Below are 72089 nucleotides of genomic sequence, written 5' to 3' on the forward strand. Positions count from 1 at the left end.
AGCATGATGACCAGATCGAGTGGGTAAAAAACTCTTGGATTTTTTAAATACAAGGGATATCGTGAAGCTATGGTCTATTTACTTATTCTATCTTAATAAAACAACTTGCACTCCTCCAATATTTCCTTTGAAATCAAATGCTGGTTTGTATAGGGAAGATTATGATCTTTCATCGGCTATTTATCTAAGTTAAGGACTTATAGTTGTTTATTAATAGTATAAATTTATTATATACCACTATAATAAATAAATACTCATTGCATACCTCTACCATATATTAGACACCAACTGTATCAAAAAATTATAAAATGCTAGAGAAAGTCTATATTAGCAGCATTTTTAATATATAATAGTAAAAGATTGTTGCTATTTTTATAAATTGGTGTAGTATTCAGATGTATGATTTTACTCTTCTTAAATTATTTTTGGTGCAAATGCAAGCTTAATAGTAGACCTTATTGTGTTGATTTTTCAACTATGTGCATACACACGAATGGGCAATAACATATTAGAGGAATCAAGAAGTAAAATAGGACTACCATTTAGTAAGTACTAAGATGTGTAGCATCAAACCACATCACAATCTAAATGCTCTATTATACAGATCAATATAGCTCAACATTTAAAACTTACATTTCACATTGATCATTATACATAGTATCTAAATACACCATAATGAGTACCAAAATCCAAATAGTTCACCCACAAACCTTCATAGCTTTGTCACAAAATTCATTACATATAAGTACCAAAATATGAGTCTAAAATAATTATAAGTAACAAAATAGATTAACATAAAACAACCCACATCACATACTAATATATAAATACCAAAATATCACTCCAAGATAAATATGTGTAATAAAATAAGTAAACATAAAATAATCCACATCAAGTACTAGTATAAGTATCAAAATATGACTCCAAGATAAATCTAAGTACCATAACAAGTAACATAAAACAACCATATCAGATATCATACTAATAATCAAAATATATAATCTGTAGCTCCTGATCATGCCCCAATATAGAAAGAACATAAGCACGCTTATAATCCTCTGACAGACTAAAGAAATAATCAATTTTTTACACATCACTTGAAATTTTTCTTTCCACTATCATCATCTCATTTTGAGCTAGCCCTTTAATCTTAAGAATCTCATCAAACACTTTCATTCTCATCTCTCTTTCTACATTGAATGCCCTAGCCAACTATTTCATATGCTCTCCAGTCATTTGAAAGTATGATCCCAACTTGGATAGCTTATCTAAAAAGACTCTGATCAATGGATCATCTTTAGTATTATCCCTTAATCTCTTTGACCTACACTGCATAGAAGATGGAGGACCTCTTACTTGGCTAGGTTGCATGCATGGCAATAGATGATTATATGTCAAATCGATGCAAAACCAATCCAATCTTTTTAGATATTTTTCAAATCTATATTATTATTCTAATCTATGTCTAATATCTCTTCATTAACAAACTCAGTAAAATTTGTCATCCCTTCTTCTCGTTCCATATTCTCTATTTCACTTACTAGTGCCTTAGTAATTTCTCCAATTGCTCTATTTCTACCAAATACTACCACCAATTTATCTAGATGGAGGAAGGGCTTATTCCTAAGTTCTTTGGCATATAGGTGACTCTTTGAGAAGCAATAAGTAAGTGAACAACCAAGTGTTAGTGGAGTGTTTAACTGAGCAATTTTTAAGAAAAAAGATAATAAAAAATATATTAATATTTAATAAAAATATATGTTATCTTTATCTAATCATTGAAGACTATATGTTATCTTTATCTAATCATTAAAGATATTTTTTTCACATGTGTATATTTGTCTTTATTATTCCATCTAAATCCTGAAGCCCAAGATCTTAGCATCTCCTAAATAGCATTGTATTATCTTTTTAGGCCCTATATGGGGTTACTGTTGATAGTAGAGCTTTTGGAATTTTGAAAATAGAGCTTTTAGAAAGTAGAATTTTTGAGAAGTAGAGCTTTTAAAAAAAACTATTTGTTGTTTGATAACTATATTTCTAAAATGCTGTAGAACTTAATATATATTTGATGATCAAACCATAAAGTATTTTTGATGTGATAAAATGATCATAAAGGACATTGCATAATATTACTCTATTGAGTATAATAAAATATAATATGCATTGTTATATAAATATATTACATACTATAATATTATTATAATATAGTTAATATAATATTGTATGCTATAGCATAAAATATAATGTAATATTATATGATATAACATAGCAATGTATTTATAGTATAACATGATATAATATAATACTATAGTATAATGTGATATAACATTATATGATATTATTACATATTAAAATATTATTATGCATTCTAATATTACAATAGCGTGATATAATATAGCATATTATTGTAATATAATAAAAAATATTATTATACAGGATCGTTATAGTATGATACACTGTAATATAACATTATATTTATAGTATAATATAGGTGCATGCAATCACACTTGCAAAAAATAAGATTTTAGAATTCTTTTCTACCCAATGCTTTTCTTATTCTTGCTTTTCTTATACACAATAAAATAATATCGATGAATAATGATAAATCAAAAATATATTTGATGCCACCATATCTGTCACAAATTTTAAAATATGTATTGACTGTTGATGTTGGTAAGTTATTTTACATTCTTGATTCTAGTAGTAACAAAAATACAAGATACAAATTTTTTTCAAATCTTAAATATAAATGATACAAGATAAAATTTATATTATAGATATAATTTTATAAAAAAAAGAAGTCAATGAGCCATAAGAAGAGTAGCAATATGATCATGTAGAATATCTATCTCATTGTTATTCGTTACTCAGCTTTGCTTCAAACTTGATTCTTCTTGTGCTTTACTAATCTCTAAACAATCCAGAGGTAAATCCTCATTAGGGATGTAAATAGAGCGAATTTTTACTTCTCCACCCCCACCCTGCATCCCTACTACCCCACTCTATTACTCATAATGGAGTAATTTTATTCTCCATTACTCATCCCACCATAAAATCCATAAGCCCATGACCCACCCCACCCTATCTACGCACCCCCCACCCCGCCCCATTTGTTAACACATTCAATTATTGAAATTTGAACATAAACATAAATTTTTCATAAGTTCAACACCAAATTGTGTCTAATACAAGTTCAACACCAAATTATGTCCAACATAAGTTCTAATACGAAATTATACCAAATTATACAATACAAACATAAGAGCATACAACATAATTGTCGAACATAAATTTCTAATATGAATGGATATATAAGAAAAGAAACATCATTCTATCCATTCCATCACATGCTAAGTGCTCCAAATATGTAAAATCTTTCTTCAAATATTGCTCATATGTGCTACTCTTACAATACAAATCAATAAAAAATTAAACTTAGTAAAAATCACTTTTTAAAAATAATAATATTATTTTTTTGATAGTACATAAATTATATTATATCTCTTCTTCCTCATTTGGAATCACTTAATACCGTACTATCATCACGATGAGTAATCTCTGATTCATCACTTACACAATCTAAAATAACAAAAGAAAAAAAGTAAGATACTAAAATAATAAATGTGTATGATGTTTAAAAACAAACTAGATATTAAAGTTTGCTTATTACCTTGATTTGCCTTAGCCACTTCCTTTTCTATCCTAATCCAACTTTGTAAGCACATCAATACCTCTAATATCTTTGGATGAAGTTGACTGCAATGTGGAGTAAGCGACCTACCATTGGTATTGAAGATAGATTCAAAAGCAACAGTAGAAATGGGAATGACATAAATATCTTTTACAATCTTTCTACGTGTAGGATAAAATTTATCATTTTTTTACCATCCAAAAATATCAAAATCTTACTTTCTTGATGCTATTTTATCTTTCAAATACCAATCCAACTCAGACTTCACGTGCTTATTATCAATAATTTTATTAAGATAATTGTCAAACTCAAGCATTGAATTACCAACCTCATGACTTTCTACATCAGAAGGCAACATAAGAGGTGAAAAGGACAAAAAATCTATGTTGGTTTCTTATTTACCATATGAGTCCTAGATTCATACTTATTGAAAATCTGAGTACAATAATTCTTAATTCTATTAACTTCAACGGGATCATTAACACCATATATCTTTTTAAAGTAAAAATTGATCAAGTGGAACTTATACTTAGGATCCAAAACAGTAGCCATACCTATAATTCCATGAATCTCATCCTAGTATTTCAGATGTTTTTTAAGCATTTTGGATGCCATATTATGAATCACCTCATTAGGATCCATGGTCCACTTTGATAAAACAATCTTCATTTCACATATCTTAGGAAAATAAATATTGGCAATTGGATACTTAGTTTCAGAAAATAACTCCATCACATCATAAAAAAATTTTAATCTTTCACAAATATCACTTGCCATCAATCATTTATCCTCATTTGGCAAACAATTATGCTGAGACTGATGCATATACAAGTGAGCAAAAATCTTTAGTTAAATCAAAGCAATACTAAACACAAAATAAATGGAGTTCTAATGAGTTTTGCAATCTTTAGGTAACCTTTTTTCATATGGAATAGACAACTGTCTAGCTATTGCTTCAAACTTTTCATACATCTTAAGTGTTGCGGTCTAAAAAGTAACACTATCATAAATTTTGTTAATACTCATTCCAATCACATCCAAATCATCTTGATAATTAAATTTAAAATATATGCACAATAATGCATGTAAAGCAATGTACCTTTCAAAATTAGTGAGCTTTTAAAAAGCATTGCTCAAAGTTTCTCCATAACAAAATCATTGGAAGAACAATTATCTACCATTATTGTAGATAAATTTTGAACCATATTTCAATCTATTAAGCAATCCAATAAACAATCAAAAATGACATTACTTGTATAAAGGGTTGGCAGATAAACAAATCTGCAAACATAATAAGGCAGTAGAAAATTATATATTATACATAAAAAAAAGTCATGGGAACAGCAAAAAAATAGTTATGAGAATAGTAAAAAATTAGCCATGAGACAGTAAAAAATAGTAGTGAGAACATAATAAAAGACATACCTCATCATCCGAATTTACAAACTCCAATCCTCATAAATAAAATAGAGTGTAATCGTCATGTATCCCTTTTTTTAATTGCTTGAAGTCTATATATCAGTTATGACAGCAACTCTATTTCAACAAGCTTATAGTGTTTGCCTTCTTAATATCTTGAGATTATCACTCTGGATAGTATTTTTAGAAAAAAACTTAAACATTGACTGAAAACTACTAGCAAACTCCCGAAAATGCTTATGTTTCATTGTTGCAAGATGATACTCCTGTACAATTATCATCCGAATAAGTTTAGTTCTTAAAATCTCTTTTTCAAAGGTAAAATTTTTATAGTCACTTTTTCATCAATGGTGCTTCTTGACTTTGTCGAGACATATCACCTTAGATCTCGAGAACCCTTTCTAGGACACATTTTGTATGCTCAAGCAAGTGTGAAGTCCTATCTGTTTGTCTTGCTACATATTTCTTGCTACAATTGCTGCAAATAGCTTTATCTTCTCTATTGATTTTTTCTTCGTAAAATGCTTCCAAACTTTCAAGGTCAATTTTTTAGTTACTTGTGTTTCAGTATCCTCACTTGAATTGACAATAGATGCAGTTGTTTTCAAAGTTGGTGATGGCATTTTTGAGCTTTCAGGTATTGGTGTTGCTGGACTTGAAGAGAGACTGGTACTTTGACTTTAAGGTGCCATCTTTTACAATCTGATTAATAAAATGAATATACACATTAGTTGCTTGTATAAAAAATCAAAACTCAATTACTATCATGTAAACATCAAATAACTTAAGTCTAATGTATAACTGGTTGAGTTGACAAATAAATAAATGCTGGTCATTTTCTATTACAGCCAATTAATTAGAATAAAAATAGGTAGAATAGTAATTCTCATATATTTTTTTTACACCAATGGTGGAGCATAGTAAGTTATCAATCATATGACAACCAGATACTGAATTCACAATCAGACCAGCAGAGCAAATACTATTCTATCAATGTAATCAGCAACATTAAGAAAAAGTAAAAATAGAGCAAAACAACATAATAAGCAAAATGACATAGCCGGTAATTAATTACTAATTGCCAGTATGATTCAAATATATTATTGCAATATATATACTTTTATTTATTTATTTTTGAAAATAAAATTTAACATTTGAAGAAACCAACTTGCCCTCAATTTGCCTTATTCTCAATATATATTAATTAATTTTTTTTTCTCTCTTTCTGCATATATATACACATGAAGAATGGTAAGGATTATGCATGACTAATCACATTTGAGAATTTGATATTTGACTCGATAGAAAATCCAATGATCATTGATTAATGTTATTACTCACTACAAGGTGGTTGCCAAGAAGTGGTAATTAAAGTTATTACTTATAAGACCTTTAATTTATTTTTATTTTTAATTTAAAGATAATAGAATGATGAAACCAAAAACTAATATTGTACTAATTAATTAAGTACATTCTGCTACGAATTTTTATTTTTGGCAAATCATCTAAAAGTTCTTTTAGTAAATATTCATTTGTATCTATCAAAGTCACTCAAAAGCTCATTCGAGTTTGTTTTCTTTTATTTTTCTAAAATAATTTTTATCTAATGAATAATTAGCACTGATATATTTGAAGAAATAAAAAAATTGATCTCAAAAAAGTAGAGAAATAGAGATAAAAATCAACAATTAATGCCAACTAATAGTGCTATATCAAAAAAAATCATAAAATTAATTTATTATAGTTTTGGATTACTTACTTTTGGTGAAAGGAGAAAAGAAGATCAATCTTATTGTCGGTGGTAAATGGGTGGCGAGGCTGTGAGAGAGAATATGTCATTGGTGTTCATTTATTTATTATTTGATAGAAGAAAAAGGACAGAATGGCTGAATGAAAAAAAGAAGGAGAAGTGAAAGTGTGGTTGATGCCAAAAGAAGCCAAAATAAATTAATCTTTATTAAAGCTATGCCTTATATATTTAGGGATATTTGAGTATTTTTCATATATATATAGGGTGGGGCAGGTGCGAGTTTATGCCAAATGATTTATGGGCAGGGTGGGCTTGGTATAAACCCGCACCCGCCCTATATCCACAGTGAGTTATTAGATTTTTTGTCCGTCCCGCCCTATGACCTATTTAACTCATCCATTTACCCGCCCTGCATATTGGTTAAGCAGATTGATGGACCGATTGCGATCCCTAATCCTCATCATCATCCTAAGACTGAAACTCAAAAATTTTTAATTACATGATTCCTAATAAAGTTATGAATAGTCATAAAAGCTACTACAACTTAAACTTATTTATAATAAGAGAAGTTTGGCATTGTACTTAATATTTTCTATCTGCTTTTCTAACATCCAAATATTCTCTCAATAATACATCTTAGTAAGGAATATACATGATTAAAGATTTCATTCATACCCCTTGATTGACTTCCATGTTGGAAATTTGATAGATCATATATTTCTTTTCTACAAGGCCCCATATATCTTAACATGTGAGGATGTCATGCATCCATTAAGTAATATTTACCTACACAAATATATATAAGTTAGAATTTAATACTTATGCATGAAAGACAAAATATATGACTAACATTATAATATATTTAATTAAATAATATACCTTTAGGTGAGTGTACAAAGTTGAGCTCTTTTCTGTGTATATCCTCTAAGAAAATACGAGTATCATGAGTTGTACCCTCCCATCCAGTCCGAACAAAAGTAAAATATATGTCAAAATCACAATAGACTATAATGTTTTGTATATAAATCTCTTTTCAACCAATATATGATATTTATTTAAATAGAAAAACTTTTACTATCACATGGGTACCATCAATTGCTCCAATTGCTCTAATGCAATCATTAAAATAAGGCCACCAATAATTATCATCATAGATTTTATTGAGAACATTTTTGAACTATCTATCAATTTGGATGTTAATAATATCCCTAATTATTTTTAAGACATGGATAAAATGTTTCTTCCGAATATTGAAATCTTTCTTGAACTATCCTATTCCCAAACCCATGTCCTAAAATCATCAAAAACATGGCCACCAACTCCTCAACAGAAATATTTCTAAAACCTTTCAAACCATATTTATCTTTCAATTCTTTACATAGATCAATAAATATATATTTCTCCATTCTAAATTGTTGTTGATATCTATCTGGATTACCTTGTAGAATCTTTAATATAAATCTATATCTAGTTTGATAAGAGGTCCTATAAGGCTCTTTATCAATATATTTTGAATAATATTCATTAGCCATAGTAATAGCTACAGTCATAAATGCATAAAATTTAGTATCATCAACCATCTCATTTTCACTAAAATAATTCTCCTCAAAACTGTTGTCAGTGCTATCCATATATATATGTACAAAAAATATTATACAAAAAATAAAGTTTTCATAACAAAAAAAAAATAATACGTAACATGAAAACTTAAAATACAAGTAAGATAAATAATATAAAATACCAACATATACTATCTATAATATCAACAACAATCATAGTATTCACAACACATTATCCAAGACATAATACGAATACATATAATCTACCATAATTCTAACATAAATGTTCATAATTAAAATTACAAACAATATTTTTATTATACTAATATATCAAGAACTAGTTTCGCAAGTTTGACATTTATTTGAGCCATTCAATTTGAAGATGAATATCCTCGTGAGCCATAAACATCTTCCTATATTCTTTTTTAAGGAGCACCTTAGCAGCAAGTAGAAGCAATTCAGACTATGCTCCCATCTCAAACATTGCATGCATCATTTTTATCACCTCATCAATGCTATATCTAGACTTATCAGTTATTCTGGATGGCATTGTACTCCTCTCCACCACATCAATAAGATGATTAAACTCTAGAGATTATTGCGTAGCACCCACTATCTTCTTGCGTTTCTTATTTTGATTCTTAGGACTAACTCTTTTTTTTTTTTTCATGGATGGGATAAGATGCAAGGTGAGCTTAATATTATCTATATCAGTGGAAAGATCATTAATTCCATATATAATTAGATTATGATCTTCATCTTAGTCATATAAATCTTCAAACATATCAATATTTTCTCTATCTAGCCTATCATAAGCTCCAAATATATTCTTAACATTCTCCTATATCGATAAAACTGGTGTCCAAGCTCCCTCCCCTATGGCACTAGTATCTCTAAATAACCCATCCACCTTTATGGAATATTATGAACCACATTCTCGAAACTTAGTTGCATTAATTTTTTTATAATTTAAGGATATATAATTATCAATATTTATTTTTAAATCATAGTATAAAAAATCTTATAAACATCAATATACTATTATTTGTACTTATAACTTTTTTTTCACCATGTATTCGATGCATCTAGTGTTTCTATAAGATCCCATCCAAGCTCTGTTTCTTTTGCTACCAATCTCATCCAGATGCTTCAATTTACTTTCAGATTATCCCATTTATTTTTAAACTATTTATAGTTGTATAGATTTCTAGTCTTTTCAATAAATTTTTTAATTATATTGACCCATCCTAGCCTATTGAAATATATTTCTGGATGGTTACCAGCTTCAACTTCATCAATACATATATCAATAAACTCTTCTATTAATTTATTATTTCAAACTATTTTCTTCTTCTTATCATCTTGGGTTGATGGATTGGCAATAATATTTTAACACTTTTTAGATATTTTTTTTTTACTACAATGCAACAACAAAGACATAAAACATTTTGTCAATCATAAGTCATGATTCCAATGATATTTTATAAGATAATTTATAAAACAAATATAAATATATCCAATTCAAATATGCATACACATACATTACATATACATACATTCATACATACAAACATATATATATATAGTCAGTATAATAAAAAATCCTTCTATTGGCACCTTAGACCAAGAACTTATCTTATAAGAAGAATTAACATTAGGTTGGTAGATCCAATAAATATAAGGAATTAACATTAAGAATTAATAAATATAAATTTTACTCTTATCAAAATAATAATAATAATATTATGGCATGGGAATAGAAAAATCTAACACCTACAGGGCCCTATATGTAGATGTATATGTGTGTGTATACATATACATACATACATACATACATACATATCATACATACATACATACATACATACATATCATACATACATACATACATACATACATACATACATATATATATATATATATATATATATATATATATATATATATATATATATATATATATATATATATATATATATATATATACTGCAAGCACCAAAGCAAGATGGTAGGGGTATGGTAGGGGTACGTTTAAAATTCTATTACTCAAATATACTATTTCATGCTCTTGATATATATATATATATATATATATATATATATATATCGGGAGTATGAAACAATACATTTGAGTAGTAGAATTTTGAATGTACCCCTACCGTCTTGCTTTGGTGCTTGCAGCTATATCTATATATATATAAAACCTATTGATAATGATAATGCATATAGAAAGATAAAAATAAATCCTGTCTCATGAATATAAAATGATGTTTGTTAAATCAGAGCATTCCACAACCTTTCTATAATGTTCCCTATCCTTTCCATTTTCATAATAAAATATAATTATTTGATAATTAGGTTCTCATTTGTTTCATATGCAAAAGTAGAAAATAATTAAAATAGGAATCTAGATTCACAGTTAAAATAGGACTCTAGAGTTATACCAAAAAAGTTAGACTCTAGACTCTTAGTCAAAATGAGAAAGCAATCACGAAAAAAGATAGAATTAGACTCTAGACTCTCTCTTCTCATCACATACGGAAGAAAAGATATAGACAGGGAGGAGAATCATAGGAATCAAAAGTGGCGAAAAGACTCTAGACTCCCTCTTCTCATCACTTACGAGAAAAAAGATAGAGAGAGAGAGAGGGATTAGGAGAATAAAAAAATAGAGAAAGATGGAGAGACGTGATGGCAAAATAGTGAGATGGAGAGAGAGATACAAAAAGAAAAAAAAATCAGGAAGAGAGATCATGAAAAAGAAAAAAAATAAAAAATATGATGGTAAAGACAGACGAACCTAAAAAATTTTAAAAAAATATCTAGAAAGAATACCTTTATTGCATTAAAATAGAAAGAGCTAAGATATATTAGGATTCCTTTTATACAGAAAAAAATCCTGATTGTATATGCAAGGAGCTAAGGACGATTAGAGTTTCTTTTGTGTATTAGGATTCCTAAAAGTTGTTTCATGCATTATATTTTATAAAAATATAAATATAATTATGAAATTAGTCCATAGGTATTTCTATAATTGTATTTTGGTTAAAAAATAAAATTTCATAAAGTTAAAACAGCTTTTCGATGTAATCTAGAAAGTATTTTTGCGGAAGCTCCAAAATGGAGCTTCTCTCAAATAGACCATTGCAGCTTTTTGATAAAGCTAAAATAGCTTTCATATTTTTTTTTACCAAATACTATTCTAATCATCTAAAGTGCTTTTGGAGGGTTAGAAATTGCTTTTTGGGTCTTCAAAAGCTTGGCCAAGTAAGGCCTTTGATGCTTCATCGTTGATTCAATATATGGGCTAGCCTTTATCCATAACTAGGAAGTTTCTCCTCCATCCACTTCTCCAATTATCCAAGATATCCACTTTTGAAAGTGCCATTGTCTGCTTTCCAATGTTCATAATTTACCAGATCTATTAAGCACTCAACCAGCTCCACATCTTCAATGGATCCTCAAGTTCTATTCTATCTTGATGCTTCCTTCATCTTTTTAGAAGTCCCAGCTGCAGTGCTCATTTCTATGCAATGCATATGACAATCACAATACAATTAGAAATACATGAATAGTTAATGTGAATTGAAATAAACATCATATAATTCTTTCATTAAATATAAAAGAAATCCATAAACATTGTTAGAAAAGTTGTTCATACTTTTACATGCCAATATAAAGTTGTTTAAATTATTGCAAGGCCAAATGACATAATAAAATAATATCTAACATACATCAATAAGAAAAGACATAACAATATAGTGCAATATGAATTCAAAGGGATATCATTTCTATATGCCACTATATAAATATCTGTCTAGCCAATGCACCTTTCCAAGTATTCCATTCATTGCTCGTTTCTATTATTATTATTCTCTCTTCGTAAATGTCCCACATGCTATCAATTTTGTCATCCTCAAGTGCTTGCTCAAGTGAATTAACTGGTATTTTTCTTCTTATAAAGTTAGAAAGAAGGTAGCAGACAGAGATTATCCTATAATGAGTCTTAATAAGATAGAATGACATTCCTTTATGAATTATCTACCTCATTTTAAGGAGATTGAAGGCTCTTTCTATGACATTCCTAGCTTATAACTCTTCATGTTAAAGAATTTTATAGGTATTGAGGGTTGAACTCCACTTCTCTACTCATTAAGGTAATATCTCTGACCTCTATAAGGATCTAAAAATCTTTCACAATTTGAAAAATCAACAGTACATAGATAGTAGTAACCTAACATCAACAAACATAATCAATTATCAAACATAAATTTGAGATAGTTATATAATTGCTTCTTAGTTTTTTTTCATGCTTATTTTAGCTTGAGGTTCTTTTAATTCATTTCTTCTAGCAATTGTATCACAAAGGATCCTACTATCTCATGCAGAATCCTCTTAAGTAGGCAAAACGTATATAAATAGCATACCTTGAGAGCAAACGCCCAAAATATGAGTTGTAATTTTATTTTTCTTGGTCCGATATCTAGATTTATCATGTTCTATAATCTGGACTCTAATATATGTACCATCTAAAATATCTAGATAATTTTATAATTATGAATAAGATAATAGTTAGTATATGCATTACAAAATAAGAATAACTAAATTATAGTAATAAAGATGACACCAACCTTGAACCACCTCTATCGATCATCTGTTGAGTTATTGAGCACTGATTCTGATTTTTAAATAGAACACTATATAAGCATAATATTGCATGAAGAACAGCATTGAAATGTCTACTAACTATGGAGCCTGATCGACAGAACAATAATTGCATGGACCTATTCTTTGAATGATGACATATTGTATTTAAGAATGTGGCCACCATTTTTTCGACCCCTATACCTCTACTAGTTGTCCATTTTTTAATTATCTTCAACATGTCACATAATTTTATGAAGTATCTCCTATCCGTCTTTAGATGATCTATACAAATTGATCACTCTTCATTATCATATGCCTAAAGTTTGCAAGTTTAGTTGTATATCTTTTTTCATGAGTCTCCCTAATTTCATTACCTTATTCAAATATCAGCTTAGGCATTGATCTCCTCCTCCTGCTAATGATTATGACTAATGTAACCATGTAACATATAATTAAAAACATCATCATCATGTTATAATATAGCCCTATGATAGCCACAGCAACTCTTCTGTTCCTATCCCTATCCACATGATCAATAGCCATCCTTGTACATACAAATTGATTATACTTAAAGGTACGGTCTAAATTGATGATTGAATGAGAGAAAGAAAGTCTTATGATAAAAATGATAACAAGCTAATAGATAAAGAAGACATTAGAATACATGGTCCTCTTTGCAAGCATAACACAATATTTCCGCATATTTAAACTTGATGACATATCTATTGAAGTTATTTTATATTTGATTTAAACTTGATAACATGCCTACCAAAATTATTTTGAAATTGATAACATATCTATTGAAGTTATTGTTTATAGAATTGCTATATACTAAACAAAATCTACAATAATATACTAGAAAATCAAGGGAAAAAAAAAGAAAAGTTGCAAGCATTCTCAGCCTTGCAAGTTGCCTAGCAAATTATCATCATTTTTGAAAACTGAACTATTCTAAATCACAAATAAGAGATTTTAGACCTAAGATGGTAGTTGAATTAAATTTTGGCATAAACTGAATCACTGTTTACAAAGAAGCTACATTCTGCACTTTGTCCACAAAGAATATAATCTTGACTCTTCAAAAGAACTCACAATAACACTGCATGTGGATCATGTTATGTGCATAGGTTATGGAGCTCTCTTGCCCATGATTGCTTTCTCTATACTCATCTCTATCCAACACCAAAAGCCCATTGGCTCTATTGTAAAATGATCTAGAATATTTACATATCAGATGTAATTAAATTTCTCAATTTTATCATGCTGACAAAACTGACTACTATTTTCAAAATTCATATGAATTAAGAGAAAAAAATTAAGAACCATCATATTCGTTTGATCCAGAATATACATGCATCAGATGAAACCCACTTTATTTAACTAGAATTAGGGGCAAGACATCCAAGATGGCCTAAGTAGGGCTGGCAAAATATAACCCGACCCGCCAACTCGATTCGTATTCGATCCGTCATAAAAAAGTTTGGATTTAGGCTAAACGAGTTTGGATCATAAATGGGTCAATCCGTTTAACCCATTTAATAAGTGGGTCGGATTTGCATTTTAGATATCTGACCCGTTTAATCCGTTTAATCCATTTAATATTCAGGTCAGATTAAGTCAGATAATCCATTTAACCTGTTTAACCTATTTAATCTATTTCTGACCCATTTAACTCGACCTGTTTAACCTGTTTAAGATCCGTTTAACCTGTCTAAAATATGTTTAACCTGTTTCTAACCCATTTAATCTGATCTGTTTATTTCGTTTAACCTGTTTAATCCATTTAACCTAATTTAATTTATTTAATAAATAGATTAAATAGATCGGATCGGATTACATGTTTAATAAATAGATCGGATTCACGTTTGAATTTTTGACCCGTTTAAAAAATTGATCAAGTTTGGGTTGACAATTTTCTGACCCGATCCATTTATGATCCGACTTGTTTATGATCCGATCTGACCCGATTGCCACCCCTAGGCCTAAGTGTGTATTACTAAAATTTGTTCCTTATTTGAATATTATTGTATTGACTCATGACTTGATCGATTTAAGTCTATAAATCTCTCAAATCTTTATTTCGTTGTTTAAATTTAAATTGTTCCTTATTTGAATTTAACTAGAACTAGATGACTTGACCCACTTTGTCCAAATGGGGAGCACATGAGCCCTGTGCATCTCAAGAAAAAAAAAAGACTCATGAATTCACTTCTATGGGGGAACGGAACCAGACAGGGAGTACATTAGTCTCCTTCATCTCAAAAGAAAGAAAAATCTTATGACATCATACCATTGGGATTTTTTTTTGGTGGAATAAAACTTGCATGACATCGTACCAGAGAACCAAGAGCCTGGGACAGGGGAATTAGAACTTGCATCCTCTTACAGGATTCCATCCACCGATGCAAAACCACCGTAGATATTTTTTTGATGGAATACCATCGGGATTGTATGAAATGGAACCAAAGATACGAGATGGGGAAGAATTAGGACTTGCATCTTCCCTCGGAATCTATCATTCGATGCAGAACCACCATAGATATTTATAAATAAAAAAATAAAAGAGAGAAACTAATGGGATAATATTACATACTTTCGAAGGGTTGGAGGAGCAGGACCACCACGAATGCCTATGGAGGAAGGGGAGGGGATATAAAAAATAGGGATATGGGTCTGTAGATTTGAAGAAATTGGACGACTAAGTTATTAGACATGGAATGATGGAGACATCAAAAATAAAGAGTATTTTATAAATAAAATTAAATATTTACTTTACTGTTTAATAGAAAAATGATTTAGTCACCCCCTAAGTGAGTAAGATTCTTTCTCTCATTTTATGAATAAATGTTATTCATGAAAAAATAACTTATCCATCTTGAAAAATAAAAAAATATGGGTAAGTTGGTCAATAGAAAAGTTGACCAACTTTCCTATAGTACTTTCCCACCAAAGAATGAGCCTTTAGATTAAACTAGTCTCTAACTTTGGTTTGTTTTGTGGCATTTATTTTTTTCCTTTTACATTTTATCAATCTAAATCATAATGCATCCAAAGTTTCAGTGGCTGTAATGAGCATGAACTTTGACATATTAGCCCTTTTTTCTTAAAATGATCTTGTAATATTAAGCTTTTTCTTGTAAGAAAACATAAATGGGACAAAATTGTCCCTATAATCTAATCCAAGATAAACTTTAGCAATCTTTTTATATTAATTAATTATTAGTTATAACCTTGTTGTTATTAATGAAAAGGAATCAATGATTGCACCATCAAAGATTCTGCTTTATCTTACTAAATTGAACTTTCTCTCACTCTCATTTGTGAGGTCCATCCCTCCCTTTACATAACAAGAATATTTTTTTTATAATGATCTTCATGGAATGAAACTAGATGGTGCAAATGCAAGTCATTTATCAAACCTTTAATAAATTAAAATTTAAATAAAAAAATTATTGATTTGTTGGAGGTATGGTTAGTATGGACACATGCTCTTCTACATAAACCAAAGGTAAGCACCTTGTTTTTTTAGTTTAAAAGAGGGGTAAATGACATAATTTATTGATGTGGCCCCAAGTCTATTGAAGAGTTTAGTTGCAACACCTTTATCAAATTTGAATTCCAACAAGAGTACTTTAAGACCTCTATGATGACCCTTTTCTAAGTCCAAAGGCAACAAAGGAGATGCAAACATCCAATCAAAGTCAATCCTTGCTCCGTGGCAATTAAAGATGATTTAAAACTAGATCTCTAGCTAGCATCATTTCTGTGACAGTGATAGTAATCAACCACCATAGATAAGGAGACAAATGTGATCAAGCTTTAATTTGAATTACTATTGCATATGTCATGATTTGAAGTCAATAGTTGATTATGTAAATTAGATACTTAGCTCCTAGTGAAGGTTGTATCTAGGGATGTAAACTAGTTGAGCTGCTTATAAGCTACTCGAGCTCGACTCAAATTCAAATTTTACTCGACTCGGCTATACTCGAGCTTGAGTCGAACTCGAGTAACTCGAATAATTTTTTAAATCAAGTTCAAGTAGTATGATACTTGGCTCGAAAGCTCGCGAACCTATTTGAGTTTATATATATTTTTAATAAATTTTTTTAATTATAATATATATTAGTATAAATATTATTAATAGGCTAAAGCTTAATTTGAGCTCGAATTCGAGTTTAAGTATGGCTTAATCGATATTCGAGTCGAGTTGAGTCGATCTTAATTTTTTTTCTTTTTTCATTGAGCCAAACCTGAGCTTACGATATTAAGGCTTGATCGATCTCAAGTGGAGCTCTGAGTCTGAGTATTTTGAATCGAATCGAGCTCGGACTTCTTGCTATTTACTCGACTCAGCTTAATTGCACCTCTAGTTGCATCTACATGAAACTATGTAACTATTTTGGCACCTTTGTCCAGCAAGAAAGATCAAAAAACAACATCAAGAAAAACTAAAAAAACATCCTAGGTAGTCCTACACCGACAACAAAAAAAAGGGCTGCCCATCTTTTTTTCTAAGTTGCCTTTTGTTTTATGCTCAAATATGGATCATTTGTTGGTGTTGCCCCTACTTATAGGGGACCCACATCTTTTTTTTTTTTTAAAAAAAGAGATGTGGTGGTTTCGATTTCAAATACCTCAGGGTCTTTACCGTTGGGCACAGTAAGAGAGAGGCTATGCAAGAGGAAAAAAAGAGAATAAAAAAAAGAAAAAGATCCAAAAAAAAAATGCTACTTTGTCGGATGATTGGTTGATCGATCATATCACAATTTTGAAGAAATTTAATATATTATTTCTAGCATCGAGAGTTACAAATTGAGTGGTTTCAATCTTTGAAAAGTCTGCTTTATTAAATATTTCAAGCATCTATATTCGATGGGATATGTCCTCTATATTTTATTTATTATTGAAATCTACCTTATTAGTGATGATTATTTTTATTTTAGAAGCCAAGATTTTATCTTGATGATATTTGTGTAGCCCTTAGTTGATCTAGAGAAAACTTATTGTAATTTTATTATTCTAAATAATGGAAGATTTTGGTTGGAGTAGATTTTGTGATTTTTTTACATCGAATGATTTTTTATATTAAAAATTATTATATCTCTTATTTATGGGAATTTTGAATATTTTGCTTATTAATTGCTTAAGAAGATTATAAAAATTATTGTTATTTGGTGAATTATAGTAATATTCTATTTATTTACATAAAAGGAGAAAATAATTTTTGATATTATTATTTCTTGATTGATTTTTTTCCCAATAACTTTTTTAACTAGTGTTATATAATTTTTTATTTTTTTTTTGAAAAAAAACAAGCTTCATTCAGTTTTTTTGAATGTTCTATATTTCTCTTTCTATGTAGTCAATTCATAATAGTCAATGATTTTTTTTTTTTAGCATCATGCTCAACTATAATTTATATAAAAAGACTATTTTATTATTTTGCCTATATTTTGGCAATTTGATGATTGGCATTTTAGCTTGTGAAGTTTGTTTATTACGTAATTGAGTACATGAAAACTTTGCATTCTAAATAATAAGATACAATAGAGAATCTGTGGAGACCATCCATATAAATAGTTATTCATTACTAGGAAATGAATGCGGCGATGTATACATCTCATAAGTTGTTTTATTATGGATGCACCACAAATGAGAAAATTATAATTTTTTTTGACATACAAATTATTTTTTTATTTTAAAAATAAATATTTATAAAAAATTAAATATATTTAGATTAGATCTAATGAGTTCAGATGAATTTTTTATCATCATCCGCATTCATCTTAGATGGATAAAATTTGCATTATTAAGATTGGATCAGATCAGATTTCCAATAGAAATAGAATAGAATAAATTATCATCTCTATTCATTTCATATTTTTTCCGATCAAAATTGGATAATTCTAGGAGATTAGGCTTTTAATCTTAAGATTAAAGGTTCAAGATCTTTGTTTGACATTTTTTTCATTGTTTTTATTTAAAATTTTAATCTTATTATAAATATTTTCTCTTCAAAATATTTTGAATAGAAAAATGCATTACAGCACGTGCCTCGTTCAAGTGTGGAGCGAGTTTCCGTGATGGTGATGTCTGGAACGAGCCAGGTGGCGGCTCCCAGTCTTTCCAATCTCCAACCTCGAATCTCGGCCGTTGAAAAAACGAAAGCGTTGAGATGAAAGAAAGGACAGCAATCCATGGCCAAATTCCCGCTCCTTATAAATACCGCTTCCCGGTCCCCTCTAAGACCGCCGTTCCACCCTCTCTTCTCTATTTCCTTTTCCTTTTCGAGCATCGAATACCAAGAACCATGGAATCCAAGAACTCATCGCAAAACGGGAGCCTTTGCAAGGGCGATGGTCTTGGTCCCAACAATAGCGGATCCTCTTCTCTGATCTTCCTCGGAACCGGCTGCTCGAGCGCGGTCCCCAACGCCCGGTGCTTGATCCAGCCGTCGGATCCCCCGTGCCAAGTCTGCTCCCAATCGCTTTCAATCCCTCCGGAGAAAAACCCTAACTACAGGTTGGATCTCCCAATCTTTCCTCTTTGTTTTCGATTTTTGGATGTTTGTTTTTCTTTTGGAATTCGATGAGTGGATCAGTTTTCATGGTTTGAGTTTTGATCGTTTCTAGGGTTTTGTAAGTTTCTCTCGTGAGTCTGATTCAATGCCGATCTTGACATGCGAGATGTCGTTTTTTTTTTTTTTTGGTGGGGGGGGGATGGAGCTTGTGATTTTAGTTATTTTTGATGAAAAGCGTGTGATTTTAGTTATTATGAAGGATCTGGTTTTCTGCGCGTTGGATGTGTGGTTTAACGGAAGGGAATTGGTGTTGTATGAGGCTGCGAACGTAGACAAAGTATCAATTTGGATGCTTGGATGTTTATTATTTGAATTCGGTTGGTTGTTTTGCCATGATACAGTGGTTCTTCTTGGCTATTTAATTGTTTGGGTTATGCTGCTTGTTTGTCATTACACATGCACTCGAAGAAGTATGGAGAAAAACCAGGCCGCGAAAGAGAATTTCTCCTTTTCTTTTTAACTTATAAGAGGTGATGAATGATAGGTTTCTCTCAAGATAAAAAGGGTAATAATTGGTGAAATATTCTCCCTTTCTGAAGCAATGCCCCATGAAACATCTCTTCTTTCCCCCTTCTTTCTGTAATCTCGCTACTGCCCCTCTCTAGATCCCAATCCCATTGCCCACCACCTTTCTTTATGAGAAGAGCAATGTAAGTGTGACGCATGAAGGTTACAGATGTGTAATTCTGCTATTATTCTCTTTTCAATCGGTGCTGTGCAGTCTACGAAGCTACAGGGGAGTTACCATGTTGTATATCTTTTCTTTTGTTTGAGATTTCTATCACTAAAAAATTCGCATCATAAATTCTCTGAATCAGGAGTCCATTGCTCTCCCAGCAATCCCACCAAATTTCTTTTTTTGTACTCAATTAGCCACATATTCATTTCTTTCCTCCTATATCATCAATTACCCACTTCTTTTTTTGTTCTTTCTTTCTCTCTTCCTCCAAATTCCTTAATTGCTCAACTATCTCTTTTTTTTTTTTTGTCTAAAATTTCATTTTTGTCATGAGATCATCGCTCTGCTATTCTTTGCAATCTGTGGTGACTGGTGACTATTGGTTTTTCTTTTCTAACCTCAGTAAACAATAAGTGCTTCATATATGAAGGTTCCATGGGGTTTAAGTTTGCAATAATTGCAGGTATTCCACCACAGGATATTTTTGGATTCTTTCTCTATCTTATTAAGAAAAAGTAGTTCTTTTCTGTTCCTTTACAAAAATATTTCTTTTCTACTCCTTCTGAAGCTTTATTTATCCTATTTTCTCTATGTTTTTGGAATGACAGTAATGTGGTGGGAGATCATACAACCATTGGACAAAAACTAAGCATCTGGAATAAAAAATGGATATGCTTTGTTTCTATATGTTATTACTGATGATGGACTTAGATCCAATTTTTAACCAATGGATTTAGATATACGCTAAAGTAAACATGGCAAGTTGGACATTATTTTATATGATTTTGAACAAGATTATTATTTGAATGGTAGTAGCATGTCATGCCACCTGAAATCTGCAATAGCCTATTGAGCTTATTGGTTACTATAAAGAAATTAGTTCAGAAAAGAAAATAAATAGATGTCTTGATTGAGAACAATATCGCATTCTTAATCTTCATCAAGAAGACTCATAAGATTGAGATTCATCAACCCTTTTTAAATGGGCATGACCAAATTCTTTCATTCTGTGCATAATGTTCTTTCATTCTTTACGTAATGCATGATGTTCCTATTTTCACCTCACTTTCATGGTTTTCATTTATGGGTTTGGTGACTGTTTATGCCTGTGTAATTGAGTGGAGCTCAGATAATTATTAATTAGTTGAGGTTTGCTGGATTCTGATTATTGTATTACTGATGTGTCCCAAATGAACTGTAATTGATTTTACTCACTCCAGCATATGCCCTATGATGCTTGTATTTTATAAGAATCAACTTGGGTCTGATCTGAGTTAAATATGTTACACCGCTTTGTTGAACTTAATTTGTAGGAGATGCTTGAGTCTGTTCAATTTTTGATCAAGTGGATTAGGTTATGTTGGTATCTAGCTTAATTATATAATTTACATTCAAACGTGACCCATTTATTTGATGATTGGGTCCTGCTCATGTTAGGTTAGGTTTGAGTCAACATGCTTGACCTAAACTTCTGACTTGGTTGGATCTTGAAGTCGCAATTTCAGTACCAAACCAGTCCCATTCGTCCAGACTTCCAAGGTTTGGTTTGACTAAAATCATGCAGGGCATGATCTATATCCAGGTTTACCCAAACCACTTGCACTTTGATTATTTTCCATACAATGTTAAGAGACTGATCAGATTAAATCATTAGTTTGATGTCTGGGCTTCTTTTTATTTTATAATGTTCATGGTGCAAGTTCATTTAGTCCACTACAGTTAGGTTGCAAGTGGGTTGGATTACTTCAGCTATAGCTTACCCATATGCGACTTAGACTAGCTTCAAGCCCACGTTTTGTACCCAAATATGAATTGGTCTGATGAGATGGCTTACTCCACCCCATTTCAGGTTGGGAATGTTTTACCTGCTAGACCCAAAATTTGACTAACCTTTTTGTCATCTGTAACTACGTCAGCTTAGACTTGAGTGGTTCACTTTAATATTGTTAGAGAAGCATACAAGTTGATTGGAGCTTGAGTGTTGGTTTTGGATTATATCATGAGCCATCAGTATAGACTGGAGTAGGATCAGTTATTGATTGATTCATGCCCCTGGCATCCTAATTAAAGTTCTTCCCTCTTTTTTAATGCACTCTTGTGCATTGCATGGGTCTTTAGCTTATGCTTGTTTGTATACATTTATGGTTTAGAATTCAATATAGTTTCTTCTTTGGATAAAATTTAATTTGATTGAGTTTATTTGTCTTGCTTAATATTGTTATCATCTTAGGTCCTCATAGTAGGTTTTTCTCAAGAGTTTGAAAACTTTTACCTGCATTGGTTGCTATCTGTCTAGTGAGAGGTTTACTGACGTAATCCCTAGGTAGAATTAGAAGAGGGTTACAAGATGTAGGCCATATGATGGACAGTTTAATAAAAAGAAGGCTTGTTATTAAGGACTCTAAACTCAGCAAAGCTGAAAATGAATCTGGGTAAGAAATTGGGTTATGCAAACCAAGGTTTCTAGTTGTTAAGACTATAATACAGAATCAAAGGAATAGTTATGCAAAAGCGTTACGTAATATGGAAAGATATGTTTGCTAGGAATCAGATCAGGCATACTAGCTGTTTTGAAGTTGCATTAATTGAAGAGCGTATAATAGGACAAAAAGAAGGGCGTCCATGTGTACACAGTGAATGCTTTGATTTAGGGCTGGCAGTAGGCTTTAGATCTTGACTGTTCTTCAAGGAACAAATGGGGTGAAGTGAGATTGAACATGTCATAGTATATACAAGATAAGAAGAAGAGGATTGTGTCATGCAGACATGAGTCACATGACAATGATAATTTTTATTGCCATGTTCTGATGGGACATGCTATGATAACATCGACACAGGTAGAGTACACTAGGGATATGGCTTGACTGGTGGATCACATATCTCATGCTAGGTTATGAAGGAAAAGCCAGCCACGTGTCTCACTTATTCTCACCCTGAAAAAAGGAACAGAAAGAATCATCCCATGTCTTGGCTTGCCCCATCACTTTTGACTCCCATGTCCTACCTAGTTCAGATTTCAGCCGACAAAGAACCCTAGGTAGGTGGGTGGAGTGGGTTGAGGGAGATCTTGGAGATAGTGCTGGCTTCATGCAGTTTTCTTGTCATCTCTTAGCTTCAAGCATTCCTCCCTGCCTATAAGCACTCTTATTTTTTTCTCCTCTTTCTTGCTTATCCTCTTAACTTGTATCTTTCATATCTCCATGAAGGAGGGGACAATGGTGCTGTTTAATGAAAGCTTAGAATGTACTTGAAATGGGTGTAAAACCCGCTGTTTTGTGACTCCTAGGTGAAACTTTTGGTGGTTAAGGTTGGATGCTTTTCAGATATATATGAGGATACACAATATCTTTTATAATAGTTTCAATGAGAATATCATTCTTTTTGAAGAGATGTTTATTTCTGCATTCTTGTAAGTTTTTTTTGTTTAAAGCAAAATGGTGGGAATACTGCTACTCATTTCATTAGAAATGAAATTGAGTACAAAAGATAGGAAAAGAAAATAGAACAGGGAAGAGACAAAGAAAAGAAAAAAATTAAAAAAAGAAAAAGAAAGAGAAGAAAAGGCAGAACCAATCATCTTAGATGTTGACATAAAGCCCATCCACACAATAGGCCTCACCCAATATTTGCAAGCCCATTAGGCAGAATTTAGAATTTGAATTACACTATCAGGACTCCTCAAACATACTTGCTTTGTCCTACTCACGACATCAGATGTTATCCACCACATGAGGGGACTGCATCTCCATGTTTCTTCATTGTGTTCGAGACCATCTTTGGGACTATTACTCCCTGGCCACCTCCTCCACTACCTCTACTGATGAGGGACTAGATCTCCATCACCTAAACAACCATAAGCCAAACTCAATGACCCATTAGCTTTGCATGGCTATACTTGTCTCTTCGATACTCTGTGTTGCGTGGGGGAACTCATTATTGTTCTGACCACCTCCTTATGACTGTTTGTTGGTGCTTTTTTCCGAATACCCTACCGGCATGGTGCATTCAACCACCTTGAGGCTCACTAAAGTGCCACTTACCCTGCCATTGGTGCCGTGCTTTTACTGACTGTTACTTGCCAACAACCCATCTTCCCCAAACACAACCTCGTCAAACCAATCCCTGCCACAACACAAGCATTCTCGTAGGGCACTGAAGCTACTTGATTGGTCAATCCCTCAGCCACTGTTGAGATCAGTCGCTCTCCACCGGTCCACTTTCACAGGGACTGTCACTTACTCAAGCTTTGTCAACAAGGCTCCATCTGCTCTTTAGCTAGAACTTGCCATTGAGGGGGTTGAATAATCGTGTTGTTGTGTCTCTCATCAATGTTGATATCCTTGGCATCGACGATCATAAACACCTGCTTAGAGGCTTAATGCATATAAAAGAAAGGCAAATGGCTCCATCTACCAAGAAAAGGATAAGAGAAGAGAGGGGGAGGCAAGGTAAAAAATCACCAAAGCTTCTCTCCAGAAACTCTCGAGAGAGAAGGAACTTCCAAGTAGCATTATCACAACTTCGGCGTTTCTACCACATTTTTATCTTTAGTCAGTTTTAGAGGTTTCAGCTCAAAAGATTGAGAATAAAGCCCATCTTTTAAGAACAATAATTCTATCCAATTTTAGTTTTTCAGGAATAACAAAAATAATTCGGGGACATGTCATGTCCTTACATCCATATTCTAAAACTTATCTGGTGGACTTTTGCCTAGATACTTGACTACTGTGTTTTCTGTCTAGGTAACACTAAAGAGGAGGAAAAAACAATTAGAAATTGAGCATTTGAAGATGAAGAAGGAAAAGGGTGTGAGAAGGAGGGGAGAGAGAGATGAAGTCACCTTTTCAATTTTCTCATTGCTACCTGCAGTACACGATTGTTAGCCTCTCTTCATAAGGTAGGGTATTTGAAGTAGGCAACTTATTATGAGGGGATTCTATAATAAGGAAGAAAATAAATAAAGCATAAAAAGTTGACGTTGTGTTTTTCAAATCTTTCCAAATCAATAGTCTAAACTCAAAAAATAAAAGATTCAATTTGGATATCTAGATGTTCAGATTCTCTGATTAAGTCTTTAAGAATCATAAAAATTCTAAACATAAATTTAGGCTTAGGGCCAAGGTTTGTTGTATCGGTACCGGACGGCATGCCGATGCCGGACCGGTACGGTACCGTACTGACACACGATACGCCAAGGCGTACCGGTCCGATATCGGTACATAATTTTTTTTCGATTTTTAATTTTTTTTTGGAATTTTTTGAAGTTAATAATTGATAAATATAATTTCAAAATGTTATTATATTACATATTATTAACATATTTGGGTTCAATTTGGAGTTAGGTTGCGGTATAAAGACTCTTGATGCAAAATTTCAAACATATATTTATTTATATTATATTTCAACTATGTCATCTTAAAATTAAAGAAAAAATCTATAAAATATGCATTAAAATATATCTAAATATTTAAGTACAAAGCGCAATAACTGATATACGAACCTTAAAATGTATTCTGCATTTAATTTCTTGTTGAGTGTCTGTGACGTTCGTAGATGTCTGGATCATCAATATAGTCTGAATGGACATCAATCCAACCCTCTAGCCAAGTTGCACCGTACTCTCAAATATTTATCATCCCATAAGGCATCCTCTCTGGATTGTAAGACATCTCAGACCTCTCACTAAAACTCTGACTTTGAGAAGTATCCTCCGGATGATGGTACGGTTGTGGAGGAGTCCATCCAAATATATCAGTAGTAAAATCTGATCCGTAAGATGCTCCAGGCTGCATAGGATAGTAACCACTAGAAGATGATGCCTCGGATGCACCATATGCATATGAATCATAAGGTGGCTATGGATAATAGGATCCACAATGCGAGGATGATCCAGATACATCCATGGACCTCACTCCATGTGTAAGATCGTCCGCAGCTGCATCATGTGCTGGACGACCTCTAGGAGCCCATCGTCTATATGAAATCGGCTCCCCACGATCTCTACCGACTCGTCCACCATGATCCCTATCCTATGTGACATGCGTAAATTGAGACTCATCGGTGAATCGAATATCACCTTGTGGTTGAGTCTCATAAACGGTGGTCTTCTGTCCTTCAGTTCCTCCCTGATCATCAGATCCATGGCTACTACTACCAGTATCATCATCACTCTCTCTGGTGTCCGTATCTGAACCAGATAGCTCTTGTACTCTCGAGAGTGGTGCACGTACAACTGTCTTTTCCTTTCCCCCTTGTATTCCTCTGTGATTGAGTTTCCTGTGATTGGGAGGATGGATGCCTTCTTGCTGGCTGCCGGGAGGATCGTCTATACATCTCTCGCTCGAATCTCTGGGAAGATGTATCGGACAACGAGTCATGTGATGAATGAGTCCCTTGTATCCCCTCAGGCTGTGGCTAATCAGTTGGAACCCTATGTGGAATATTTTTTTCTGCCCATTGTCCTGGATCCATCCTGATCTCTCACGCCACCACACTGACTGGTCGTGGAGGGGATCCTAGCTCATCAAGCTCTGACTCCTGCTGCTGACCTGCAAGCCATCCGATGATCGGATCGTCATCGTCGGCATAATCATCCAGTGTCGGATCAGTGTACTTGAACTGAACTTCCTCCTGAATATATTTTATCCTCAATCTCAGATTGTAGTGAACATATACAAGATCGTCGAGGCATTTTTGTGTCAGACGATTTCTCTATTTGCTATGGATAAGGACGAAAGTGGACCAAGTACGCTCACAGCCACTAGCAGAGACCGTCTGAGAAAGAATACGGACAGTCATATGTCTCAAATTTTCTGCCGATGTTCCAAAATGAATCTACCATTCAGCTACAAAAGCAAAATTACATATCAAATTTGATGATATTATTAAGCAAAATTACATATCAATCTATATTGCTCATTATTGATATGTAATTTACTTGGATTCATCTGCTTTTTGCTTACGACAGCTGATGGGACTCCAAAACTGTCTGATCCTTCTCTAAACTATTTCGTCTGAAACAAAATATATTTATTATTTATAAATATATTAGATCGAATTTAGTTGAATAATTACATCTGTTTTAAACTAGCATACCTCTTGCAGACACAACGACGCGATTTTTGGATCGGGCACCATCTTATATATGATATTGCGAAGAGCAGCAAGAAGCTCGCTGTCTATATCTATCCCCGAAATACTATACTGAAATCTCGGATTCAAGTAATAAGCTGCAGATAAATTTTAAGACTGATTAAGCACACTTTATTTTCATACTTCGAAAAAATATTTTAAAATATTTTTGAATCCCAACTTACCAGCTAGATGCAAATCTCTGCCCATCTGATAGTTCCAACGGCGCTCAATGATGTTAATGAATTCTTGAGCATGCTTGGGATCATTCTCACTGATTTATTTCTTTGTCCTCTCCATCATGTAATATAGGAAGCCCATCTGAGGTATCTCTCGCTGTCCACAGCGTGAAGCACCTCATATAAAGGCTTGATAGCCTTCACTACCTTCTCAGTTCGCTGTCAAAATGACTGACTCATCATTAAGTTCTCCATATGACTTCCATCAGTGTCGGTCCTTGTATATCTACTTTCCTGTCACTCGGTACTGACAAACATCTGACGTAGAGCTGCTTTCTTCTGAAGAAGACTATCAAGTGCTATGTAGTTGGTAGCAAACCGTGTGATACCCGATCGTAAGATCTCCCCCCCAGTATACGTCCGCATCAATGAAAGAACCCATGTGTAGTTGTAGATGAATCTAGTAATGGTCTGGGCAATCTCCACTACCTGCTGCACCCTGTGAATCTTTCCGATATCCATCAATATAAGATCAATGCAATGTGCAGCACATGGGGTCCAGTATATCTGCGGTCGCTGCTCCATCAGCAACTCTCTGGCAGCCTTATATTGTGGTCCGTTATCTGTGATGACTTGCACGATATGCTGCTCACCCACTGAATCAATCACCTCCTCCATCAGACCAAGGATATATGTGGCATCGTGCATCTTATCTGAAGCATCAATTGATTTGTGAAAAAATATTTTTCTATCACAGTATGTCAAAAAATTAATGATGCTCCGCCTAGTAGGACCTGTCCAACCATCACACATCACTATCAGACCGTAGGTAGGCCATTTATTTTTGTAAGAAACAATCCATCTCTGCAGATCCTCTTTGTTGCTGTCAAAAAGCTGACCATAGATGTCCTTAGATCCTAGAGGATCTACACCCTGGCCGGCAGTCTCTATGGCTGAAATAGTAGATCGGTAGTAAGGATTGGCTGCTGCATTTGTTGGAATATGGCTGAAATAAAATCATGATCCAATACCTCGCCACATATCTTTTTTCTTATCTTTTTTCAGCATACTATCAATTCTCTGTTGCTTTGAATCTTTACTGGGCAAAGCATGTGGATCCAAATCCTGAATGCTGGCTCCTACTGGAATATCTTTGGAGGACCTCTCCTACTACCAAAAGCTCCCAACAAAGAAGACATGCTACATCTACTCCCTCTACCACCAGGCTCTTTGATTAAGGTAGTCCTCCTTAACTCGAATTCTCTCCCATCAATCGCTGATCCAGATCCTGATTCGTATCATGATGGTCCGTATCGCTCTCTGTACCGAGCCATCTCCTCCTGCCGGTACTGATCCGCCAAGCTCGTCTGAATGGCAGCCTCAATCTGTGCCTCCTCATCATCTGGAGCAGAAGTCTCCTCTGACTCTCTAAAGTGATAAGAAGATGGCTCTGCAGCTCGACGGTCTACTTCGGTCTTTTTCTGCTTTGTCCTTTTTTTCGCTGCTTTCGAATCAGCAAAGTACTTTTTCATCAATTGTCGGACCTCTTGCGGACATTTCCGATACATGGACACATCAGGATAACCACCAGCCAGATGCTGCTTCAACCTAGTCATCCCTTCTTCCTTGAACTCTGTATTGCACCATTTGCATCTCCAATGATGCCGAACCGAGAGTATCTCGTCATGATTTCAACCGATGTCACACTCTGGATCTTTCTTCTTACTCATTTCTGCAGGTATAACAAAATACTAATTATTTCGAATTAACTATAATATAACACTAATTACATATATTTTTTATTTGATAATATTTTTTACTATTTAAATATTTATAAAAAAAATTTCAAAAAAATCTCAAGTTAGATTCAAATATTTCAATTGTTTTGGATTATTCTAAACATTATTCTTAATTTCAAAACTAACTCTGATGTTTTATTTTTTTAATAATTTTTATATAAATAATATACTATAAAATAGCTAATTAATTAAAGTAAACGAACGTCATGCTCTAAATTTTTTTCTTATAAATATATGCAAGTATAACAAAACACGAAGTTTAACGATAATTAAAATAATTATATATAAATTTAAAATAATTTTAATAATTATTTTAAAACTTATAAATTCAAAATAAATATGTTATATATTTCAAATAATATTTTTAAATTAACTAAAATATAACATTATTTTTATATATTTTTTATTTTATAATTATATTTTTTAATTTAAATAATTAAAAAAATAATTTTTTAATTTCAAATATTTGAAAAAAAAATTTGAAATTAGATTTAAGTAGTTTGAATCATTCTAAACATGATTCCCAAACTCTGATTTTTTTTCTAAAATTTAATTTTTATTAATTTTTAAATGAATAAATATATAAAAATATTTAAAAAATATATAATTAATAAAAATTAATAATTTTAGTGTCATCGTGTAGATCTTCCAAAGATCTATCACATATAATTAAATCATACCAAAATCACAAGATTTTGGCATGATTTTCTCTTATTTTCATTCTTTCTCATTTTTATCTTATTTTTAACAATAAAAATAAAAAAAATAAATATTTACTAAGAAAATAACACATTATCTTACCTTCGATCAAAGGTCAGCCTCTCTTCGAACCACTCCTGCAATTTGACGGAGTTTTTTCTTTTTTTTCTAATTTTTCGGAGGTCTTAATGGTTTCGTTGAAACCTTCATACGCTTCGGGAGTTCTCTGAGACTTCTCAGAGAACTCTAACGCCTCTCAGCTATATAAAACTCTCCGACCCTACCCCCTTCCCCATTTTTTCCATGTGGGGGATGTCGGCACGGTTCGGTTCATGCCGAACCGGTACCGAACCGACTATACTGTCCAGTTTTGGGTGGTATGGACGCGAACCGGACCTAACCGGATTGTTTGGTGCGGTTCGGGGGGATTTTTCGAAAAAAAGGTCCGAACTGGACCGATAAGGCGCCGGTCCGGCTCGGTACGCCACGTACCGGGCGGTTCGGCCCGGTATGGCGAACAATGCTTAGGGCCTTATGGATTTGTTGTGATCTTGATTGAGATTCAAATGAAAGCCTAGATAAATCATAAAACATCCTGTTGCTGGCCATGCTAAACAAATACCACAAGAGCAAGACCAATGAACATAAGCATAGTGTTGGGTGTATGCAAGGCTAATAAAGGACATGAGCAGCTGTTGACACATCAACTGAAGGCTAGATAAATCATAAAACACCTTGTTGCTGGCCATGTCAAACAATACCACAAGGGCCATAAGCATAGTGTTGGGTATATGCAAGGCTGATAAATGACATGAGCAGCTATTGACACATCAACTGACTTGGTAGTTGTGATTATTAGTTTTTATAGAAGTAAATTAGTAATAACAAGGGCCATACAAGTCTCACTAGGTGCTGCTTGCCACACGTTTAATGTTGTGCTTGAAGGCAATTTAAGGATGATTGGATTCCATCTTGATTGCAATCAGAGTCATGCTTTTCACTTCAAGAATCTCGTGATAACATTCCTTGGGCACCAAATCTTTGACAAAATTATATTCTGTCCTTTCTAAGCACATAGAAAAGGCCTGTATACGTTTTTGTTTGGTAGAAATGAAAATGTTGTCTTGTCTACAACTAACAATGCTTCTCACATAGTAAATAGTTCAAGATAGGGCCGAAAACAGATTGCATGTTGATGTAGCCATATCCATATCCATCTTTCTTCAGTGGGTACAAATATAGATACTGATATTAAAGGGATACTAAAATGTGTATTCATATCTGAACTAAATAAATACGATTATGAACACGATATTAACCATATACATATTCATTTTACAGGGATATGGATATGAATCACATATGAGTCTAAATACAAATCAGAAATTAGTGTCTTGACATTCTTCTTGGATTAAATTTCAAAGCCATGTAAGAGATTGTTGTAAGCTCATTATTGAAGTCTTCTAGTCTAAGGAAAAAGGGTGGCTCAATGCATAAGGCTCTTACCATTGTGGGGTCTGGGGAGAGTTAGATACATACAGCCTTACCCCTATGTTCGAGTAGGTTGTTTTCATGTTTTGAACCATGATCTCTAGGTCACAATAGAGCAACCTTACTATTGCGCCAAGTCTAACCCTCAATTCTTCAAGTCTAAGATGTCTCCATAAAGAAAAGCATAGGCTAAGAACCTGCCCAATGCTTCTGGTAGTTATCACGCCTTCCTACTTGACATCTGGAGTCCCTTCTCATAGCTTCCAGATTCTTTGCCTCCCACTCCTGTGAATGCAAACATGGCTGCAGATTGGGTGGTAGACCACGGGGCTAATACACAGATGGATTTGTAACAATCTGAAGCAACCACGGGCAAGGTTCGCTAAATTGGTACTAGGACTTGTTTGTGCCAAAGCGTACTATTATTTTTTTATAGAATTTTTTGAACTAAAGGTGGCAAATGGTTTGCTGACTTCACTCGATGAAGTTGGCAAACTATTTGCCGACTTCAGTTCAAATTGGCAAAAAATAAATATGATCCCCTGTTTCGAAATGAAACAGGAGGGCTTCTGATCCCTCTCTCCCTCTTTCTGAGCTCTCTCTGGCTCCCTCTCTTCCACCATCTCCCTCCCTTCCTCACTCTCTCCCTCACTCTCTTTCTCTCTTTTCCTGTCTTTCCTTCTCCCTCTCCCTCTGTTTTGAGCCGACATAGGGCACAATGCCGGTAACTGACCGGTCTGGTTTGGTATGCCTTGAATTAACTAGCTTGGCATGGGTTAGCAAACCATGGTTGCGGAATTTTGTTTTTGCTTATGTTTCGGGATGTATTTACTCTGGACCTTTGTAAAATATCCAATGTACCTAAAAAACAAGGCCCCAAACCTTGTCATCACCTCCAAGTACTACATCATAGTGCATTCTTTAAAGAAATAAGAAAAATGAACTTGGAAAAAAATCAAGCTTGAGGTTGTATGGACACCATAATTTACTCAAACACAAGTCCTATTATGGTTGAAGATCAGAAACTATTGCAAAAGAATCAGTAAATTTATTATTTATATCACATCAATGTTCTAAAATACAATGCATGCTGCCATAGGTTGATGTGATCCCCTAATGGCACCACATTTCCCACTTGCTATTATTTATGGTTGTTGTTGTTGTTATTATTTATTTGATACATTTTACTTTATTTTTTTAAAAAATACTAATCATCTACATGGCCCACAAACTGTATGTCCGCTATGCAGTCCTGTGCATGCTCATATTCTGCAACCGCCTTTTAAAACACTATTATTTTCCTACCTACCATGTGTATAAATCAGTAATGCTTTCAACATGCAATGTGAGCATTTATATACAAAATCTAATGTATATCTTTTAAATATTACATGGTATATAAACATTTTGTATTATTGAAATTCATTTGTATGGCATATTTTATTTCCTATGTAAACCAGCAGAGTCTAAGATATTATAACATCTTTTGGAAATAGAATAAAACCTATAAAATACTATTCATTATCAAAGACTTATTTTGATAATTCTAGACAGAATGAACTCAATAGAAATATCTAAACACTAAATTAACTAAGAATAGGAAAGGGAAAACAAAACTCACTGATTGATTTGATATGAGGTGTGTTGACCGTGGTATAGAGGATGTCAAAAGAGACAAATAGGAAAAAAATTACGCCATGACCTAACTATAGTAATGGTTGGCAGTGGCTTGGGAAGTGGGAGTCTTTTTGGGGTGGGGAGAGGCACAGGTTGACACTTGGCTGCCATTGAGTTTGGGTATCGCTAGCCAACAACTGGCATGCAGTACCTCAGAGTTGAGACATGCTGTTTGGCATGTGTATGGCTTGTGAGGTTCCCATGTTCAATGGCTGATGCTTGAGACTAGGAGCAGTAAACGATCTGAATGGCTTCGGCCAGGTTCAAGAAAAGCTTGGTACAGTCTAAGATCAAAGCTTAACAAACCAAGCCTGAACCAAACAATCTAGGCACCAAATTAATTTCAAGCCAAACCAAAACTACACCCATTTTGATCAGTCTCGGCTCAATTAGGCTCAACAATATATGCTACATATATAGTTATATAAATTTAGATTGTGGCTGTTGGATAAGATCCAATGGTCCATAATATTAGGGCCATTTCAAGTGTGAAACTTTGAACGTTTATGTAGTTTTGAATCCGTTGAATGTTAATTCAGATTTCAAAGCTTGACATCAAGCTTGAGTCCAGGTTTCATTTGAGTTTTAAACAAGCTTGGTTCAAGTTTGAATTCATTTCAAGCTTGATTTAGCATTTTCAAGCTAATCAATTAGGCTTGTGTCCGGCTTGAGTTGAAATTAAACTCAAAATAGTATTAAACAAATCAAGTTTGATCTCAACTTTCAAGTTCAAAATTTATTTTCGGACAAAAATGTTTGGATATCCATATCTGAAATATTTTGCAGGTCTTTATCTGAATCCATATCCAAACCTGGGCCAGATAGACATTTGTCCTTCTGAGTAGGACCAGATTTGGATATGGAACTGTATGTGGTCAGACTACATCTGACCTGTTTTCAGCCCTATTTCTGTCACCAACCCATTTTATTAATCTTGGATATTGTTTCAAATGCAAGTACTAGATGCCCTGATCAGAAGATTTTCAAATTGTTTTGCCTGAAAGTTCCACTACTGCTGAAGGCCCTTTATTTGATAGCCTTAATGAAAGTCCAAACACATTACAAAATTTTTGTGACATTACACAAAAGCTGAGATGAAACTATAGTTCAGTCTGCACCTTGTAAATCAGTCATGGATGAAAGTTTTTGAAAGTTGCATACATTCATATCATGCGAAAGGAGGATTCTAACGAGTCCTCTAAGAAGGTTCACAGCAAGATAATAAGTATCTTTCGAGTGTATACCCATTTGCCTCCTTGGTCAAATTTATTGGACTAATGCTGCAAAATGCAGATGGATTATTAATCTATTTATCCTAAGATTATCTTGAAGATTATCATAAGATCTAAAATTGCATTATCATTTTTATCATTTTATACTTTTGCCAATCAGGTCGAATGAAACTAATTTTTTGCGCCGTATGCTAAATAGATCTGTACATATTATTGTCTGGTCCGTGATATTGAGAACTAGGAAAGTCGTCAACAAGGTTAAAGCATTATAAGTTGCTTTAGCATTACATAATATATGGAATAATCATAGTGATTTTATCATGGTTTGTCGTACCGCCCAATATGGGACATCCTATACTATACAGGTATGCCGTATCATATTAGCATTGTTGTACCGATCCATGCCGCATACCAACACTGTAAAAGGTCGGTACCGGTATAGGATTTAGTACTGAGATAGCGAATCTTGGATTTTGTTGTTATTACTAATTTACTATTATTACCATTAGACTAGCATTTGGGCATGTGCAATTCATTTGAGATATGTCTTAATGATTAGTTTGCTTTATAGGAGTGGTGGGTCACATCATCATTCAAGCTTGTCAAAAGCAAAAGGTGCAATCAAGGCAACAAGACCCTCATATTGTCCTAGGAATTATAATCAACTAGTCATGTTGGGTTTACTTCATAAATCGAGGTCCATAGTGCTTGACCTGGACTCAACCCGCCAACCCGCAACTGAACCACTAACCTGTTTAAGGTCTGATCCCATTTAGTTATAGGCTTTTAAGTAGATAGGTTATTTTCTTGTAGGACCATTTGTGCTACAATTGATATCTCTTTTTAGTTCTAAGCAATTGAATCAATGTCCCCATAGCTTATATGTTATATGATTTTCTAAAATGAAAATAAATATCAATACAAATATGATTATTTTAATATATATTGTATAACTCCCTTTATGACCTGACCAGTTAAGAGGCATAACCTGAACTCGACCCAACCTCCTGGTGGGTCAAGATTGGCTGATCTGTACCCATCCAGTGAACCCGATGAATTGGGTTAGGTAGGTCATGTTGGGTAAAATTGCCATGCTTGTCTTGTTTGAGGTGCTGGATGCTGAAAAGGCACTTGCCTGAAGAAAGCAAGACCCTAATTTATGAGAAGTTTAAGAATTGCATTAGAGATAAACATTATTCTAAGAACCATAAAAATGTCTTATATTAATTATTCAAGTTCCAACATTCTAATCCACGATCATCTTGAATGCTAGATATCATGTTTCACATCTTTGAAAACATCACATCAAAATACCACTTCTTATAACGTGCTTTTAAATAAAGTTGACAAAAGTAAACCACCGGACATCCTAAAATAGCTTCAAGTTCCAGCATGACAACAAATTGCCCCTTCCCCCAACATGTTTCTTGCTTCTAAATAACATATAATATAAAAGAGCAAACACATTGAACATCCTAGAGTAGCCTTTTACTTATGAGGGCTGCAATGAACCAAAATCAACATCAAAATAAAGCTGACAAAGTTTTAAATGAATGAAACATGACAGGAAGAAGAGTAATAGGCATTGGAATGACACTTGCATGAATGCTTCTTGCTTTGTCCAAGGTACTTGTCTAGGCATCACCTCAGTAAACTCCCCTTGCCTGGGGTTTGTTAAAGCACTTATGGGTTTTCTTGCCTCACCCAAGTGCCTGGAACACTTGACAATGCTATTAGCACATCTGTACTGTTTACTTGTGTGAGTAGTATGGTGGTGCATCAAAATCAAGGTTTTGAATCTCGTGAGATAAAGGTGTCCCGATTTCTCCATGGCATGGGATGCCCCACTATCCCGTCCTATCTCGATGACAGTCCCGATCATGCATCCCGGTGGATATGCTCTATCTTTCTCTCTTTTTTCTTTCCTTTCTTTCTTTCTTTCTCTTTTGTTTCTTTCTTCCTTTTTTTTTTCATTTCCTCTACCTTTCTTTTTTTCTTTTCATTTTCTTTCTTTTTCTTTTCTCTTCCTTTCTTTTTTCATTTTTCTTCTTCTTTTCTTTTATTTTTTTTCTTTATCTTTTCTTCCTTTCCATTTTTCTTGTTTCTTCTTCTCTCTCTGTATGGATCGGTTTCGGTGTTTCAAGCCCATCCTGGTCCCATTTTCTCAGAGGAACGGGACGGGATGCCGCCCGTCCAATTAGGACATAAAACCTTGCGCAAAACAATATCTTGGAGGGGGGAGGGTCTGCCCAACTTGTATGGTTGTTTTTCATTGGTTTTTCTTTCTTCGTAGAGCCATTGCCTTCCTCAAATGAACTGTTGGATGCAAGTGAATGATTAGATGTGTGAGTCAAATGGTCACTTGGATTTGGAGAAATAGGAGGACGTAGTGACTTTCCAGGTAGAATAGGTTGGGAATTATAAAAAAAGGTGGATATGATTGGGAATGGAGTCGAATCCCTGAGCATTCGCATTATAATAGTAGAGATGATGTTAACACATTATAAAAGTAAAGATAAAATTAGAACTAAGCTACTGGACTTTGCAGCTGATCCGCTTCAAATGACTGCAAATGAAGTATTATTCATTCTCTTTTTTCTTTTCCAAAATTTGTTTTATTTACTGAAAAATTAGATTTGATGGATAGTTTCAGTATTTTGCGAATAATTAAGGGACTTGAGAGGAATTCTGTACCATTGGCATATCATCATTCAGGTTGGCGCATCTAAGGAAAATAGCTATCTGCGACAGTATAACCGTAGACAACTTCTTAATGTGATATCTGACTATCATTTGCTAATGACTGTCTGTTTTTTTTTTTTTTCATTTTCTTATAGGTGCAATACTTCCCTTCTGATTGATTATTGCCAAGGTGATGGTGTCCATGACTACATCTTGATTGATGCTGGAAAAACTTTCCGAGAGCAAGTTTTGCGGTGGTTCACTCACCACAAGATTCCCCGGGTGGATTCTGTGGGTATTATCATTACAAATTTCTTTTTTTTTTTTTTTTTGAAGGGAATCATTACAAATTTCTTGTCGTGTTATGTATTTCTTTCTTATTTTATGGTTAAGTCTTGTTTACACGTTATTTAGCTTCAAATTTAAAATGAATGTTTGTGTGATTTCATGCTCTTTATTGCTGCAGTCATGTGTCTAATTTTTGTGTCCACTCTGATTAAACAAAATGCAGATGATGGCTAAACCTATCCTGTACTGATTATAGAACGTCCTTCAGATGAAGCTGAAACAGTTTTGATTTCTGCAGGTTATTTTGACGCATGAACATGCTGATGCAATTCTTGGTCTTGATGACATGCGTGCAGTACAAGCATTTAGTCCTACCAATGATATTGATCCTACTCCTGTTTATCTTACCCAGTATGCAATGGACAGGTAAATTTTATGTCATTAAATAATCCTTCATTAGTATTTTTAATATTCAATTGGCATGCAAGTATCATCTATATTACTAAAAAAGATATAGTTTGCCATGATATTTTTTGAAGGTAGCTTGTTCTATTTACGGAAAATGCTTGATAACAAAAGGAAAGGAGTTATCATGGGAGTGGGTTCTTCTTGTGATTTGATGTATTTCATGTCGAAGAAAGGTCCATTATCTGTTCATATTTATCTCAATATAATAAGCTTATCAGCACTTTCATTTGTTGCTCTTAGGTGGCTAGTAAATCTGGCAGGTCTGTCTTTAAATTTCACATAAAATGAGCAATACATTTTGAACCTTTCTGCACCACATACAAGAATGAATATCTAGAGCTTTTGGTGAGACATTTATTCTACAATATTGAAGAACTTACAAGGAGATTGAAGTAGATTTAAAAGTGGATCAATGTTAAGTTAAAGAAAACGTGCTGAAGTTGTCTAAAGTGAACAAGACCCCAAAAGCCTGATAAAAGAAATGCACTCAAATCATGTGATCCATATCCAACCACCTCTAGTGGGTATCAAACAAAAGAAGGACATTTCTATACCAATCATGACAATTCATAATAAAACATTTACTCTCTTCTGTTGGGATGATGTCTTCTGCCTGCCTTTGTTGTCAATGAGATGTATGATTCCTCTGATGCTATAATTTTTTGCCATGAAATTTATCTTAACATCTGAATACTTGAGATAAGTTCCATGAAGAAGTAGAAGGGTAACAAGTCTGAATACTTGTATCAAGTCTTATCAATCCCAACTTTCAATTTTTTATGACCCTCTATGTCCAGAATTAACTCTTGTGTTAGAAAAGGTTTATTTTATTTAATTTGGTATAAAAAGGTATAGGCTTTGATGAGAAATCATTTTTGAGATTTAATTACAGTATGGGCTTAAGAAGGATGTGAATTGAGATGTACGGCACAGTTTTAGCATTATTATGCACAATTGGGTAGCTTAATGTGATGAATCTGCTAGAAAATTAACTTCCCTAGTTGTAATTGGTTGAGTTCATGATTGTCTTTCTTTTTTGGTTGGTCTGCTTTGATTTAAATTGTAGTGTTCAAGTTGCTTGTATGATTACTCTTCATCAAGCAAGGAGGAGAAAGAAGGCCAATTAGCAGCAAAGTTTATCAATTGACACAATATGGAATGAGGCCTTCTCTCTTTTGAGAACACATTTTTTTTTGAGGTTTTGTTAGTATAAAAAATTGAAGTGAGCTGTTTTTGACATCACTTGATAATATCTTTTTCGACAATGTTAAGCGATGTAGAAACAACTTTTGATCGAAGGAGACTAAACAGGAACAAGAGGGATCCACCGAAAAAGAGCCTTCCCTTTGTTCGGAAGAATGGAAAGATTCGGAAAAAATAGATGAAACAGAAGAGATCCGAGTGAATGGGAAGGAAAAAACAAAGGGGGAATTCCACTTTCACTTTAAAGAGACATACTATAAAGGAACATTCCTCTAATGAATTGCCTAGGAAGTAGGAACCTTTATAGAAAAATGGAATGTACAGAATTGTGATCAATCAAATATTGCAAAGTCCTGGTATTTACTACCATTCAGAATGGGACAATAACAGAATTTCTGTCTATACCAGCAACAGGGATGAAAAAAATTGCATTTGTTTCTTTTTGTCCTTGACCAGCGGCCATAATAATCAGTGTCCTCTTTGGCTGGCTTATGTTAGTCTGTGGTCCAAAGAAAGAGTGGGTTTATTGGCATGCGAGAAAGTGGTAAATTTATTATTTGAGATGAAAAAAATGTGAAATTTTATGTATGAACTCACTTGTGGATGATTTAGTTATGAAGCTTATTGACAGATTTTATATTTGGAGTCTTTTAACCATATTTGTCATGACAAACTTACTAATGAGGCAAGAAGTGGATATTGAGAATGATGATTTGAATGGGTTCGAATTTGCAATGCCATTTTTGAAGTTCTAGTTAAGAGAAGCACATGAAGGACTTAGTAGATATGAGTGAATCTTTAGGAATATTCAACATATTGTGGGACAATGGTATTGTTATTACCTGCTTTGTTTGTATTATTTCAGTGGTCATGGCTTGCATGCACATCATTACCCATCCATTAATAAGGTCATGCATCTGCATGATAAAAAGTAGCTAATATTATGATCCTTGATCGGGGAATTTCATTGCAAGTAATCCTTGTTGGTAGTGTAATAATTGATGTTTTTCTCCACTCGTTAGTAGTCTGCATGTTAAGAAATTACAGCATGATATGCAATCCTGTTGCCTTTATTCTAACACAAATTTGCACCTTGGAAACAGCATCAAAACAAAATTCCCATACTTGATGAAGAAAAAATTAAAAGAAGGCGAAGAAGTGAGGCGTGTTGCTCAACTTGACTGGAAGATAATTGAGGGCCACTGCAACAAACCATTTATATCATCAGGCCTAGAGTTTGTTCCATTGCCAGTTACTTGCTCGAATTTCAGACTCCAGAATATTCTAACTTGTCTGTCATGCACAATCAATTTTGTTAATCTGTATTTCTATATGCAGGTAATGCATGGAGAGGATTACATTTGCTTAGGCTTCCTTTTTGGACGAAAATCAAGAATTGCATATATATCCGATGTTTCACGTTTCCCAGCTAGCACTGAGTATGGTATGCATTTCTTTTCTTCTTTTTGGCTTATTCACTGCTTAAGATGTTTTATGTTTCTTATATATATATATATATATATGCAAATTTTCAAGTACATCGTTTAATGGTTGCCCAATTTTGTTGTTTTGATAAGTGATTTAAGTACCCAAAGTTGAATTTGTTAATGGAAGAATTTAGAGTTAAACCATCTACATGGGTCAAAGTTGTAGTTGCTTTAAATTTCACAACATAGCGTGGCAGGTTATTGATTCATTTCAAATCACAGGGAAAAATTGGTGGAGTTGCTTGACCATAAGACATGCTAATATCAACTGCTTTGGTTGAGTTCAGAGTGGCTAGGGATTCTTGAGTTTCAGTGCTTAAATCAGCAGAACGCAAATCAATTCTTGATTTATAGGCATTAGCAAAGGATATGCATAGGCATGGAAGCTGTTTCTTAACTATATCTTTTGGAAATTTTTGTTGATTGGGGAGGTGTTGTGTTAGGATTTGACGCCTCGAGATTCATCCCACATTGAGCCCACAGCGAGGTTCGCGGCGAAAAACGGAGTCCAACGAGACCAAGATCATCTGAAACGGAGCTCGGATGGAGGAGATACGAGCTTTCGAAGTCGGCACGAAAATCGAGGCGGCGGAGGATCGCCGGCGACCGGCGGCGGACGGCAGCGGTGCGGCCGCAGGCGGCGGCGCGCGGGACATGCGACCCAGGCCTGTGCAGGGGGGGCCCGCGGCCCAGGCGGGCGCGCGCGGGCGCGCGGCCCAGGCGCGCGCGGGCCCGTGCACAGGCGCGGCCCAGGCCCACGCGCGCGGGCCGGCCCAGGCCAGCGGGCCTGCTGGCCCTTGCCCCGGTCCACCGTGGACCGGGTGGTCCACGGCCCGGCCTGTGGACCGCGTGGGCGTTTCCCACGCGTTTTTCGCGGTCCACGGCACTATTCCGTGGACCGGAGCGCGATCCAACGGCATGGGTGGTTCCCGGTCTTGATCCGACGATCTAGGGGTTTTTTGGCTTTGTTTAGGATTCCTAATCCTTATCTAATCGTGTTTTAACCTATGTTTAAGCCTTTAAAAGGCCCTGAGACGAAACAGAGAGGTGTGGTTTTCGGTTTTCTCGCTGCCGTACGAACCAGAGGAGAGAGAGAGGGGCGAGGGCGCTGTGAGAGAAGGAGCAGGAGGCTCCTGGACAGCGGTCGCCAGGCTCTTCAGGGGTTCAGGGGGTTTCCAAGAGAGAGAGAGCTTTTGTGAGGGAAACTTCATGTGAGAGAGAATTGGGTGTACAAGGGTTGAGGGTAAGATCTCCTCTTGTAAAATTTTCTTTTCATAGTGAAGTTTGCATGCCCCGTGGAGGCGAGCTCTTTTGTGGCTGATCCACGTATTTTTGATTGTTTTTCCTTTTGTTTTGTTTCTTCTTTCTTCCTGCTGCATCGCGTGGTACTGAAAGGGTCTTGGGAGGTGGTGTCCGGGCCAGACATCCACCCAACAAGTGGTATCAGAGCAAGGCGGTATAAGGACGCAGATTGCAGTGGTGGTGAGCAAGACTGAAGATGGAGAGAACAGGAACAATCAAGATGGAGATCAACAAGTTCGATGGTAAGAGCAATTTCTCCTTGTGGCAGGCAAGGGTGAAGGACGTGCTCATCCAACAGGGGTTGATCGATGCTCTCTTGTGCGATGAGAAGCCGACCACCATGGAGGTGCGGGATTGGAAACGGCTACAGATGCAGGCGGTGAGTACCATCCGCATGTACCTGGCGGATGAGGTGGTGATCCATGTGCTGAGCGAGACTTCCCCGACGGTGCTATGGTCGAAGCTCGAGGAGTTGTACATGGCGAAGTCTCTCACCAACACTCTTTTCCTCTGGAGGCAGTTTTACCAACTGCGGATGACTGAGGGACAGAGCGTGCAGGAACATCTGAGCCACTTCCAGAAGATCCTCACCGACCTTCTCAGCGTTGGCGAGAACGTTGAGGAGAAGACCAGGGCGCTGGTTTTGCTGGCGTCACTTCCCTCTTCGTACGAGTCCTTGGTGACTGCTCTTCTAGTGGGGAAGAGCACTATCAAGATGGACGAGGTCACCGCGGCGATACTCCAGAACGAGGCTCTCAGGAGGGAGAACCCAGCTTCGAGCTCAGGTGTTGATAGCTCAGCTTTGGTGGCTTCTGGAGGTGCAGGAGGCGGTAGACGGAACGACAGGAGATCGCAACGAGGGCGGTCTAAGTTCAGGAGGGACTTGAGCAAAACCAGGTGTTACCGGTGTGAGGAGTTGGGGCATCTAGCGAGAGATTGCCCTCAACTGAAAAATCGGATGGTGGCTGCTGTAGCGACGACCGGCAGTGATTTAGATGGAGATGTCTTCGAGATATCTGACGAGGTATCTATTTCTTCCCAGCAGTGGATATTAGATTCTGCATGCCCCTATCATGTGTGTTGCAGAGAAGAGCAGTTTGACTCCCTGAAGAACAGTGAGGGCACTGTATATCTGCCGGATGGATCGAGCTGTGCGATCAGAGGCATTGGGACGGTCAGCTGGAGGACACATGACGGTGCAGTGAGGAGATTGGGGGAGGTCCGATACATACCCGATTTCAGGCGGAATCTTATCTCACTTAGCAGATTGGATTCGAGAGGCTACAGGACGGTAGCTGGTGGAGGAATCCTGAGGGTGCTACGCGGCGATAGAATTGTGCTGGAGGGGAAGAAGGGGAGCAGAGGACATTATTACCTGGCAGGGAGCCCAGTGCGAGGTGGAGCATCGGGAGCCAGGTGGAGCCCAGAGCGAGGTGGAGCTCCAGGAGGCGGATCGGGCACGAGACAGGAGACTCGGGAGGACGAGAGGCGACGTCGCAAGGTAAGATTCCTATTGCCGCAGGATGATGCTCCGAGCAGGTCTCAGGTCAGGAGGAGCACAGCATACGATGGAGATGGAATCGAGCAGCCTGGCTCGACTCCCATGTTTGCCCATCCATGATCAGCAGGCGATTGCCCCAGGGTATGGGGGCGAGGAGATCCAGAAGCTCTCAGAGTTTGGAGGAGGCCGAATATCGAGTCGAGGTGGAGATTGTTAGGATTTGACGCTTCGAGATTCATCCCACATTGAGCCCACAGCGAGGTTCGCGGCGAAAAACGGAGTCCAATGAGACCAAGATCACCTGAAACGGAGCTCGGATGGAGGAGATACGAGCTTTCGAAGTCGGCACGAAAATCGAGGTGGCGGAGGATCGCCGGCGACCGGCGGCGGACGGCAGCGGCGCGGCCGCAGGCGGCGGCGCGCGGGACGCGCGACCCAGGCCAGCGCAGGGGGGGCCCGCGGCCCAGGCGGGCGCGCGGCCCAGGCGCGCGCGGGCCCGCGCACAGGCGCGGCCCAGGCCCACGCGCGCGGGCCGGCCCAGGCCAGCGGGCCTGCTGGCCCTTGCCCCGGTCCACCGTGGACCGGGTGGTCCACGGCCCGGCCTGTGGACCGCGTGGGCGTTTCCCACGCGTTTCTCGCGGTCCACGGCACTATTCCGTGGACCGGAGTGCGATTCAACGGCATGGGTGGTTCCCGGTCTTGATCCGACGGTCCATGGGTTTTTTGGCTTTGTTTAGGATTCCTAATCCTTATCTAATCGTGTTTTAACCTATGTTTAAGCCTTTAAAAGGCCCTGAGACGAAACAGAGAGGTGTGGTTTTCGGTTTTCTCGCTGCCGTACGAACCAGAGGAGAGAGAGAGGGGCGAGGGCGCTGTGAGAGAAGGAGCAGGAGGCTCCTGGACAGCGGTCGTCAGGCTCTTCAGGGGTTCAGGGGGTTTCCAAGAGAGAGAGAGCTTTTGTGAGGGAAACTTCATGTGAGAGAGAATTGGGTGTACAAGGGTTGAGGGTAAGGTCTCCTCTTGTAAAATTTTCTTTTCATAGTGAAGTTTGCATGCCCCGTGGAGGCGAGCCCTTTTGTGGCTGATCCACGTATTTTTGATTGTTTTTCTTTTTATTTTGTTTCTTCTTTCTTCCTGCTGCATCGCGTGGTACTGAAAGGGTCTTGGGAGGTGGTGTCCTGGCCAGACATCCACCCAACATGTTGAATAGTCCGAAATGATTGAGGTCTCATAATGAGATTCTTTATTTTATTTATTATTTCATTTTATTTTCTTTTGGGCATAAATCCTGGTGAATTGGACTGGTTTTCTGTTGGCAAGCATGTTTTGATGTTTGTTCTGACATTGCCAAGGGGTTTTGTTCATTGTTCTTTGCCACCATATTGTTGACTGCTCTTCCTCCATGCAAAATATCTTGGCTTCTCTGAATGACCCGAAGCTTTTTCTTTCTTTTATATTTTTGGACTTTGGCTTTTATGCTTTTCTTGTTTATTATCAATCACCTCTCTTCAAGAATACTCACCTTTCCCTTTGAAATCGGCTTACTAAAGACTTTAACCGAAACTAGGATTCTTATGCACTGATTGAGGAAATCTACTTTGACCAGTATGTTCTCTTGCATCAACAAAGCTTCATAGGAACTTTAAAATAGTTGATGGAACCTAGTCAAACTGTTGATGAAATAGGAAATCACTTATGTGCACCTGTTACTAAATATTTGTGCCACAATATCCATAGGTTGAGCAAGTCATAAACTTAGGCCAGTATATCGGACTTAACCTTGTTCTTTGCAGCAAGCATTTAAGGCAGCATCTGCACTACGCTCTCTTTTCCTATATCTGCATCCTGATACACCTTTCTTTCTGCAGTTATTTCAAAGTCTGGAGCAGGACAGTTGGATCTTCTCATCTTAGATAGCTTGTACAAGGTCAGTTGGTGAAATATGTTGCTTCATTTTTCTTTAACTTTTTTTTCCAGAAAACTTGGTTTTGCCTCACTCTTTTCCTCACCCTCCTTGCACGAATGATTGCATAACAAATTTGACAATTTTATTTAACTTTTGCAATTTACTGATGCTATTGGAGTTGGTTTCCTTTTGCCATCATTCTCAAATTGCTTGCAACCTTCTACTAAAATTAAGCAGAGTGAAATTTGGCAGTTATTATCATTGCTATAGCTATTCATGACATCTCAAACTCTTTGCAGATGGTGCTTGCCAACTTCGTTAACTGTCCTACTTGATCTTTTTTTAGTGTGCGTGTGTGCTCCATGTCAACTTCAAACTTTTGTCAATTAAATGAGTAGCAGATATAAACAAGTTCCATTTGCAACTTCTGATTCTAGAAATTGTTTCTGACAGTTTGAACTGGACCAGATTTTGCACAGTTTGAGCTATATATGCTGATTTTTGACAGCCATTGAATAGCCACTGCTAAAACTTGCTGACGGAGACAGTTCTAGTGTTTTACATTTTTAATTTTCCACTTATCATCTACTAATCCAAGTTATGTGAAACAGTGATGCTGTTGAAGGATTGTATTGTTATTGACAAGTATGTACTGTTTTCCATAAATTGATAATTTATGTCGACTTCTTTAGACTGAATTTGCATTATTACGGCCTTCAGGAGAAATGGTCTAACTGTATGTTATGCAAAATAATGATTGGACTTCAGATAAACAAGGCTCAGCAGTCTTAGAGAGTGAAAGACACTGATTCATGACAAATCCTAGAATGTTTTGTCAGCTGTTCTGCAAACAATGTGTTAATTGCTGGTCAGCAATGTGCTGCTCTTTCCAGTCAATTTCCTGCCCTGTCCTGTCATCTGTCATCCAGTATGAGTTCTAAAAACTTGATCGATGCAAACTCACGAAACTTGGTTCAATTGAGCCTCATTTTTATCATTTCATTTTGAAGTTAGATATTCTGTGTACTAACATAGATACTATTGGAATCAGTTATAAAGATCTCAATATGTGTTTGCCACAAATCATGAATATATTGTAACGGAAAAACCTATTTGTGATTTTGTTCATTTATTTCTGAGGCACCGGAATGAAATTGTGATGAAATATACTTGATGACATCTTGACATCTGAGTTTTTTGTACAGTTTACTTATATTCTAACATAATATATTTCTTATTTGCACAGAAAGGCTCTCATAATGTTCACCTTTGCTTCCCCCAGGTTAGTTTGTATTGCAGTTTTTTTATCAATTATAAGCTACTTTGGGCATATTAAATTTGTAATTTTGACTGGATTTGATGTAAATATTTTCTCTGTATCAGACTCTTGATGCTGTGAAGAGGCTATGCCCCAAACGGGCACTGTTAATTGGAATGACACATGAATTTGATCACCACAGGGATAATGAGGCACTTGCTGAATGGTCTAGCAGGTAAATAATCATCGTCTTCTAGAGAATAGACTAGCTGATTTAAAGCCAATGCATGCAACGTAATCTAGCATGAGCTTTCATGCTCAATTTTAGATAGGTCAAAATTATAGGACCATAGTCCCTGTTCTGGAAAATCTGCGTTCACTTAGTGTATAGAAATTCTTCTACCAAAAAGAAAGATGGGCCTGTAGGCCTTTCCACAAGGCATGTCCAAATTGCTTTTATTTCTATAGTTATTAAATGTCTTTCTGATTGAGAATGACTATCTAAACCGGATGGATTGTTTTGCTTAGAGAAGGGATCCCGGTGCAGCTTGCTCATGATGGTTTGCGGATCTACATAGACTTGTAATAAGGTATGAGCTTTGTATTGCCAATATTTAATTAATACGTTCCTAGACAATGTGGCATGTTACTTTGTTACTACAATTAAGCACCAGCTTTTAAAGAAAGTTTAACAGTAGCATGTAATTACCATTTACCAATGAAAGGGGCTCACATTTCAGTTCTACTCAATTTGATACTGACCCTACTACTCGTAATGTTTTCTTTTAACAAGTGGTTTACGTGTCCCTTTAGTAAGGAGATGTAACATTGATGTGAACTGTGGTATGTTATATCTGATTTAATAATGTGAACTTGGTTCAATTCACCTATCACTCTTACCTGCAGCAAAAAAGAGTACTTTGTTAAGTATCATTTCTGACTGCCATCCTTTCTTAACATTCAACAGTCTACTTGATTTTCTTATCCTTTTTCAATTAACAGGCCTAACTGCAAAGACTGTATCTGGATGGCTTTTGTATTGCAGAATGCTTATATTCCCAACATATCAGTGATTATTTGTTACAGAAAGTACCAGCTATTCGATTTTTTAAAACCTTGATTGAATGGGCAATAGAATTCTTCCATGGGAACTGCTAAGTATAAAAAAAATGTGAAGATGTCCGTTGTGCAACAGGCAAAAGGAAGCAGTGAATCAAGTAACTTATTGTTAGTACTCATTTTTAATACCATCTTAGAAGCATATCATATATCTCCTCAAGGGATTGTATCTATAAAACCCAATGCTTTTATTTGCCATTATGATGTATTATTTTTATAGCAAGTTTGCTAATAAACATTCAAACAAATTTAGGTTATTGATTGGTGGTTTCTTAGCTACCAAATTTTTGTTACTATGAAGACCATTTTGTTTACCTTGTTGGACGTAAATAACATATCAAGATGTTATGTAGAAAATAAAGTTCTAGTGCCTATCCGAGAAAATCCGGCATGATTGGCCTTGAATGTTTTACCCCGCTTCCTTCCCGTGTTCTGATATTGCCAAGCAGGTAATGGTTCCATTCATGCTTAAACTAAATCTTGTCTGGCCTTGGATTAAGAATGGTTGAAATGCTCTATAATGATCAGAGCGGCCTTTGATTCAAAGTTGGTTGTATTTTTAAAATGTAATATTAAGTCAAAAAGATTTTGTTTGTAATGTATGATACAAACACAAAAGCGAAGAAAGGAAGTTGTTGGTGCGATGCAGCTTTTTTTAGGCACAATATTTTATAAGAAAGCTTGTAGTTTATTCGGGAGTTTAAGAGCATATAATGGATGGTTGTCATTCCATGTCATTTATCATGATCATTTTGGTGTAGATTTCATGAAATTGTTTTTTATCTTACTTTTTTTTCCTTTTTTTTTTTTTAATTTTAGTTAGGCAGTGTTCATTAAATCATCTATATATATATATATATATATATATATATATATATATATATATATATATATATATATATATATATATATCAAAAGAATAATATGTCAATTTTATATGTGATCTTGAAAGTCTCATGGTACAACAAGCAAGGTCGTTTTGGTGATGAAAAGTGGGTGAGGCATTGATACACCAGGCGCAATTGGACCGCGTCGAATCCTACAGCGGATAACACGCCACGCTATCCCTTATATTTCACCGATTCCCGATTGGGCGCTATCCACCGTGCGTATATGCTCCAGGATTTGCTTCGGTTCACTTGCACCTGTGCATGCAATAATTTCTCGGCATTGAGGGTTTCTCGGCATCGAGGGTCAGTCGTGCTTATTTATGACATCCTTGAGTGCACGTTATTGTATCAAATACTAGTTATATAGGACGAGAGTGAGAGACATGAGGTCATAAAGTAATATCAGACTAAAAATGGTGCTCTTCTAACGTATGGCAGAGAATGTGTTAAAGCGTCAACTTGGTGCTCAATCAAAGTTCTCAGGACAGAGAAAGACACTATCATTGACCTTGAATATATCAAATTCAGAATAGTAATACTTATAATAATCTTTTTATTTCATATATAATTTTGAACAAGCGTTTTAGGCTTTTAGCACCATTTATTTTTTCGGTCACACTGTCAATTGATACTGTTGGGGGATATCGACCGACCGATCGACTATCGGAGGGCCCGACCGGCTGGCGGCCCGACCACCCGACCGACTATCGGAGGGCCCGACCGGCTGGCAGCTCGACCGACTAACCAACGGTCCGACGGACGACTCTGACTGGCCGATCGTAAGTCGGGCGACAGGCTGACGGACGCCATCAGCGGCTAACTGCGGCCATTCCACGGTCCATTCCCGACCGACTAAACCCCGAGGTCCGGTAGCCGACCCACATGAAGCTCGCCGACCGACGGAGGAGTCCGACGCCACTCTGCTGGCCACCGACCTTGGGTCGGCCGACTCCACCAACCACCGTACGGCCGCCAGACGTTGTCAGCTCTGACACGGACATGCGGCACAGTTACCTAGGGGCATTGTCCCGCCGAGAGCCGGGTCAACCCTGGTGATTAGACGGCTATACGGCGACATGACATTTTCACGGCGGCTCTGACAGTCTACAGTGAGTTGACAGTTCCTCACTTGTCCGCGCCATTAATGATGGCGCCATACTGTGCTCCACTATATAAACCGGGGAAGGCAACAGTACGAGGGATCGATCGATCCGCCCGTCTCTCCCACATACGCAGGCTCGCTCCTCTCTCCCTCTCCCTCTCTCCTTCTCAGAGCTCTCTGTCTGCATTTCACTGTTGCCCAGTCACCTCTCTGACTTGACCGTCGGAGGGTCCCCGCCGGAGCCGCCTCCGGTCAGTGCGGACTTCCTTTTGCAGGTGCACGCTTCCCGGCGATCGGGCGACGAGGCGATTGGCCGCAACAGATTGGCGCGCCAGGAAGGGGACAGCATGACAAAGACAAGAGCTCAACGATCGAGAGTCACTGGGTCGGCAAGGCGCTCTTCCCGCCGGGAAGAGGCCTCTCCACCACCACCGGCGGTGGAGCCTAGCTCTCCGCACCCTGCAGTGACCACGGAGGCCCAGATTGCGGCCATCGTACGGCAGATGACCGTACTGACCGACGCAGTCAAAAGCCTCCAGCAACAACCGGCGGCCCGACCTATGCCTTCCAGGAGCAGCCGCCGACGGCCGCGCCGACCCCTGTCGCCTCCATGCGAGCGCTCTCAACAGCGCTCCCACGGAGAGGAGGAGGGGCGACCATGGCGCGACGACCGACGGTCTCAGCGGCCCTCTCCTTCTCCGTTGGAACGGGCGAGGAAGGAAAAGCGACCGCGCACACCGTCGGCCTCTCTTTCAGAATCCTCCGGAGGCTCCACTCCTGGGGTCTCCCAGCATCGACGAGCGGACGACTACGAGCGACGGTTCGAGGAGATCGACCGCCGGCTCGCCCAACTGCAGATGGACGGCCAGAAGTCTTCGAACGACGTCGACTTCCAGACCGCCCAGCCTCTCTCTCGACTGGTCCTCGATGAGCCGATTCCCAGTCGGTTCAAAATGCCGAACGTGGAGCCGTACGACGGCTCCACCGACCCAGTCGACCACCTCGAGAGCTATAAAGCTCTCATGACAATTCAAGGGGCAACCGACGCTCTTTTTTGCATCGGCTTCCCCGCCACACTTCGCAAGGCTGCCAGGGCTTGGTACTCCGGTCTTCGATCGGGCAGTATCCATTCCTTCGCGCAGCTCGAGCACTCGTTCGTGGCCCATTTCAGTACCAGCCGAAAGCCGCCGCGAACGTCGGATAGCCTTTTCTCCCTCAAGCAGGGGGAAAACGAGACGCTCCGACACTTCGTGGCGCGATTCAACGCGGCCACGCTCGAGGTCCGGGACCTCAACGAAGACATGGCGGTTTCAGCCATGAAGCGGGGCCTGAGGTCGTCCCGATTTACTTATTCTCTGGACAAGACCCTCCCCCGAACATACGCCGAGCTACTGGAGCGCGCATACAAGTATATGCGCGCGGACGAAGGAGCGTCCGACCGACGCTTGGTCGAGCCCAGGGGTCCGAAGGAGAAGCGAAGAAAGGGTCGGGATCCCGCCGAACCAAGCAGGCCCCCGGCCGATAGTCGGCTTTCTCCACCCCGACAGATCCAAAAATCACCCCGCCGACAGACTCCGAGGTCGGTGCGTCCCAGGTATGACTCCTACACTCCTCTCTCCGCTCCCCGTGCGCAGATCTTGATGGAGATCGAAGGGGAAGAATACCTGCGACGGCCTCCGCCTCTGAAGGCAAAGGGCCTCGACCATCGGAAGTACTGTCGGTTCCATCGGAGCCACGGCCACGACACCGAGCGATGCATCCAGTTGAAGGATGAGATCGAAAATCTCATCCGCCGGGGGTATCTCGGCAAATTTCGAAAGGGTCCGCCGACCCGACCGACCACCGATCGACGCCCCCAGCCGACTGAAGAGGCGCCGACTAACCAGCCGACGGCTGGAGTCATCAATATGATCTCCAAGCGGCTGGGATCGGGGACGTCTACAGGGGGGGAGCCGACCAAAAAGCCACGCCCGGACGACGTGATTACCTTCTCAGAAGACGACGTTCGGGGCATCCAGACTCCCCACGACGACGCTGTTGTTGTGTCGGCGACAATAGCCAATTATGATGTAAAATAAATTTTTGTTGATAATGGAAGTTCGACAAATGTTTTGTTTTACTCGACCTTTTCCCGAATGCGACTACCGACTGATCGACTTAGTGGGGTTTCCACGCCCTTGATCGGCTTTGCCGGAGACACCGTCACGACAGAAGGAGAAATCACCCTGCCCGTGACGGTCGGTACCGAACCACGGCAAAGCACAGTCTCCCTCATTTTCGCGGTCGTCCAAGTTCCTTCGGCCTACAATGCCATACTCGGGCGACCCGGACTGAACGCCCTCAGGGCGATCGTCTCGACGTACCATCTCCTTGTTCGATTTCCGATCAAAAACGGAGTCGGGGAGATGCGCGGAGATCAACAGCTCGCCCGACGATGCTTCCAAATCTCCGCCCAAAGCGACGAGACAAAGGATCCCCTGACAATCGACAAACTGGATCAACGGGAGGAGGAAGAGCGGGGTTCGCCGGCCGAGCAGCTCGAGGCGATCCCGGTAGGAGAAAATCCCGACAGAAAAGTTTGGGTCGGGTCTCAATTGCCCGACACCGAACGACACCGACTGGCGGAGTTGCTGACGGCCAATGCCGACATATTCGCATGGTCGGCAGCAGATATGTCGGGCATCCCTCCAGAAACAATTACTCACCGACTCAACATCGACCCGACAATGAAGCCGGTGAGGCAGAAGAAAAGGTCCTTCGCCCCAGAAAGGCAGAAGGCCATTGACGAAGAAGTGGACAAGCTGCTCGAAGCAGGCTTCATTCGGGAATCCACGTATCCCGATTGGCTCGCCAATGTCATCATGGTCAAGAAAGCCAACGGGAAGTGGAGGATCTGCATCGACTATACCGACCTCAACCGAGCATGCCCGAAGGATAGCTTTCCACTCCCGAAGATCGACCAGCTGGTGGATGCGACGTCCGGATTTCGACTGCTCAGTTTCATGGACGCCTTCGCCGGGTACAATCAGATCCGGATGGCGCCTGAAGACGAGGAGCACACCGCGTTCGTGACCCCCAAGGGCCTCTACTGTTATCGGGTGATGCCCTTTGGATTGAAGAATGCCGGCGCCACCTACCAGCGACTCGTCAATAAGGTCTTCAAAGACCAGATCGGGCGCAACATGGAGGTATACGTGGACGACATGCTGGTAAAGAGCACGCAGATCCCGGACCATGTTCAGGATCTCGAGGAGACCTTCCGCACCCTTCGACGACACCGAATGAAGCTCAACCCGACCAAATGCGCCTTCGGGGTGACCTCGGGGAAGTTCCTCGGATTCCTCATTTCTCAGAGAGGGATCGAGGCCAACCCTGAGAAGATAAAGGCGATCCTCGACATGCGTCATCCGAACACCAAGAAGGAGGTCCAACAACTGAACGGAAGAATCGTCGCTCTTAGCCGATTCATTTCCCGATCAGCTGAAAGGTGCCTCCCGTTCTTCAAGACCCTGCGCCAGGCGAACGGTTTCTTTTGGTCGGGTGAGTGCGAACAGGCCTTTGAAGACCTGAAAAAGTACCTGGCTTCCCCGCCACTGCTCGTAAAGCCGCAGGTCGGGGAGACCTTGTATCTCTACTTGGCCACATCTTCTGAGGCGATCAGTTCGGTGCTCGTTCGGGAAAACGAGTGCCGAACCCATCAGCCCATCTACTACACCGGCAAAGTGCTCCACGGCGCCGAAGCCAGATACTCGGAGACGGAAAAGATGGTTCTCGCCCTGACCGTCTCCGCGCAGCGGCTCCGACCATACTTCCAGGCCCACGCCATCGTGGTACTCACCAACCAGCCCCTGAGGGCCGTACTGCGCCGACCCGACACATCCGGACGACTCGCTAAGTGGGCGATGAAGCTTAGCGAGTTCGACATTTAGTACCGACCGAGGCCTGCCTTGAAGGCTCAGGTCTTGGCCGACTTCATCGCTGAATGCCCGACGACCGATCGAAGGTCGGGAGCTGAAGGCCCGGGACGAGATTCGGTCTCTGAGCCAGACCCGATCTCCACCTGGGTACTTCACATCGACGGAGCCTCCAACGCTCAGGGAAGCGGGGCCGGGCTCCTGCTCACAAATTCGGATGGGGTAGTCACCGAATACGCCCTCCGGTTCGACTTCAAGGCCTCCAACAATCAAGCCGAATACGAGGCACTCCTCGCGGGCTTGAGGATGGCGAAGGAACTGGGCGTCGACAGCCTCCGGGCATTCTCCGACTCTCAGCTGATCGTGGGGCAGGTCAAGGGCGACTTCGAGGCGCGAGATCCGACCATGATCAAGTATCTTCAGAAGGTAAAGGATCTCGTGGCCCGCCTCGAGCATTTCGAGATCTCCCACATCCCAAGGACGGAGAACGCCCGTGCCGACGCTCTCTCTAGATTGGCAACGTCGGCCTATGATTCTTTGGGTCGGACGTTTGTCGAAAACCTCCAGCAGCCGAGCATCGATCGGGTCGAAGAAGTGCAGCAGCTAACGTCCGAACCAAGTTGGATGGACCCGATCGTCCAGTACCTGTCCGACGGGACCAGTCCCGAAGATCCTGCGGAGGCCAAGCGACTCCGATGGTCGGCGTCGCAATATGTGATCATGGACGGCCGACTCTACAAGAGGTCGTTCTCCCTCCCTCTGCTCAGGTGCTTGGGAACGACCGACGCTGACTACGCCCTCCGAGAGGTTCACGAAGGAATTTGTGGGAATCACTTGGGGGGCAAGTCCTTAGCCTTCAAGGTCTTACGACAGGGCTACTACTGGCCGACCATGAGGAAGGATGCGGCAGAGTTGGTCCGAAGGTGCGAGCCATGCCAGAAGTATGCCAATATTCAGCACCAACCGGCCAGCCAAATCGCTCCCATTGTCGCTCCGTGGCCCTTCGCTCAGTGGGGAGTCGATATTCTCGGCCCCTTTCCACCGGCGTCGGGCCAAAGGAAGTTCATCGTTGTCGCCATCGACTACTTCACGAAGTGGGTCGAGGCCGAGCCCTTGGCGCAGATCACCGAGCGGAAGATGGAGGACTTCGTCCAAAAATCCATCATCTTCAGGTTCGGATTGCCGCACACCATCATCACCGACAACGGACGGCAATTCGACAACCAAGACTTCAAGGACTTCTGCGCCAGGTTCCACATCCGTCATCGACTAACTTCAGTCGGGCACCCACAATCCAACGGCGAGGTTGAAGTGACGAACCGAACCCTGCTCCATGGACTCAAGACCCGACTGAACGAAGCCAAAGGCCTCTGGGTCGACGAGCTGGGCTCCGTCCTGTGGGCTTACCGAACGACCCCCCGCGTCCCAACCGGAGAGTCGCCGTTCAGTTTGGCCTACGGGACAGAAGCCATGATCCCGCTCGAGATTGGCCTGCCATCTTCAAGGGTCGAGCAGTACCGCGAGCCGGACAACTCCGAAAGTCGGAGGGCCGACCTAGACCTTCTCCCCGAACTGCGAGATGAAGCTCAAATCCGAATGGCCTCATACCGACAGAGGGTCGCCCGGTATTACAACGCCAAGGTCAGACCAAGGCTCTTCAAGCCTGGCGACCTAGTCTTGAGGAAGGCGGAGGTGTCGAAGCCCTTGGACCAAGGGAAGTTGGCTCCCAACTGGGAAGGACCCTACAAGGTTGCTGACACCTTCGGGCCGAGGGCCTACCGGCTGGAGACCCTTGAGGGGAAACCCATTCCCCGGACTTGGAACGCCGACAACTTGAAGCTGTATTACCAGTGAATTCTGTAATTCAATCATCGGAATACAAGTTCAGTTTGAAAAATCGGAGTTCTAACTCTTCGACTACTGATCGGCGCTCAGCCCCGATGCATCGACGCGGACCTGGCACCGACGACACATCGGCCCCTTACACGGACCGATGCATCTATGATGACGGGAGTTCATACTCCTTCTACGGTCGAATTTTCGGGCAGAATCCATCGGCCGACTAGCCGATCGGGCCCCGACCGAAGAAAGGCTAAAAGCCCACACGGCTATTGCCGCGACTTCCGACCAGGCTACGGCCGGTCGAGGGATATTCGGCTTACCACCGTCTATCATATGACGCGACCTTAGTCGCACCCACTACTCGCCGACCGACTTACGGCCGGCTGAACGACACTCGGCTTGCCACCGTCTGTCAAAAGACACGAAACCCGACGCAAGAGCATGGGGACCCGACTTACTATCATACCCCCGACACTGCGCCGGATGATGACCGACTAAGTGCATCTACGGAGGTCCGGCTGCCGAACCTTTACTAGGTTCGGTCGGCTCCCTACTTGACAGATGCGCCCGAATGGCGACTACAATTATTGGAAACCGACCTAAAGTCGGGACACAAGCTACTTCGGAGCTGTGCAAGCCGGTTAAGTCCTACCGACTTACCCGAGTTGGCGACTTCTCTAAGTTGGTGACTAGGGTTCGACATTACAGCGATAAGAAACATTACAAACAAGAAGGAAAAGAGAAGACAATTTCATTCATTGATTAAAAGAAATTACAAAGTCGGGCCGAAGCCGATTACATGTATTTTCAAGAAGAAACAAAAGGAAGACAGTCGGCTGGACCGATCATTCGTCCTGGATAATCTCTTCGACCGACGGAGGATCGGGAAGAATCGGCGTCTCGACCATGAGCGGCGCTGGGTCAACGGCAGAAGTGTTGCCCAGCTATGCAACCCAAGAGGGGGGGTGAATTGGGTTTCTAAAATTTTAAGCCCAACAGATAACTTATGAAGAACAAAACAATGGCTTTAAATCAATTATTAATTAACTAAAGCAGTATTGCAAGGATATAATAAAGAAATAAGATAAAGCGATAAAGCACACACCAAAACAAGGATTTATAGTGGTTCGGTGCTAACCTTGCACCTACGTCCACTCCCCAAGATCCCACTTGGAATTTTAATCCACTATCCTTTGTATTCAACCCGAATACAAAACGTCGGAAACTCCGACACTAGCTATCCCAAGCTAGAATACAGGACGTCGAAACTCCGACCCTAGCTATCCCAAGCTAGAACACTTGTTTCCCGGGTAAAGCAACCCAAAACACTCCGATTTCAGGTTCGGATCAACCTTTCCTTGTTTTGGAAATCCTCCAAAAACAAGAGCAAAAACTCACAAAGAGTAAGAATATTTAGAGCACAGATGAATACAATAACAGCTCTTAAATGAGCAAATATAACAATAAAAGCTTTACTCAAATGAAGAACCCCTTTTTCAGATTTTCTCAAGATGAATGAACGGTTGAATGCTTGAGAAGAGGTTGATTGTTGATTGAAGATCTCTTGAAAGCTTTGAACGATCTCTAGATCAAGGTTGAAACGATAGGCGTGAAGAATTCTCTCCTTGAAAGATCTTCTTTTCTCTCTTCACAATCTCTCTGGTAATATTGTGGATCCTCTCTCTTTTTCTTATGGATATTTCGTTGATCTCAGGCTTTTTCTTGCAAATTTCGGATCCTCTCTTCTGTTCTTCTCTTTTCCTCTCTTTTCTCTTCTCATTTGATTTCACGTTTGATCCGCTATTTAATCTGCAATTTCTTTCATCATTTAAAGCATTTTGTAGCATTAGAAGCAAGAGAAAACAATTTAGGCAGATAAAGAGCCGTTAGAGGATTTTTAGGAAGCATAAATGGCAATTAAAACGGGCAAAAAAATAGCCGTTGCTGACATTTCCGTCGCAGGGGTCGACTCATGAGTCGACTCATGCTTCAAGGAGTCGACTCATGAGTCGACTTCTGTTGCAACAGACCAGAAGATCTGATTTCTGAATTTTTCGGCTCAAATCAGCAGGGGTCGACTCATGAGTCGACTCATGCCTTGTGGGTCGACTCATGAGTCGACTCACAGGTCGTGCCAAGCCAAAAATCCAGCGTGCCATGGGAATTTTTTCGTGCCATTCAGCTCATAGTGCCATGAGTTGACTCATGAGTCGACTCATGCACTTCAAACCTTCATAACTTCAAAAATATTAGTCCAACACAATGAAATTTTCACCATTGGATCACAAATCTTTTGTTCTACCAAATGATATTATCAAATCAGGATTTTAGCAAAATTACGATTTTGCCCTTGAAGAGCATAAAGCCTTTTTCAATTTAAAATATTTGTATCCCTTCAATCTGCTTTGTAATCATCAAAATCAATCTAGGAGCAACAAGAAGGATGTCCTTCAGTCGGCAAGGGACCTTCGGTCGGCTCCTGCTCCGGGATGGCTTCCTCCGCTGGGATGACGCTCCCGACAGATGGTCGGCCTCCTCTTCGGTTCCCTCCTCTTCGGCGAGTAGCGGGACGACTCGGCTGACGTCCACCTCCGGGTACAAGGCATGGACGGCATCCCGACCGTCCTCGAACCCGACCCGGTAGGAGGCGAAGCCCGACTCGGAGCATCTCCTCCTTGTACCGGTCGGAGGCCCGGAAGTCCTCAACCGCACGATCGGCCGACTCCGAGGATAAGTCGGCGTACAGGGGTCAGTCAGTATATCCCAACAGTTGCCCCCACTCCTGGTCCGATGTCGCGTTGGCCCGCGTTAACACGTGGATGATGGCCTCGGGCGAAAGGAGTGGTTTTCCACACGTCATGTTCCGACTCTGGCGACCATACCAATGGACGATCCGATATCAGATGTCTCATTGGGAACGCAAACTGCCGTCTCATTGGGAACGCAAACTGCCGTCGGTTAATTAATTTCGAGACGCAGTTTTTTCGCCACGCGTTAGGGGGCTATTGGGCCGAAATCGTTCATGCGGATGGAGGCGACGTGGCTCGATCTGGGGTAGGTACGTCAAACCATCGGACGAGGAAGGGCTCAGGCATCGCCACATGTCGACATCCGGGAAACTCTCATTCGGCGCGCTTTCATCTCGACCGTTGAAGGGCCTTATATATATGCGGCCACTTACATCCAAAACTTCACTTTTTACTGCTCTGTTTCTGGCACTGAGGCCCTGTCGAGTTGTCTTCCAGTTTCAGGTAGTTATTTTCGTCCTCTTTTGGAAGCTCTTCTCGAAGTTTTTTCATTCTTGTCTCCTTGCGTCCTTACTTCCTTGGCATTTTCTTTTTGTTCTCTTTTCTTGGGGCTAGCATTATAGCTAGAACTCTCATCAAGGAAGTCAGTCGAGGAATCCGACCGATGATTTTCGGTCGACCCCGGAGGTGGAGGCTTCTTCACTTTCGGAGCCAAACGTCGAACGGCTTAGGGAGCAATATGGTATCCCAGAGCAATTCGGACTTTTCGCCCCTAGGGCTGAGGTCGGGTTAACAACCTGCCTCCAGACTAGGTGGTCTTTTATGTCGAGGACCTTCGAGCAGGTCTTCACTTCTCAATTTCGGAGTTCGTCCGAAATGTCTTAAATTATTCGGGGCTTTGCTTGGCGTAACTGGCACCAAACTTAGTCCAGTTAATAATCAGCTTTGCTTTGTTGTGTCGGCTCTTGTCGATCTTTTCCCGCATCTCTCTCTTCCGGGCATTCTTTGTCCTCCGACCCCACCCGAAAGTCGAGGGTGGTGGTTCTTCAATCTCCAGAAGGGCCTTTCGTTCATTACCATCTTCCATCGTCGATTCACGGGTGGAAGAACAATTTTTCTTTGCTTCTTCTTCGCTACCTGGGGGTTTCCTTCTCGGTGGGGCGACCCTCGAACTCAACCGAACGAAAAACAGTTAGGTGGAGGCTGGAGACCGAGAGGACTTTCACCGACTGAAGGATGTGTCAGTGCCGAAGCAGAGAGAGCTCGTCACCGAGCAAGCTCTGTACGATGCCGGCCTGAGTTCGATTCCCTACTTAGGTACAGTTCGGTCTGTCGATCGTCCTTTGGTTTTTTCATCCATCTTCGGACTTGTGCTAATTTTTTATTGAAATTACAAGCATGCCGTCGAGAGTAAGACTGACAGATGCCGACATTCGGCAGCATGCAGCGAGGAAGAGACCGACGCTCGGGGCCGGACCTTTACGGCCCTCCAAGAGGCCCCAAACATCATCCCGACCGCCGTTGCGAGGGCGGCTGCATAGGCTGACACCGAACGGGTGTCGGGCTTTGAACCGGTCATCTCCCTGTCGGTGCCGACGGTGCCACCCGAGGTGCAGTCCGAGGAAGGGGCGGCAAAGGGGCAGCCGAAGAAGTGTTGTGCCCCCGACTGTGGAAGAGGTTTGGGTCGAAACACGTGAGCCCGAACGACCTGCGGCGGCTCCCGTCGCACGCTCGGGAGGAACTCAGTCGAGTTCAAGTTTTTCATCCTTCTCTGACCTTCGGGCCTGGGCGATTGATCAAGGGAAGGCCCTGATGGCACCGGCAGACGACACAAGGTCGGTGGATTGCATCACGTCGTCCGACATTCGGGTTCTCGAAGGAGCGTCGGCCCTGGCCAACCATAATTTGGCCAGGAGGTTGTGTCAGGCAACCATTCTCCCGACCGATCGGGAGCTCTTGAGGAGTCGGCCGGTGATCGAGATGCTCTCTTCCTTCTACCCGACCATAATCTAAGTAAGTTTTTCTTCTTTTTTCTTTCCTTTCCATTATTATTTTTATCATCTTATTTTTTTGATGACCGGTCTTCTACTCGCAGCTGATCTACAACATGTCCGAGTTGGAGACCGAGTATTAGAGGTTCGAAGACGTCCGAACGACCTGGAAGGATAGGGCCAAAACCGTCGAAGCTGGAAAGGTGATGCTGGTGGACTAGCTGAAGCTGTCGGTCGACCGCGAGGCTAGGCTTGAGGAGAAGATTTTCTGACTCACCAACGGCCTAGCCACTCGAAAGTCGAACTTCAGTCGGCCCGCGAGCAGGTCCAGCGCAAGACCCGTTCTGTTCACTGGCTACAGCGTGAGCGGGATGGCTGCATCAGAGAGCTCGAGGCCGAGCGCGAACAACTTCGAGTTAGCCTGAAGAATCTGGCTAAGGCCGAGGAGAATCTGTCCTCCACCCAAGCCGACGCTGACATAGCGAAATCCGAGGTGGAGTCGGCTAAAGAGGCACTGAGTCGGGCAGTGGAGGACATCCACGGCTCGGACGAGTACCGGGAGGAGCTTCTCGAGAGCGGCTTCGCCTCCTATTGAGTGGGGTACGAGGATGCCCGAGATATGATTCAGAGTCTACACCCGGAGCTCGACCTGAGCAGCGTCGACCTGGGCCGAAGGAATGAGCTGCCAAAAGTGAGGTGGCTCCAACCTCTGGTCCCACTCCGACCCGAGTGGGTACATCGATTGCTCCCGAATTATTCTCGATGCAGGAAGTCGATTCCGATGAATAGTCGGAGTGTCTGCTCTATTATTTTTGTATTCTGTTATTTTTTTGTTTTGCCTTTGATACTTGTAATCGGACTTCGGCCCAATTTTGTAAGTCTAATTTCAACTAAATGAAATCAAAGACTTTTCAAATTTTTTTTCGCATGTGGTTCAAAGTGTATGTCTTACCGAGCCATCTTCGAGAGCATAGGTCATAGCCCCGACATACCTCGTTAGGACGTTCGGTAGGGTCCAGCGTAGTCGATCAAGGTAGTCAGTGGCATGCGCCATGCTAAGGGCAAAGCAAGCCCCGATCGCAGGTCGGCGTCCCGACTGTCATACAGATAGCGCAGGATTCGATGGTCAAGAGCCGTCCCGACTGTAGGTCAAGCGTCCATTGCCCGAACCTTGATCGAGCGTGCACGTCGGACCGAGTGTCGACCAATCTCCAAACGTAGCTCGTTGACACGATCATTTCGTAGAATCTGATAGTCGAGTGGTGTTCGACGTATTCGGTTAAGATAATGATGACAAGTCGAATATCCATCGTCCAATCCTAGGTCGGACGTATACGTCACGATGTATGATAGACGATGACAAGTCGAATATCCTTCGATCGATCATGATCGAGTCGGATCTGATAGTCGAGTGGTGTCCGACGTATTCGGTTAGGATAACATGACAAGTCAATATCCATCATCCAGCCCTAGGTCGGGCGTATACGTCATGATGTATGATAGACGGTGGCAAGCCGAATATCCTTCGATCGATTATGACCGAGTCGGTATGTCGCGAGTGCGACTGTGGTCATCTTGGCATTTTGTCTTTTTTAGCCGAAGCTAAGTCAGCAAGTTAGCCAACCGCGTTGATTGAGAGTCGACTGTGGAAGGAGCGCGGCTTCGATTTAGAGAGGTTTCATCACCAGCGCTAGCCTTCCATTAGAGTGGACAGAACGATTCTCATAAGAGTCCGATGTGTCGTCTGTGATCGAGCCATAGGTTCGACGATCGAGCTGTAGATTTGGCGATCGAGCCGTAGACTCGGCGATCAAGCCATAGGTTCCAAACGAGATGTTGGGCCCAAGTCAGGGCGTCGAGGCTCGTACTTCTGGTGAAGGCGATCCACGACAGAGAGCCAAATTTTGTGGACTTTGGGATTTTGAAATTGAGTTGTATTTCGAGCAAAGGCATACAGAGTTCACTGATAATACAATTTCAGGTTGTCGGCATTCCAAGTCCGGAGGATGGCCGTCCCTTCCAGGGTCTCAAGTCGATAGGCATCCAGTCTACAGGTGTCTGCTATCTTGTAGGGTCCTTCCCAGTTCGGGACAGTTTTTCTTGATCCTGAGGCTTTGAGACTTCTGTCTTCCTTAAAATCAGGTCTCCTGGTCTGAAAGACTTCGGCTTAACTTTAGCATTATAGTATCAGGATACTCTTTGTCGGTAGCAAGCCATGCGGAGTTGAGCCTCACGTCGGAGCTCGGGTAGGAGGTCCAAGTCAGCTCTCTGACACTCGGAGTTGCCCGGTTCACAGTATTGCTCAACTTTAGTCGATGACAGTTCGATTTCGAGTGGGATCATTGCCTCCATCCCATAGGTCAAACCGAAAGGAGATTCTCGATTGGGACATGAGGTGTCGTTCGATACGCCCACAAGACTGAGTGCAACTCCTCGACCCAAAGGCCTCTGGCTTCGTTCAGTCGAGTCTTCAACCCATGCAGAATGGTCTGGTTGGTTACTTCAACTTTTCCGTTGGACTGTGGATGTCCGACCGAGGTCAGCTTGTGCGTAATATGAAATCTCGCACAGAACTCTCTGAAGTCATGGTTGTCGAACTGTCGCCCATTGTCGGTGATGATAGTGTGTGGCAGTCCGAATATGAAGATGATAGACTTCTGCATAAAGTTTTCCATCTTACGCTCAGTGATTTGCACCAGGGGTTCGGCCTCCACCAACTTGGTGAAGTAGTCGATCACGACGACTATGAACTTTCTTTGGCCAGACGTCGGAGGAAAAGGATCGAGTATATCAATTCTCCATTGGACGAAGAGCCACGGGGCGACAATGAAAGTTAGTTGGTTGGCGGGCCGGTATTGTATGTTGGCATACTTTTAGCACGGCTCACACCTCCGTACCAAATCAGTTGCATCTTTCTTCATAGTGGACCAGTAGTAACCTTGTCGTAGGACTTTGTAGGCCAAAGATTTGCCCCCCAGGTGACTTCCACAGATCCCTTCATGCACCTCTCTGAGTGTGTAGTTCACGTCCGTCGGTCCCAGGCACCTTAGCAAGGGAAGGGAGAACGATCTTTTGTAAAGTCGTCCGTCCATCATTACATATTGGGAGGCCATCCACGGAGTCGCTTGGCTTCTGCGGGATCTTCGGGGCTGGTTCCGTCAGTCAGATACTGAACGATCGGGTCCATCCAGCTTGGCTCGGTTGTCAGTTGTAGCACCTCCTCAGCCCTATCGATGCTTGGTTGCTCGAGACTCTCCACGAGTGTCCGGCCCAAAGCACCGTGGGCGGACATCGCGAGCCTGGAGAGTGCATCGGCCCGAGCATTTTTCATTTTGAGAATGTGGGAGATCTCGAAATACTTGAGGTGTGTCACGAGATCCTTCGCCTTCTGAAAATATTTTGCCATGGTCGGATCTCGCACTTCAAATTCACCTCTAACTTGCCCTATAATCAGCTCGAAGTCGAAGAAGACTCTGAGGCTGTCGATCCGAGCTCCTTCACCACTCTCAAGCCAGCGAGAAGCACTTCATACTCGGCTTGATTATTGGAGGCTTTAAAGTTGAATCAGAGGGCGTACTCGATAACTACTCTCTCTGAGTTGGTGAGCAGGAACCCGACCCCGCTCCCTTAAGCATTGGAAGCTCCATCTATGTGTAACACCCAGGTTGACCTGAGGTTATATTCAGAGGTCACAGCTTCTTTGGAGCTCCCATCTTCCGACATTTGGTCGGTTGTCGGGCATTCTGCGATGAAGTCGGCCAGGATCTGTGCTGTCAAAGCAGATTGCGGTCGGTACTAGATGTCGAACTCGCTCAGCTTCATCGTCCATTTTGTCAGTCATCTTGATGTGTCGGGGCGATACAGGATCGCCCTCAGGGGCTGGTCGGTGAGGACCACGATGGCGTGTGCTTGAAAATACGGACGGAGTCGTTGCGCGGATATAACCAAGGCAAATATCATCTTCTCTGCCCTTGAGTACCGAGTTTCAACTTCGTGGAGCACTTTGCTGGTATAATATATGGGTTGGTGAGTTTGGCTCTCATTCTTTCGGACAAGCACCGAACTAACCACCTCTGGGGTGGTAGCCAAGTAAAGGTACAATATTTCTCCGACCTCTGACTTTACAAGCAGGAGTGGAGAAGTCAGGTACTTCTTCAAATCTTTGAAGGCTTGCCGGCACTCATTCGGCCAAGAGAAGTCCTTTGTCTGCCTCAAGGTTTTGAAGAACGGGAGGCATCTCTCAGCCGATCGAGAAATGAATCGGCTGAGTGCAATGATCCTTCCATTGAGCTGCTGCATTTTCTTTTTGGTGTGCGGATGCGGCATGTCGATAATCACCTTTATCTTCTCGGAGTTGGCCTCAATTCTGCGTTGAGAAATGAGGAACCCGAGGAACTTCTCCGAAGTTACCCGAACGCGCACTTGATCGGATTTAGCTTCATCCAATGTCACCGAAGAGTGCGGAAGGTTTCTTCCAAGTCTGGGATATGATCTGAAGCCTGAGCGCTCTTTACCAACATGTCGTCCATGTACACCTCCATATTGCATCCGATTTGAGCTTTGAAGACCTTATTGACGAGGCGTTGGTAGGTAGCTCTGGCATTCTTCAGACCGAAGGGCATCACTCTATAGCAATAAAGGCCCTTGGCGGTCATGAAGGCCGTATGCTCTTCATCCTCAAGCACCATCCGGATCTAGTTATATTCAGCGAAGGCATCCAAGAAGCTGAGCAGTCGATGATTGGACATCGCATCCATCAGTTGGTCGATCTTTGATAGCGAAAAGCTGTCCTTCGGGCAGGCTCGATTCAGGTCAGTGTAGTCGATGCAGATCCTTCACTTTTCGTTGGCTTTCTTCACTATGATGATATTGGCGAGCCAGTCGAGATATGTGGTTTCTCTGATGAAGCCCACCTCGAGTAGCTTGTCTACTTCCTCGTCGATGGCCTTCTGTCTCTCGGGGGCGAAAGATCGTTTCTTCTGTCTCATCGGTCTCATGCTAGGGGCAATGTTGAGTCGGTGAGTCATTATTTTCGAAGGTATGCCGAACATATCCACAGCCGACCAAGCGAATATGTCAGCATTGGCTTTCAATAGCTCCATCAGCTGCTGTCGCTCTGGGTCGGACAACTGCGACCCGAGCCAGATGACCTGTTTAGGATTCTTTGTCATCGGGATGGAAATCAGCTGTTCAGCCGGTTCACCCTGTTCCTCCTCTTCCCGTTGGTCCAGCTTGTCGACGGACAGGGAGTCCTTCGATTTATTATTTTGAGTAGAGATTTAGAAGGATCGTCGAGCGAGCTGTTGATCCTCATATATTTTCCAGCTCTATTTTTAGTCGAGAACCGGACCAGCAAGTGATATGTCGAGACTATCGCTCTGAGGACGTTTAGTCCGGGTCTTCCAAGTATGGTGTTGTAGATCGAAGGTACTTGAACGATCGTGAAGGTCATGTAGATGGTGCTTTGTCGTGGTTCGGCCCCAACTGTCATGGGAAGAGTAATTTCTCCTTTCATTGCGACGGCCTCCCCGACGAAACCCACTAAGAGCGTAGAGACTCTCCTGAGTCGGTCGGTCGACAGTCGCATTCAGAAGAAGGTCGAGTAAAATAAAATGTTAGTCGAGATTCCATTATCAATAAGAATCTTTTTTACATCATAGTTCGCTATTGTTGTCGAGACAACAACAGCGTCATCATGGGGAGTTTGGATTCTCCGAGCATCTTCATCTGTAAAGATGATTACATCATCCTGGCACGGCCTCTTCATCGACTCCCCTTCAACAGTCGTTCCTCGGTCCAGTCGTCTGGAGATCATGTTGATGACTTTAGCAGTAGGCTGATTATTCGCTGCCTCTTCAGTCGGTTGGGGTTGTCGGTCGGGAAGGGGCTGAGCCGGTAGGTCCCTTCGATACTTTTCAAGATATCCTCATCGTATGAGGGCCTCTATTTCATCCTTGAGTTGGATGCATTGCTCGGTATTGTGATCGTGGCCCCGATGGAATCGGCAGTATTTTCTCTGGTCGAGGCCCTTTGCCTTCAGAGGTGGAGGCCGTCGCAAATATTCCGCTCTTTCGATCTCCATCAGGATCTGCATTCGAGGAGTGGAGAGAGGGGTGTAGGAGTCATACCTGTGATGCATCGGTCTCGGACTCCACCGTCGGGGCGATCTCGGACTCCACCGTCGGGGCGAGATCTATCTATTAGTGGGGGGCCTGCTGGGTTTAGTAGAAGCCCGATTTTTCTTTCGCTTCTCCTTCTGGCCCGTGCCCTCGGTCAGACGTCGATCGGAAGCTCCTTCGTCTGTGTGCATGTATTTGTACGCGTGCCCCAGTAATTCGGCGTACGTCCGGGGGAGGGTCTTGTCCAAGGAATATGCGAATCGGGACCCCCTTAATCTCCTTTTCATGGCCGAGATAACCATGTCTTCGTTGAGGTCCAAGACCTCAAGTGTGGCCGCATTGAATCAGGTCACAAAGTGTCGGAGTGTCTCATTTTCTCCCTGCTTGAGGGAGAAAAGACTGTCCGAGGTTCGTGGCGGCTTCCGGCTGGTGATGAAATGGACCACGAAAGAATGCTCGAGCTGTGCAAAGGAGTGGATACCCCCTGAGTGGAGGCTGGAGTACCAAGCCCTCATAGCTTTACGAAGTGTGGCGGGGAAGCCGATGCAGAGGAGGGTATCGGTTACCCCTTGAATTGTCATGAGAGTCTTGTAGCTCTCCAGATGGTCCACTGGGTCGGTGGAGCCGTCGTAAGGCTCCACATGAGGTATCTTGAACCGACTAGAGATCGGTTCGTCGAGGATAAATCGGGAGAGAGATTGGGTAGTCTGAAAGTGGACGTCGTTTGAAGACTTCTGACCATCCGCCTGAAGCTGGACAAGCCGACGGTCGATTTCTTCGAACTTACGTTTGTAGTCGTCCAACCGTCGATGTTAAAAAATCCAGGGGTCGAACTTCTCGACAAATTTGAGAGTGAGGCGGATGGTGTCTGCGGCCACTTCTCCTTCCTCGCTCGCTCCAGCTGGGAAGGAGAAGAATGCCGAGATCGATGGGTGTCGCGCCATGGCTGCCTCCCCCTTCTCGATGGGAGTGCTGAGATGGCTGCTCTTGAGGAGGAGACGAAAGTTGACGAGGGCGTCGGCAGCTGCTTCTGGACGGCATAGGGTGCACCGTCGGTCGTTCCGCCAGTGGTTGCGGCAACTGAATCGGTTGTTGTTGGAGATTTTTGACCGCATTCATTAGAACGGTCATTTGCCGCACGATCGCCGCGATCTGTGCTTCCATGGTCACCACCAGATGCAGAGAGTTGGATTTCGCTATGGAGGGTAAAGGAGGGGCCTCTTTCTGATGGGAAGAGTGCCTCGTCGATCCGGTAGCTCTTGATCACTGAACCCTGATTTTTATCATCTCGAGAGATTTTTCAAGCTCTATGGAGCTCGCTGTCTTACCTCTGTCGACCCCCCTACCTGGCGCACCAAATCTGTTGCGGTCAATCCCCTCGTCGCCTGATCATCGGGGACGTGCACCTGCAAGGAAAGTCCTCACTGATCGGAGATGCCTTCGGCGGAGACCTTTCGACGGTCAAGTTAGAGAGGAGACTAGACAACAGTCAAAAAAAATCAGGGGGCTCAGCAGGAGAGAGAGAGCTTGAGAGCTTTTCGAGAGCTTGAGAGGGCTTACCAAAACTGTTGTCTTATCCCGTTTTATAGTAGAATGCGGTATGGGCCCGCCATTAATGGTGCAGACAACTAAAGAGTTGTCAAATCATCGGAGGCTATCAAATCAGCGTGGGTTGTCAGGTCGTCAGAATTAACCCATATCTTTGACAGGACAATGCCCTAGGGCGGTCGCACAGCATGTCCTTGACAGGACAACAGCCTAAAGCGGTTGTACGGCGTTTAAACGGGCTGGCCGACTATATATGGTGTTCGGCTGTTGGGACATCGGGTGACGACTCGAAAAACTGTCGGTTGATCTGGTGCTTTGTGAAAGTCAGACGTCGGCTGCCATCCCCGACAGTGAGTTGGTGATATGGGTTCGATCGTTCGACCGGATATTGTCGGCAGTCATTGCCGTCAGTCAATGTCGGAGTCATCCGTCTATCCGGTGGGTAGAGTCGGGCGTCGGCTGGGCTGATCCGAGAATAAGTCAGCGTATAGGGGTCAGTCGGTATATCCCAACACCTACCATCCACTGAACTCCTAATCACCTTCCGCCGTTTTTATTGGCTCAAGGAATAGCTTCCGTTGAAAGCCCTTGGAGATGGTGGGAACTTTTATTATTGTTACAACTTTTACAATTAAGTCCATATGAGGTCTAAAATGATGGAGAACTCATACCTTACATGTAGATCCCTACTTACTTCTTTTCGTACAAGGTTGTACTATCAACAGCCATCTTTAGTTTTTTGACTGTTAGGTCAATTATTTTTCATTTCTCAACCATGTGTTTTTGCAGAGTGCTTTGCCTAATTAATTTTTTAAAAAATTATTTATAAAAATAATTTAATTTTTAATTTATTTATCAGATTGATGCAAAAAGAATAAAATGTCATTTTGAATGGTATTTTATCATCGCCATATCACCCTCTATTTTCTACATAGACGACGCTAAAAAAAAAAAATTGCCAAAATAAATGATATTTTTTAAAAACGTCATTTGAAATGATATTTTTAAAAATACCATTTATTTTGGCGATTTTAATTTTTTCTTCAAAAAAAATAATAAAAATAAAAAAATAAAAAAAATTTAAATTTATAAAAAAATAAAAATTATATTTTTGATAAAAATAAAAATTATCATTTCAAATTAGTATCTTCATTTTAAATTATCTTTTTAAAAAAATATCTAAAAAATTATTATAAAAAAAATAAAAATAATATAATAAAATTGAAAAAAAATAAAAATTATAATTCTAAATTTTAAGAAAATAAAAATTTTAATTTTAATTCAAACAAAAATCATCATTTCAAATTACAATCTCCATTTCAAATTAATTTTTTTAAAAAAATATCATAAAAGAAGAAAAAAATGAGAAAAAATAAAAATTATAAATTTGAATAAATTTTAAAAAATAAAAATTCTAATTTCGATTCAAATAAAAAAGATAATTTTAAATTATTTTGTAAATTTAAAATTAATTTTTTTAAAAAAATATGCCAAAAAAAATCTTAAAAAATTAAAAAATAAAAATATCATAAAAAAAGAAAAAAATAAAAATTATAGTTTTAAATTTAGAAAAATAAAAATTTTAATTTTAATTCAAATAAAAACATCATTTCAAATTACTTTCCCCATTTCAAATTAATTTTTTTTAAAAAAATGTCAAAAAATAAAAAATTAAAAAAAGTGCCATAGAAAAGCAAAAAAATTAAAAAAATATATATAAAATAAAAATTATAATTTTTAATTTAAAAAAATAAATTTTTTAATTTTAATTAAAATATAAAATACCATTTCAAATTACTTTCCCCATTTCAAATTATTTTTTTAAAAAATATTCCAAACAAAGAAGAAAAAAATGAGAAAAAAATAAGAAAAAAATAAAAATTATAATTTTAAATTTTTAAAAATAAAAATTTTAATTTTAGTTCAAATAAAAAAATAATTTCAAATTATTTTCTCCATTTAAAATTATTTTTTTTAAAAATATTTCAAAGAAAATATTAAAAAATTAAAAAATATATATACCATAAAAAGAAAAAATGAGAAAGAAATGAAAAAAAATAAAGTTATAATTTTGAAATTTAAAAAATAAAAATTTTAATTTTAATTCAAATAAAAACATCATTTCAAATTACTTTCCCCATTTAAAATTATTTTTTTAAAAAAATATATCAAAAAAATAAAAAATAAAAAGTTCCATAAAGAAGCAAAAAATTTTAAAAAATAAAAAAATAAAAATTATAATTCTAAATTTTAAAAAAAATTTAAAATTTTAATTTTAATTAAAATTAAAAATATCATTTTAAATTACTTTCCCTATTTTAAATTATTTTTTTTAAAACATATTCCAAACAAAGAAGAAAAAATGAGAAAAAATAAAAATTATAATTTTAAATGGAGAAAAATAAAAATTCAAATATTAATTCAAATAAAAAATATAATTTCAAATTATTTTTCCCATTTAAAATTAATTTTTTTAAAAAAATATCCCAAAAGAATCTTAAAAATTTTAAAAAATATAAAATACCATAAAAAATAAGAAAAAAATAAAAAATTATAATTTTAAATTTAAAAAAATAAAATTTTAATTTTAATTTAAATAAAAAATATTATTTCAAATTACTTTCTCCATTTCAAATTAATTATTTTTTTTCCATATCGCACCGTACGTGGCTGTTCGTATCCGTACTAGATCGAGATGTGCCAGTACGGTCTGATTCATCTCATAATTAAATTATTCGATATATTATTATTATTTACATTATAATTTTTATAGCCTTTTTAGCATAATTTTTTTTCTCCTATGTTCTGAGACACATTAGAGTATGTGTATCCATATCCATAAAGTAGAATATCCGATCACTTAAAATTAAATAATATAAAATAAAATTAATAATTAATAACATTAAATAGAATAAAAATGTCAAGCATACAAAAAATAGTATAATAAAAGTTTCAAAAATACTAAGTACAAATCTAAAAAAGATTAAGTCCCACAAGGGCATCGTGGTGTCCATGGTCGCTTGGATCTTCTCAGGAAGGTCCTCAACGGCTGCTCCTGCTCCTGCTCCTGCTGTGATGGCTCTCCCCTATATCAGTGGAGGAGGTCTGCTGGTCATGCTGCTCAGAAATAACTGATGCTGTCGAATTATCTACGGACTGAGCGACCCGCTCAACTCTTATCTGGATACACGGATGGGCCTAAAAAGAAAGTATCATACTCATGTAGCCAACTGGTACCCGATAATGTCATCTGGGGGATGTAGGAAGAAGAAAGCGTCGTTATCTGTGGATCAAAAGGCAGTGACATCTGTGCAGCATCTAGTGATGACATCTGCGGAATATGCGGTGATGGCATACGTGGAACATATGGTAACGACGTATATCTCATATTTGGCACATCGGCTGCTCCATACCAAGGCGCACAGCTAAATGGATCAACACCAATCATCACCAATATTTCGAAACTTGTTCTCTCTATCTCACGCAGTATCCGAATCCATTCATCCTCATCAGTCGTAGATAAAGCATGATGAGCGTCCAACACAAGATCCAACATAGAATCAGTCTACAAAATAAAAATAAAACAGTCAATATACTGTAAAATATAAAACAAAAATATAACACAAACACATAAACTAATTTTCGTAGTCTTACCAAAAGACGCACAGCAGAACTCTTACCCTCGTATCCGAAAACTGCATACCGAGGCTGTCCAATGACTCGCACTGTAATGCTAAAAAATCAAGCCATGTAGTCCTCGGTATATAAACGGCCTCTCAAAATGAGATCACTATGAAAAATGTGATCTCGACGTATATCCCAAATATCGATGTACTCTGCATGTCTGATACGTCAGTCAATATGAGCTCTCCCTCATCGATCAATACGATAAAGTCACTGGCTGGTATCAAACTGCTCTAAGATACCCTGAATCTGGCCAAACTGCCACAGGATACGATCGAAAAGATGCCACTCTACCACATCAAAACAAATAAGTAGCACCCTAGCAGTCCATATGTCATGTCTAACTATACACATCTGCGACAATATAGCCAATATCTCATCTGTATATGGCTCTCACAAAAACTGATAAAGTTAAAATAAAAAAAAAATAGTAAGCTAAATTTTAATAGATTATGAATACTGTAAAATGATATTTGTAAAAAATTTAAAATTTATCCAT

At 39.4% G+C, this 72089-nt stretch overlaps 1 protein-coding gene and 3 pseudogenes across 3 annotated transcripts; 1 reads left to right on the forward strand and 3 right to left on the reverse strand.

The window, feature by feature from the left end:
- Positions 1 to 7725: 7725 nt before the first annotated feature.
- On the reverse strand, positions 7726 to 8546 carry LOC140855590 (uncharacterized; annotated as a pseudogene).
- A 213-nt stretch (positions 8547 to 8759) lies between these two features.
- LOC140855228 (uncharacterized) lies at positions 8760 to 19367 on the reverse strand (annotated as a pseudogene).
- LOC105036740 (putative hydrolase C777.06c) lies at positions 19310 to 48146 on the forward strand. Of its 3 annotated transcripts, none has more exons than XM_073251660.1 (10): positions 19310 to 19594; positions 37377 to 37512; positions 37808 to 37935; positions 40284 to 40431; positions 40519 to 40624; positions 45339 to 45397; positions 46623 to 46658; positions 46760 to 46869; positions 47163 to 47224; positions 47680 to 48146. In XM_073251660.1, the coding sequence occupies exons 1-9, from the start codon at positions 19383 to 19385 to the stop codon at positions 47218 to 47220; spliced, it is 993 nt and encodes a 330-aa protein (XP_073107761.1). In that variant the 5' UTR covers positions 19310 to 19382; the 3' UTR covers positions 47221 to 47224; positions 47680 to 48146. The 3 variants fall into 3 exon arrangements, with proteins under 3 accessions (XP_073107761.1, XP_073107759.1, XP_073107760.1); XM_073251658.1 differs by having other exon boundaries at positions 47637 to 48143; XM_073251659.1 differs by lacking the exon at positions 47680 to 48146 and having other exon boundaries at positions 47163 to 47384.
- Positions 25783 to 29371, reverse strand: LOC140855527 (uncharacterized; annotated as a pseudogene).
- Positions 48147 to 72089: the final 23943 nt, after the last annotated feature.

Source organism: Elaeis guineensis, chromosome 2 (assembly GCF_000442705.2).
Source record: "Elaeis guineensis isolate ETL-2024a chromosome 2, EG11, whole genome shotgun sequence".
Classification (NCBI taxonomy): Eukaryota; Viridiplantae; Streptophyta; class Magnoliopsida; order Arecales; family Arecaceae; genus Elaeis; species Elaeis guineensis.

What these genes read in the sequence shown, in the direction of transcription:
- LOC105036740 (XM_073251660.1), top strand. Translation starts at nt 19,383, where the DNA reads ATGGAATCCAAGAACTCATCGCAAAACGGGAGCCTTTGCAAGGGCGAT. An exon ending in ACCCAGTATGCAATGGACAG is followed by an intron (nt 37,936 to 40,283) that starts GTAAATTTTATG and finishes CCTTGGAAACAG; the next exon opens with CATCAAAACAAAATTCCCAT. An exon ending in CCCAGCTAGCACTGAGTATG is followed by an intron (nt 40,625 to 45,338) that starts GTATGCATTTCT and finishes TTCTTTCTGCAG; the next exon opens with TTATTTCAAAGTCTGGAGCA.